Raw genomic sequence first — 57338 nt, 5'->3', positions numbered from 1 at the left:
ATAAAAAAATTTAACAAATTGTAAAAAATGAATAAAAATCTGAAAAAAAATTTGAAATTTTTTTAAAAAAATTGTTTTTACTTTTTTATAAATATCTTCTCATTATAATCTACCTTACACCACAATTTCATATTTTCTCAACTACTTTCAACCACATTCCTATATTTCTCTCAAAGTTTCAATCCAATTTTTTTTCAACAAAATGACTACTGATGCATGTACAAATTGGACACTTCTTGAAGATATTGCGTTGTGTACTAGCTAGGTTGAAGTTACTCATAGTTTGCTTACGGGTAATGAGATGCAGTTGCGAGAAATATGGAGTCTTATTCATACCAATTATCTTGAGAAAATGGGTGGGAAAAGAACCAAAGAATCGATGTCCAGTCATTGGAAATTACTTAGCCAATCGTTTAGTACATGGAGAGACACCTTGGCACAAGTCAGTAATAATATTTGAAGTGGGGAAAATTACGCAGATCAGGTAACAATATATTATTTATTTGTTTGTACTATACCCAAATTTACATTATAATTATTTGTTTGTATTATTTATTTGTTACCTACTTTCATTATAATTATTTCTTATCCCGCATTGTGTAGCAACTTCAAGCACAAGCTTGGTATGGTTCGAAAACCAAAACCAAAAATAAATCATTCAACCGGTGGGAATGTTGGAATATTGTCAAAGATTTTCCTAAATTCAAAGTTGTGCATGTTGGTCCAGAAGTTTTCATGAACAACACCTCTCTACACTCTACACCTGATCATGACACGCATGTTCATAAAGATGAAGCAAAAGAAGTGCTCGAAACGCCCCCCCTGAATAAGCGTCGGGATCGACTCGTTATCCAATTAGGCCTTAAGGTAAGAAGGCTTCAAAGAGAAAAGGGAGTGCTTCGAAGAATGATTATGCAAAGTATATGGAACAACTTGCTCGCCAAGGTGAATTGACTTTGGCGTGGGAAATGGTGAAATTTGAGGCTGATAAGGATAGACATGAGGCAAATGTTGCAGCTGTTGAGAGAGCATTTCAAGCTAAGGAGAGAGAAATAGAGCTATTTAGGCAAGAAAGGGAACAAGTTAGAGAAAAAAAAGAATGGTTCAACGAGATCGTGACATTATGAACACGCCTTTCGAAGGGAAGTCTCCAAATTCTAAATATTTTTGAAAGTCGGAGAAAGCGGAACTGGTGCGAATGAGGCATGCAAGAGAAGCGAGAGCAAGAGGAGATGGTCCTAGCACGACAAGAGAAGGATCATCCTAGCACCACAAATTGGGTTGTAATTTCTTATTTATTGAATAGAGTACTTTATATTGTTTCCAATTTATTGATTTTAGTACTTTATTTAATTTGGTAATTTATTTATACTAAGAGAATCTTTATTCAAAAGACATTTAAACACACCAAATAAAATTATATAAACATACCAAATAACAAAAAACTCACTAAATGAACTAAAAGAAACACACCAAAAAAATTAAATAAACACACCAAAAAAAAAAAAAAAAAAAAACACACTAAATGAACTTAAGTATCTTAAGCTTGTTTCAATTCCCACTGGTGCTTTATCAAATCAATTTGCTGGGCATTGTGCATATATGGCCTTTGAAGTGCAGTATATCGTTGAATGATCAATTCATTGTAACTCCATCCCTTTCTAATGGCTCATGTTGCACGGGTTCTTCGGTGGCGTCATGAGCACAATATATATGTGTTCTTAAATTGTTCATCGTGTCTGGCTCATATTCATCAACGACATCATAATTGTACTCATCTTCCACAATCATGTTGTGAAGAATGATGCATGTCATCATGATGGATTGAAGTGACTCTACATCAAACAATCTGGCAGCACCCTTGACGATCGCCCAACGAGCTTAGAGGATACCAAAACAACACTCCACATCCTTCATGCACCCCTCTTGACAGCTTGCAAAGTATTTTTCCTTTGCACTACGCGGGCGTGGCACTATTTTGACAAATGTTGACCACCTTGGGTAAATGCTGTCTACTAGGTAGTATGGCCCGTTGTACATACGTCTGTTGATGCAGTACGTGACTTTTGGTGCCTTTCCTTGTAGGACATCGTTGAACACTGGGGATTGGACAAGGACGTTGAGGTCATTTTGAGCTCTCGGAACCCCGAAAAAGGCATGCCAAATCCAAGTATCAAAAGATGCCACCTCCTCCAAAATGATACTTTTTGCTCATTTTTTGTCCCCATAAGCACCTTGCCATGCACTTGGACAATTTTTCCACGTCCAGTGCATACAATTGATGCTTCCAATCATCCTAGGAAAACCTCGCATCTCGCCCTTCTTCAAAAGCCTTTGCAAGTCCATGTCAGTAGGTTTTCGGAGGTACTTTATGGTGTACATAGATTTGATTGCTTCGCAAAACCTCATCAGGGACTCAAGAATGGTTGATTTCCCCATCCTCGCTATTTCATCCACTTGGTCTGTAGATGCTTTATATGCAAGCATCCGCAAGGCAGCAATATTTTTTGCTGTGGAATGAGACCCATATCACCAAAAGCATCATTCTTTTGCACAAAGTAAGAATCATGGATGCAAACAGCAATCATGATTTTGTTGAACAATGTCGTTCCATTCCAAAATGACATCTAAAGTACGTATCAAGGAATGCATTATTACGGACAAAATAATCATCCAAGAGTTCCGTACCTTGTCGTTGCCTACTTTTATCAAGGTTTCTAGAATGGCTGGGCCTGCAGATCTAACCCATAGCTTGGATGACTCGATGGGAATATGAGGCTCTTGCCATTCTTGCTTCGTCATCTCTCATTCTACGCTCCTCATCCTCTTCTCTCTCATTTTGGGCCACCTGGAGATTAAACATTCCTTCTGATTGGTTAAACAATTCTTCCTCTTGCTGATCGATTTCCACATCATTCTTGAGGAAGAAGAAGACATTGTAAGAAAAAAGCAGAAACTATGAATAATGATAGAGATTTTGGTGAAGAAGGAAGCATAAACTATGAATAATGATAAAGATCTTGAGAAAATTGGTGAGATTTGTAAGGATAGATAGTGGATTATATGGAGGATTAAGAAAGGATTAAGTTGTAGATAATGCCACGTGGCATGCCGTCATTCGTTAAAAATCTGATGGAAATTTATCCTTAAATATTGTAAACAGATTATGACACATGGCACGACGTGATTGGTTAATAATCTTATCGGAAATCCATCACCAATAATTGTATTTTAGGATAATGACAAGTGGCGCAATGAGTACGATTAAAAATCTTATCAGAAATCCATCACCAATAATTGTCTTTTCGGATTTTATGACAAGTGGCGTAACGAGAACGATTAAAAATCTTATCCAAAATTACAAATAAAATTATTTTGTATTATTTTATAACTTTTCGGATAATGGCACGTGGCGCAATGAGAACGATTAAAAATCTTACCCGAAATTACAAATAAAATTATTTTGTATTATTTTATAAATAAAAAAAATACTAATATTTTATTGCCTATTGCTAGGGCTATTGAAGTGCAACGGTGGAGATGCAAAAAGCGATTACTGTTCATCAAGGGCATTTACTATTCACTAGGTGGATATCATAGTGTATTGCCTGAGAGGGGTTCCTAAGCTGGAACTGCTCTTATGAAAATGAAAACAGAACGAAATCGCACTAAAGCTAAGGCGTCACCCGTAAGTGGCGCACTGTGTGGTCCGAGCACAGTGAAAAGTGAGTAAGGGTCGCTATATCTCCATCGGTGCCTGGATGCAGTGTTAAATGAGTAAAGGGGCCATAGAAACTTATTTTTGAACGACTCCACTCAAAGTTGTTTGGAAGCATATGCTCTTATCAACTTTACATAGGACACACAAAAGAAGTACTTTGATCTTATTAGATGGGGGAGGGTGAAGAAGCTAGGACAAGAGGGTAAGTACAAGAGAGTAGAATGCGTTTAGGAACGTGGAATATAGGAACCTTAACGGGAAAATTTATGGAAGTAGTGGAAGTTATGGTGAGGAGAAAGATAAGTATTATGTGCCTACAAGAAACTAAGTGGGTTGGTCTTAAGGCAAAGGATTCGGGCACAAATAGAATGAGAAATGGTGTTGGCATCATCGTGGACAAGACCTTGACATAAGATGTTGTAGATGTCAAGAAGGTAGGAGATATAATTATGGCAATCAAGATTGTAATAGGACAAGAACTCATCAATGTGATTAGTGCGTACGCACCTCAAGTAAGGTTGGATATGAGTTTGAAGGAGAAATTTTGGGAAGATCTTGGAGACTTGGTGCAAGGAATTGCTCAGACGGACAAGGTATTTATAGGAGGAGATTTAAATGGACATGTGGGCAAGGAGACAGGCAACTATGAAGGTTTTCATGGTGGCCATGGTTTTGGGGAGAGAAACAAGGATGGGGAAGCCATCTTGGATTTTGCAATGGCATATGATCTCTTCTTAGCCAACACTTTCTTTAAGAAGAGAGAAGAACATGTGATCACTTACAAGAGTGGGTCGTCAAAAACAGAAATAGATTTTCTTCTAATAGGAAGGGGAATCGTATAACTTATAAGGATTGCAAAGTTATACCAGGAGAGAGCTTGGCTAATCAACATCATTTGTTGGTGATGGATGTACATGAGAGAAAAAAGAACAAGACCTTGAAGTGCCCAAGGACTAGATGGTGGAATTTAACAAGAGAAAAACAAGCCATTTTCAAAGAGAAAGTAATCACCTAATGCATGTGGGATAGAGAGGGGGAAGCTAGACAAATGTGGGATTCCATGGCTAGTTGTATTCGAAAAGTAGCAAAAAAGGTATTAGGAGAGTCCAAGGGCTTTGCTCCACACCAAAAAGAATTTGTATGGTGGAATGAGGAGGTACAAACAAAGGTTAAGGCTAATAAGGATTGTTGTAAAGCCTTATACAAGGATAGGACCGATGAAAATGGTAAAATGTATAGAATAGCGAAGCAGGAGGCTAAGAAAGCTATGAGAGAAGCTAAGCTAGCGGCTTGTGATGATATGTATAAGCGACTAAATACCAAAGAATGAGAGTTGGATATCTACAAACTTGCTAGAGTAAGGGAAAAGAAGACAAGGGAACTAAACCAAGTGAGGTGCATCAAGGATGAGAATGGAAACGTTCTTGCTACAGAGAACTCGGTCAAAGACAGATGGAGAGGTTATTTTCATAAACTTTTCAATGAAGGACATGAAATTAGTACTTCTTTGGGAGAGTTGAGTAACTCAGAAGAGTGTAGAAACTACTCTTTTTACCAGTGCATTAGGAAGGAAGAAGTGGTTGTAGCTTTGAAAAAGATAAAGCATAGAAAAACAGTGGGCCCAAATGCTATACCGATCAAAGTGTGGAAAGTCTTGGGAGAGACGAGTATAACATGCCTCACAGACCTTTTCAATAGGATTTTGAAAATGAAAAAGATGCCAAATGAGTGGTGAAAGAGCACTTTGGTGCCTATCTACAAGAATAAGGGCGACGTACAAAATTGCATGAGCTATAAAGGTATTAAGCTAATGAGTCATACAATGAAGTTCTGGGAGAGAGTTGTTAAGCATAAATTAAGGCAAGAGACACGGGTCTCAGACAACCAATTCGGGTTCATGCCAGGGCGCTCAACCATGGAGGCAATTTATCTCTTACGAAGATTGATGGAAAGATATAGAAATATGAAAAAGGATTTACACATGGTCTTTATAGATTTGGAAAAACGATATGATAGGGTCCCAAGAGACATTCTTTAGAGGATTTTAGAGAAGAAAAGAGTATGAGTAGCATATATCCAAGCTATAAAGGATATGTACGATGGAGCAAAGACTGCCATAAGAACTCATGAAGGACAAACTGAAAGCTTCTCCATAACTGTACGATTACATCAAGGCTCATCTTTAAGTCTTTACCTTTTTGCATTGGTAATGGATGAGTTAATGGGACATATTCAAGATGATATTCCTTGGTGTATACTTTTCACAGACGATATAGTGTTGATAGATGAAACTCAGGAAGAGGGTAAATGCGAAGCTTAACCTTTGGAGAAAAGTGTTGGAATCTAAAGGTCTTTGCCTAAGTCGATCAAAGACATAATATATTGAGTGCAAGTTCAGTGCAAATGGAGGCCCAAATGAGTTAAGGATGATGATCGAAGACCAGAAAGTACTAAAGAGCGACCGTTTTCGTTACCTAGGATCTATTTTGCAAAAGAACGGAGAATTAGATGGAGACCTCAACCATAGAATACAAGTTGGATGGATGAAGTGGAAGAGTGCATATGGCGTGTTGTGTGACCGTCATATGCCACTAAAGCTCAAGGAAAAATTTTATAGGATGACAATAAGGTTGGCGATGCTGTATGGCACGAATGTTGGGCGGTGAAGCATTGACTCGTACATAAAATGGGTGCAGCGGAGATGAGGATGCTTCGTTGGATGCGTGTGCTCGTTGGATGTGTGGGCACACGAGAAATGATAAGATTAGGAATGAGGATATCCGAGGTAAAGTAGGAGTAGCCGAAATTAAAGGAAAGATGAAAGAAAATCGGTTATCGTGGTTTGGACATGTGCAACGAAGGTCTTCTGACGCTCTGATTAGAAGATGCGACTACGGGACAGAGTTCCAGGGCCAAAGGGGGTAGAGGAAGACCTAGGAAGACTTTGGAAGAGACTCTAAGAAAAGACTTAGAGTACTTGGATCTAACGGAGGACATGACACAGAACCGAGCATAATATCGTTCTAGGATTCATATAGCCGACCCCACTTAGTGGGAAAAGGCTTTGTTGTTGTTGTTGCTTGATCGCCATCTAGGTTTAGATTAAGTTGATTTGATGCAAGTTAGAGTAGATGCCATACTTAATTTGGGTTTAGCTTCTTGCAATTGATACCATAAACACCTATTTGTGGATGTCATGCAATTAGGGTTTGTGTGATTTTCTAACGATTTCATAGCTTAATGGGTTCTTACTTGTTTTAATCCATCTATATGTCATAAAAGGTTAACATGTAAGGATACTTTTGATGCAACCAGATGTCATGGCTATTGAATAATTTAGGGAAAATCGATCATCAATATTGGAGAATTACTTAAGTATAACATATTAAGGGAATTAAGTAGAATTGGTTACAGTGAATTCGGATGCCTTAGGTCTTGCTTTCTTATGCTTTCAATTTATTATATTCATGCATTTTATTTTCAAGCTTTATTTAGTTTTTAGTTAAATTCAAATCATTTCTCTTTTTTGTTAAAGCATTTCAATTTTATTTTGTTTCAATTTAATTGACGAATCGCGATGAAAAGTGGCTACATATGAAATTGGAAATGGCCCAGAAAAAGGGATGCCAAAGAATTGTGGAGAACTGACTAGAAAGGGATTGGTAGGAAAGGGAAAACGCAGCAGAAAATCACAAAGGAAAAACAGAACGAACAGAGAACAAACTGCCACCGACCCCAGCCGGAGCTAGGATCGGCAACAATGAAAAATGACGAAATTGCAAACACTCACACGAGACGGTAAGAAGGCTCTCAGTAGAGAGAAAGGAAAGGAAAGTTTCCCTTTGCTGTTGGGTCGAGAGAAAGTGACCCTCTCCTTACTTTGTTACATTGTAGCTATGTAGTTACGTACATTAATTTTTCAGTGTCTTCTGAATTGTTTGAATACCATTCGATATTGTCTTCTTAAATTTTTGAAAAGTAAAATTTGAGCCAAGACATAGTGAAATTATTGACACTCTTCACGCAGCCAAACTCGGAGATGATAAGAGCCGAGACTCGGAGAGGATAAGAGCCGAGACCCGGAGAGAGCACTGATTATACTAGAGTTGTTATTGGACCATGCCAGTACTGATGCCACTCTGATCTTTCACTATATGCCAAGTACGAGTCTTTGTAACGCAAACAAGTGTTACGTCTCTGTGCATTGCATGCATGAACGTGTTTCTTCTTGATTGGCCTGATTTCATCACTCACTCTCTCACTCTCTCTCTCTCTCTCTCTCTCCCCCTAGAAAACCAATCCAAATCGTCTAAATACAATCCAGACATCCCTTCTTTATGAGAAGTCCAAGCCATAGCCATATTATTTCAGAGTTTGTGTGCCCACATTCTTCAAATCTTTTACTTTTGAGCCTTTTTCTTAAGATCTATCCTTGAATTATTCTTTCTTGGGGTTTCAAGAACAATCTTGATCTTTCGACATCCAGTTCTATTGATGCAATAACAATGCCGGCTGATGAGAATAAGGAGCCCAAACCCATCCCTCTTTGGTATGTTATTATTATTATTTTTTGTTCTGTAATATATTTTGATGGGAATTCTCATCTATCTCAATTCAACTGCTATATCTTGTGTCACTTTTTCGAAGTTGCAACTTTGTAAAATTGGAAGCCATAAATAAATTTTCAAGTTGGGTGTTATTACCCAATCTGTAAGGATTGCCTTAGCTACTATATTAACTTCTGGCCTTCTGGACATACTGAATTCGAAGAAATATAAGGTGCTGAGGTGTTTTCAGTCTGACTGATTGTTATGGGTTTAGGCAAAAACTTTCAAGAATTTAGAGATTGGTATATATAAGCTTGAATCAGGTTATAGCACTAATTTGGTAAAACAAGAACTTTTAGATGGTTCATGATTTCATCAGAGATTGGATTATTTCCTCTTTAGGATCCCAATTGTAATTTTCAATTAATCTGTTTTGCTAATGCAGTTTGTCTATTGATCAAGCCCTTTCAACCACTTGTATTGCTTTGTTTCTATCTTTTTAGTTAATTTGTTCGATAATGTTTGTATCCCAAGCATCCTTACTTTGAGAATGCATGCATCAACTTGGGACACATTGTTTTTTTCCCGATGAAAAAGCTTCATATTCGGGTTTCTTTGCTTCTACTATATGTTGATTAATACTACAAAGCTGTGCAACAGTCTAACAGTAACGTATATGCTTCTTGTCCTTGTAATGGATACTCCCAATCCCCCCTGTGTATGGTTTACTATTACCAGGCTTGATAAAGTGAAGGGTACTCTACCTCGTGGAGAAGATGAATTAACCAAGGCTATACAAAAGAACATTGGAAGGAAGAATACGACCGAAAGCAAACCAACTAAAAATGCCAGTAGTTCCAAGAATACTTGCATATGCGCTCCAACAAATCACGAGGGCTCGTTTAGGTGCCACCTCCATCGAACAAGCTTGGTAGCACAAAATACAAACAAGTCAAACTTGAATGCTAAGAATGGTCATCATGATGTGGTTGAAAAACACGCAAGGCTATCAAGATTCGGCAGGGCTGCCTCTGCAAGAACTTGCCATGGAAACCTTTCTTTTGTTGGAGCATAAGCATGGCAGCTGGATCAAGCATTCAAGGTTGCTGCAATATGAAAGAAGAAAAAGCTCGAAAATATCTAAGTGTTGTTCTTAGCTAAGTTTATATATGTGTAATGAATAGTCAAGATTATATCATCTCAATGGTGTATAACTTGACACCTGTCCAGTTTGTTATATGTTAAGTGAATCCATGTGAGTTGCACGTAATCATAGTCACGATGCTTTGGTGGGTTGGCAACGGCTATTTAGTTGGTTTGTAGCCGAGTCTCATGGATCGAATCCAACGTAGGTTCAAGGAGCAACATACTCCTTCTTCCCCAAAAGTTCATCTCTGATATTCAGTCTTTGAATACATTTCAATTACTTGTTGAATTGATTACAAATACATAGAGAAATTTAGCTCAAAAGTAGCTCAAACACTAACATGGCCTCAGAGCCGGGTTGGATTTGAATATGGGAGTGAATTGTAAGTGTTCATCTGGGTTTTCAACGAAGAACTTAGAAGCATAAAAATGGTTGGATCTAGCATCGATCTTCGTACACCAGTATTCACGGGAGTCAATTATGAATTTTGGCGTATCAGAATGAAAACAATATTCAAGTCTCACAATATGTGGAGCTTTGTTGAAGATGGCTTCACATTATCGAAGAAATGGAAGGAGCCGAGAAGCAAATTCTTATTGATCAGGATCTCATCTCTAGAGATGCAAAGGCGTTTGGATTGATACAAAGAGCTATGAGTGATGAGATATTTCCCAAAATCGCAAATCAAGAGACTGCAAAGGATGCTTGGGATGTTCTTAAGCAAGAATTCAAGGGTGATGCTCAGGTTATGGCTGTGAAATTACAAGATATTCGCTGTAATTTTGAATATGCTAGGATAAGAAATAATGAATATCTCTATGATTATCTAGCTAGATTATATAGTCTTGTGAATAAGATGAAGATGTTTGGTGAAACCTTGCCAAACAAGAGACTAGTTGAGAAAATGTTAATTAGTCTAACTCCTGCAGATGATAATATTGTTTCTGTCATTGAGTGAACTAAGAAATTGGATGAGATTGATCTAAATGAGGTTGTTGCAACTCTGAAAGGATTTAAGCAGAGGTTGAAAAGGCATACTGAAGATGAGGAAGTGAGTGATAAGGCATTTAGCAGTCTTAGTATTCAAAACAAAAGTTGATCATAGATTTGAGCAGAGGTTGAAAAGGCATATTGAAGATGAGGAAGTGAGTGATAAAGAAAGGTGATTTTAAGGCTAATGATAGGCCTCAATATGCTGCCGAACCCTAGTTTAATAAGGAGAACACAAAAGAGGCATGTAAAATCTGTGGGAATATACACTATGGTAAATGCAAATTCAAGGGGAAGGTTCTGCACTAAAAGTAAGTAATGAGGGAAAGGTTCTAAAAAGCGCTAGGCGCTAGTTGGGTGGCAGGCAAAGGCGTAGCGCCTAGGTAGGGGTCTAGGCGGATTTAGGTAAATTTATTGTATATCGTGTAATTAAGTAGAGATTACATAAAGTACATGTATCCAACAAGTTTACAATTTGAAAACACATTAACCATGTAATCAATATGAGTGTTTTTGGAAAACACATCTATCTAACAAGGCAACAAGTATCCATCAAGCTTACAATCAAAATGAATGTTCTTGGATAATACCTGTATGCAATAAGCATCCAACAAGCTTCCAATTTAAAAGCACATTGTCATTGAGCATATAATCATTGTCATTAAGCATATAATCAAAATAAGAGTTCTTGGATAATACATGTATCCAACAAGTATCCAACAAACTTACAAATTAAAAGCACAAGCATATAATCAAAATGAGTGTTCTTGGATAATACATGTATCCAACAAGTTCACAATTTAAAGTTTAAACACACATAAAATGCAAAATGGAAGGGATAAGGATATAAGATACTTGCAAAGTTTTAAAGCTAGGCCTCAATCTTTTCTTCTCCATATCCTTCCAAGACCCTCTTCGTGTCGGACTCAAACTCAATTTCTTCTTCATCATCTCTTCTTCCATGTCCTCATCCGATACAAAATCTTCTTCATGAAGCTCTCTTACTTCAACATTTCTAGAACTCCTCCTAGGCTCTAGGGAACTATCCACCTCTAATTGCTTTCCATCCATTCCCGAACCAAGCTCAATTTCTGCATCAACACCCTCCACAATCCATCCTTGCATCATACTAACTTCACTAGCAAGTAGTATATCCACTTTCTTCTTTTTCTCTCTTTTCTTCTTGTTAATGATCCTCGCATTGAATTGGACATAGACCAAATTATTCAACCTTGTAGTATCTATTCTATTCCTTTTCTTTGTATGTATCCCCTCAAAAGTGCTCCAATTTCTCTCACACCCGGATGAACTTGTAGTCAATGAGAGAATTTTGATAGCAATTCTTTGAAAATTAGGCACACCATTACCATAAGTAGACCACCATGAAGCTAAAAAAGTACAAAGTACACAATTTGAATTAGACCAGTAAAGAAAAAGCAATTAGAATTAGACTAGTAAAGAAAAACAATTAGAATTACTCAATTAGAATCATACCCGGATCATAGTTGTCATCATCCTCAACGCATCCAATCTTTGCTGAATGTCTTCCAAATCCACCCTTTTTTTTCTTGTACTTCGGCATCTCTATATTAATAACTCAGTTTTGGACTTTAAAGTCATCGAGGAAGAACTTCTCAGCACAAGTAAACTGGCGTCAATGACAAATAAATCATGTTGAATGCTTTGATCTTTCAAGAAGTAATAAGGATTCAAGAAGTAGGCCATCAAATGTGATGGACCATCAAGCCGATCATGAGTTTTTCCATTAATAATTTGTATGATTGGTCTATAATGGGTTTCATTATTTTTCAATGCCTCTTTGATCTCATTCCTCGCTTTTTGTAGCTCCCCGTACAAAAACCCCATTGATGGCTTTTTATGCCCATCCATAAGTCAAACAACCTTAAACAACGGTTCAAACATTCTCAAGCAAAGTGAGACCCCATTCCAAAAATGTGTACTCACCATTGTAGCATATGCCGTTTTCCCCTTTGTACTCTTGAAATGTTTGCATTGTTCTCATTCATCACTAGCAACCATAATCCTCAAGTCTTTTTTCTTATCAACCAAGCTTTGCAAAGTTTGGAAAGAAGTTGCAAATCTTGTGACTCCGGGCCTCACTATGTCTCTTTTCTTTGTATACTTTCTCATCAATGCTAATGTTTTATGATAAGCATAAATGAAGATAGTAAAATCCTTTGACTTTTCAATCACTCCTTTGAACCTAGGTAGGTTACCAATTCCTAAAGCGTAAGGTTCAATGTGTGAGTGGCACAAGATGTCCATAACATGTGTGGCCTCTTTTCCATCATCTTGGTTGTTACCTCCATATTGTTAGCATTGTCGGTTACCACTTGAACAATATTTTGTGGACCAACTTCTTTGATACACTTGTCAACATATTCAAAGATTTATTCCCTAGTGTGCTTCACTAGAGCATTCCTTGGAAGAAAGAAATATTATGCCTTCTTTGCAATTCACACACAAATTCATTATACTTCTTTTTTTTTTGGTTGCTCGAAGCATCGGTCATAATTGAGCAACCATTCAAAGCCCATTCTTCTTCATGCTTCTTAAGAGACTGTTTTACCCTCTTCAACTCTTCTTTAAATAAAGGCTATCTCAAATCATATTAACTTGGAGGTTGGTATCCCAGGCCAAATTGACCAACCCCTTCCACAAAGCGTTTAAAGCTGTCATTATCAATGGCATGAGAAGGAATACCAGCTTCATAGACCCATTGAGCCAACTATTGATCAACCTGATGTGTTCTATCCTTCCAAATTGTATCATGGAGATTTTGTTGTCACTTACTCTTGCTTCCATCATTTGATTTTGAAGAACCAGGATTGATGGAGGATGCAAACCTATCAATAGGCCCAAGAGTTTGCGACATTTCCCTTGACCCAACAACTTCAATATCTTCATCTTCTTCAATATATGGAAGTTGAACCTCTTCCCTCACTTCCTCATAGTGCTTGTTTCTTTCTTTCTTCTTCTTTTTTGCTTTTTCTAATGTGGCTTTACATTTTGCTTTATCTTCATTTGAAGACTTTGTGTATCCAGCTACATTGCCCTTGACATGGACTATATGTTGTTTCATTCTATAAATGCCACCACTGAGTATTCTTTTACACAACTTACATTACACCTTATCCGAGTTTGAAGGATTCGCCAACACCCCATATTCCCATCCCACATCATCTGAAGCATGCTTTAATGGATTATTTGATTGGGTGGACGACATTGGATTAGATGCTCTAGATAATACAGTGTCCACCATATAAAAATAAAATTCTATTATCAAATTCACTACAAAGTTACAAACAACTGAACAAGATTATCAAACGACAAATGTACAGATACTTCATTAGTTCATCAACTACACAAATACTTCAAATTCAATAGTTCAAACATTCCATTTTCAAATTTTCAAATGCATAGATATGATTTATGAGATACTTCTATTCAGTACCTACTTGAGCACTACCTATAAAAATCATACCATTTGCATTATTGCATATCAATTCATGAGCTTGTATGTTATGCAAGTCAAAAGAAACTGCAAGTCTGCACCTAAGACTAGTAAATCTAATCCAATAGATACCATTATTTCCTCTTCTGTTGTATATAGGTCATTCATAGTTAAGCACAAAGGTCCTAAACTGGTAAATTAAGCCCCTTTCTTGTAAAACTCAAAACCCCACAAACCTTTACTTTGGATTAAGTAAATTTAGTTCCATACACTTATACATAACCATTCAGACATAGAGAATATATTAGCATTGAAATCAATATGGTCATTATTTCTAAATCCCAACTGAATGCTTCAACGGTTCAACCCCATCATGTGAAATACATTGGTAATAAGATTTGTTTCGTTTCTACACATTCGTATCTCAGTTTTTGTAAATTCTTTTTCATAACAATTAGCCTTATTGCTGATGGTATACTAACATATATGCTTCATTCAACCCCATAATTCAATCACATGGACTCATAGTGTAATGAAAAAATTATAGAAGACTTGTTGCACTACCAAAACAAATATGAAAAGCCAATCTCCCAGATTACATAATCTTGCATAAAAAATACGAAAAACCAATCTCCCAAATTCATTTCGGCATCTCGATTCCTTGTAGAGACTCAATATTATATATCAAATTATCAATGCAGAGCAGCAAATCATTGCAATTGGCATCAATTAGAGTTTCGAATAAAATATTGGAAATGCTAAACTGCAACTGCAAGAGGTGGACCGTGGAAATCTGGAGAGGCGAGATGATTTGCCCAGTAAATAAGTCAAGAGATGATGCCTAGCAAAGGATTTGAGATGGCTGACAACACGAGATAGATGCAGAACTGAAGAAACTTCAAATGTTTTAATTAGGTTAACAGGGGATTGGACATAAGAACCTTTAAGTTAGTTTATTTAAACTTTAAATTAGAATTTAAAAATAAAAAAAATAAAAAAAACTGTTTAGCCGCCTAGCTTCTAGCCGATTTTTCTGAATGCCTTGCCCAAAATCAGGGCAGGGCTCCACCTCCCAGCACCTAAGCAAATTTTTTGAACAATGAAGTCTGAGGGTGATGCTTGGGAATGGCACAAAAGAAAATGGTGTTGGGTCTACCAAAACTCAAAAAGTCATCTAGTGTCTGTGAATGGTGCATTGCAGGAAAGCAACATATAGATGTTTTCAGTAAAGATCTGAATTGGAAAGCAAGCAAGCCTCTGGAATTAATTCATTCATATGTTTGTGGACCAATGCAAGTCACAATATTTGGAGGAAACATACACTTCTTTACTTTCATTGATGATGCAACCATAATGTGTTAGGTATATCTTCTGAATCACAAATCAGAAGTGTTCAAAGTGTTCAAGAAATTCAAAGCCATGGTTAAATTGCAGAATAGCTACAAAATTCTAAAGTTAAGAAGTGACAGAGGTAGAGAGTACAACACTCATGAGTTTACTCAATCATGTGAAGATTTAGGGCTTAAGAAATAGTTGACAGTGGCTTATTCCCTATAACAAAATGATGTTGTTGAGAGGAAGAACAGAACCATTGTTGAAATGGCTAAAAGTATGCTTCATGACAAGCATTTACCTTATGAGTTCTGGAGAGAAGCTGTTAACACAGCTGTGTATTTACTTAATAGGTGTCCAACCAAGGCTATGAAACACAAAACTCCATTTGAAGCTTTTAGTGGCAGGAAGCTAGGTATTCAACATTTAAAGGGGTTTGGGTGTATCTGTTATGGTCACATACTTAGACAATTAAGGCAGAAACTTGATGAATCCTCTATGAAATGTATACAGAACCATTGTTGAAATGGCTAAAAGTATGCTTTATGACAAGCATTTACCCTATGAGTTTTGGAGAGAAGCTATTAACACAGCTGTGTATTTACTTAATAGGTGTCCAACCAAGGCTGTGGAACACAAAACTCCATTTGAAGCTTTCAGTGGCATGAAGCTAGGTATTCAACATTTAAAGGGGTTTGGGTGTATCTATTATGGTCACATACTTAGACAATTAAGACAGAAACTTGATGAATCCTCTATGAAATGTATCTTTGTTGGATATGGGAATATGGAGAAAGGATACATGATCTACAACTTGAGTACCAAGAAGATTTTTCTGTCAATGAGTGTTGTATTTAATGAGAAGGGTACTTGGTGTTGGAATGCAGAAAATTGTGATCAGTTATCATCTCAATCTACCTAAGATTGATCAGAACATTCAGCTAGAATGGAGCAAGTATGTATCACATGAATTCACTAATTCTCAAATTGAGAGTGGTGTGTCTAGTACTGCTAAAGCTACACCAGTTAAATAGAGATCACTAAGTGAAATTTATGCTAGATGCAAAGTAAGCATAATTGAACCAGAGAATTTCACTGATGCTGCCATTAATGTAGCTTGGAAGAAAGCAATGGATTCTGAAATTGAGATAATAGAGAAAAACAAGACCTGGGAATTGGTTGATAAACCATCAGGCAAACCTATTGTTGTAGTGAAGTGGATATACAAGACCAATTTGAATCTGGATGGGACAATTCAGAAGCACAAGGCAAGACTTGTTGCCAAGGGTTATACACAGAAGCCTGGTATTAATTTTCAATGAAACATTTGCTCATGTTGCAAGATTGGATACCATTATGACTCTTATTGCCTTAGCAGCTCAAAAGAAGTGGAAGCTATTTCAATTTGATGTGAAATCAGTTTTTCTTAATAGAGTGTTGCAAGAGGAAGTTTACATTGATCGACTTAAGGGATTTATAGTGCAGGGTGCAGAAGACAAAGTCTATAAACTGAAGAATGCCTTGTATGGGTTAAAGCAAGCCTCAAGTGCATGGTATGAAGGAATTGATACTCATTTGCACAATTGTGGATTCACCAGAAGTCCAAGTGAGGCAACCTTATGTATAAAGTCAATGGGAGAAAGTGAAAGCATCATTGTCTCTATCTATGTAGATGACATTATCTACGTATGTAGTAGCACTAAGTTGTTAGAAGAGTTTAAGTTTGACATGATGAACATATATGAAATGATAAATTTGGGTCTATTATATCATTTTCTTAGCATGAGAATATTACAATCTGAATCTGGGATCTTCATTAATTAAAGAAAATATGCAGTTAGTTTGCTGTAGAAATTTGGATTAAAGGACTGTAAACTTGTTAGCACTCTATTGGTGGTGAGTGACAAGCTTAAGAAAGAGGATGAATGTGAGAAAACAGATGAGAGTGTATATAGGCAATTGGTTAGGAGTCTATTGTACTTAACTGCAACAAGACCAGACATTATGTTTGCAGCTAGCCTATTTGCTAGATTCATGCATGTACCATCAAAGAAGCATTTGGGAGCAATAAAGAGGGTTTTCATATATATATATACAAGGCATATTAGACTATGGGATTGAGTATGAGAAATGCAAAGAATCAATTCACAAGCGATTGTGACAGTGATTGGAGTAAGGATGAAACTGATATGAAAAACACATCTGGATATGCTTTCTCTTCTAGAAATGGGGTTTTCTCGTGGGCCTCAGTTAAACAACATAGTGTTGCTCTATCAACAACTGAAGCTGAGTACATAAGTGCAACTGAAGCAACCACTCAAGCTGTGTGGTTGAGGTTTGTGCTTTAAGATTTTGGTGAAAAATAAACTGAAGCTACTTCTATCTACTATGACAATACATCTGCCATTGCTATGACAAGAAATCATGTGTTCCATCAAAGAAAAAGAAACATTGGAAGAAGATATCATTACATTCAATAAGCATTGCAGTCAAATATCATCAAGCTAATCTATTGCAAGTCTGAAGATTAGCTTGCAAACATTTTCACCAAGGCTCTACCAAAAGATCGATTCTACATACTCAGAGAGAAGCTTAGAGTTAAACCAGCTACCAGCTTAAAATGGAGTGTTGGAGCATAAGCATGGCAGCTAGATCAATCATTCAAGGTTGCTGCAATATGAAAGAAGAAGAAGCTCGAAAATGACTAAGTGTTGTTCTTAGCTAAGTTTATATATGTGTAATAAACGGTTAAAATTATATCATCTCAACGGTGTATAACTTGACACATGTCCAGTTTGTTATATGTTAAGTAAATCCATGTGAGTTGCACATGAACATAGTTACGAAGCTTTGGTGGGTTGGCAACGACTATTTAGCTGGTTTGTAGCCGAGTTTCATGGATCGAATCCAACGTAGATTTGAGAAGCAACATACTCTTCTTCCCTAAAAGTTCATCTCTGATATTCAATCTTTGAATACATTTTAATTACTTGTTGAATTGATTACAAATACATGGAGAAATTTAGCTCAAAAGTAGCTCAAACATTAACATCTTTCACAATGGATGAGCAAGACAATTAATTAGTGATGTAGTTTTTTTATCCTTTAGTGGTACTTTGTAGATGACAAAAGTTTTGGAAATGTTTTGCAAATAGTCTTTCATGCTTGTTATTTTCTTCTTCTTATGATTAGTTAATAGAGTTTGAACTGAAAGGAATAATCTTAAAGGCGTCCATCGGAAAAAGTAGTAATTTTGGTTTAACTGAATGGACTAATCTCAAAGAATTCCATCAGAAAAAGTTGTAACTTTGGTCGACAATCTCTGAATGGAAGAACAATTATAGTTTTCATTATTCTGTTCTCCTCTTAATTTTAGTAAAATTGTTAATATTATTTTCAAATTTGTTATGATAATTGTTCATCATCCAGAAGATGAATTAGGAGGTGTAGAAGAGAAATCATGGAGATCGACAAACAGGAAAGAAGTTCAAAAATTTCATCAAACAAGTTGTCTCTATATTAGGGGTGGGCAAACGGGTAAAAGAACCACGGGCCGGGGCGGGTAATGTAGGTTTGGGGCGGGTACGGGCCGGGTCCTATTTTTTTTGGGAACAAACGGGGCGGGCCGAGCCAAGCCATGGTTATTTACGGGACGGGCCTGTTTCTAAGCCTAAGAAAAAGGGGGCCCCGTACCGATCAGTTTCTAATTATAATCAACAGTCGAGATTGAATGATAATCTATCATCCAATCTGAACTGTTAATTTGTAACCTAGGTTTCCAAATCAGTTTTAGTTTTAGTCTCACTCTCACGCCCACCTCTTCACCGTCACTCCCTTGACTCCGATGACATCCCAGAGAATGGTCATCACCGCCGCCACGACCAACACAATGGCACCACCACCACCCATCCAGTCATCCTTTGACCTCGATGACATCCGTTACTTCGCCGACTATTGTAAGTCTACTGTCTACTTCTCCGAATTTTATTTTTGTTGATACGGCGGATCAGTAGTATGAATAATAGGATTGATTAGAGAACTGCGTGCGTTTTTCAGATTTGGGTAGAACAAACACACTCAATCAGATTTTTCATTTGGTCCAAGCAACTTCTCCTTACTGTTCTTTTCTTGGGTGTCAAAGAATATAAGCATTTGATTATAGTGTAGGCGGATTTCTGAACGGTTGTTTGAGCTTCTGATTTAGTTTTTTGATCAAATGAAGTTGTGCATTCATGTTTATGATTTTCTAGTTTGTGCGAAAATGAAGCTTTCTTAACTAGAGCAAATATTTGTTCCTTAATTTGTTGGAGGATGACTTACCTTTACAAGTTTCAAGAACTCATGAACCAAAAAGTGAATGAATATATTTTTTTGTTTGTTTTTATTTTATAGAAGTGAACCTCTAATTTGGAAGTGAAGAAGCTTAGAGATACAGAAAACCAAAACGTTACGAACTAGATTTGAGTACCGTCGGACAAAAGTAAATCTCGTTCTGTATGAATTTTGTAATTTTTTTCATACATATAATGGATCATTACAGTTTTATTTTTTAAGGGATTTTGAAAATTGTGTTGGATTGGACCTATAGTAGTTTGCATTCAGAGCTACTTTTTTGTTGTTTGACTGTTGATTGATTTATATGATTTCAATGTCTTGCTAGTTTAGTCACGTGTATTTGCTCATATACGTGAGTAGTAACTTATATTATGGAGCTTTTGCTGCAATATGTTTAGATTAGCAAATACCTAACTAATTAGTATCTGTCAATAAATTGGAGACTCAAGTTCTTACTTGACACGGTCGGTAATGCTTTAATTGGTATAGGAATGTTTGATATTACAAATAATGTACTTGGTAGATAGCCAATGCTAAATTGGATATATGTCTTAATAATTTCTATTTATCTTTGCAGGTGTTGGTAAGAGTTGCCTTCTTTTGCGTTTCTTAGATAGTTCCTTCACAACTAGTTTCATAACAACCATTGGGTATGTATTCCCTAGCCTTAGAGTTAATTGTATCTGTCATTTGTATTCATATGATATGCTTTGAGTGCGGGAGTTCATGTTTGAATCTCGATATTTCATACTAGAATGCTACCAAAATGCGGGTTGAGGAATTGCCAAATTGGCTTCTCTTGTCAAAGACAATCTTACTTGCAAGCATCTTATTCTCTCAATGGAAGAGTCCTTGGTGGACTTCCTTCAGAGTGATACCATTACCAAGCATGTAACACAAACTTCTAAGTGGTATTAGCATTGCCATTTCTTATGAGATTAATTTTAGAGTAAAATATTAAAATTATATGGAGCAAGATTGATGCAAATCTTTGTTTGTGGTATCTCTAATCAAATCCATTGCTTCCCACAACTAGTATTCTATACCTACTTGCTCATCATTCTGCCTCTGCATTAATTTTTTTTGTATTTTAGTTTCTGCATTAAGTAACATCATGCAAATAATATAAAATGTTGGTTGCAGCTGACTTGTTTGTTTTCAAAACTACAAGTCTTTAATTATGCTTAATTCCTTTGTCATTAGCGTATGAAGTGCTTTCGTCATAGGTTAGCTTTAAAATATGTACAAATATTATATCCTAAATAAGTTGTGGACTAAAATGATGCAGTTTTGAATCTGTGCTCTCCCTATTTTTTGAAATATCTACAAGTAAAGTGTGGCACTGAATTATAAATAGAACTATATATGGATGTATCATTATGGTGGTAAAAAGAAGTGTTAAATAACATGATATATGTCATCTATTTTTCTTTCTTTATTTGATTAATGAATATACTTCCATTATTTAATTTTTACAGATTTCTTTCTACATTATGTCTCAAAGTCAAAGTGCCCCTAGTACTAATGTAGCATCATCTATGGCCACATCACCATGTCCTCCTCAACCACCAACACAAGCACAACCCACACAGTCAAAATAATCAATGCCTCCCCCAAAACCCTCCTCCTCCAGAAAAAGAAAAACACCACCTATTCCAAAGACAAAACAACCAACTATATTAGCTTCACTAGAGAGAACTTTTTCTGAGAGATCTTGGGTTTGGGATCATGTCACTAAGTGTACCATCTCGGAAATACAAGAAGTAGAAAGGGATGGAAAGAAAGAGATTGAAGATGTACAAGTATTGAAGGCTAAGTGTAACCATTGTAACGCCCTTTTTGCATGTGATACTAGTGGGGGTGGAACTAGTACTTACATTAAACATATCAATAAACATTGCAAGTCATATAAACCAATTGATGAATTGCAAAAGGTTCTAGGCAGTTCTGGACCTTCTGGGGACGTTAAAAACATGTTTGTTGCTAAAGGGTGGAGCCAAGAAGAGGCAGTGGAAGGTATTGTTGAGTATATTGTGATCGACGAGGTAGCTTTTAGTTGTGTAGAGAGTGAGGGGTTTAGGCGGATGATGTGCAAAGTTTAGCCTAAACATGCATGTTCTATCTTAGAGAAATATTGTGAGGAATTTATTCACTATGTATGATACCATGAAAGATTAGTTAAAAAATGAGATATACAAGCATAGAGTGAGCTTGACAACTGATACATGGACAAGTGTGCAAAATTTGAACTACATGGTGCTAACTGTTCATTTTGTGGATGATGAATGGAATATGCACAAAAGGTTTCTAAACTTTTGTGTGATTTCAAGTCATGAAGGCAAAGAAATAGGGAAGCTGATTGAGCAATGTTTGGTTGAGTGGGAGATTGAAAAGGTGATGTGTATCTCAGTTGACAATGCATCGGCTAATAAGGTGGCAATTGAGTATGTTGTTCATAAAATGCAAAAATGGCCTAATAGTCAAATGATTATGAATGACAACTTTATGCATGTGAGGTGCTTACCTCATATTATCAACTTGGTAGTGAAAGATGGGTTGAAAGGATTGGATACAAGTGTGGATGCTCTTTGAAATGCCGTGCAGTTTGTGAGATCAAGTCCTCGAATGTTTAGTTATTTCAAGAAATGTGTGGAGAATGAGAAGTTGGATAGTAGGGGTCTAGTTGTTATGGATGTGCCTACTAGGTGGAATAGCACATACATGATGCTAGAATCTTGCTTGAAGTTTAAAAAAGCATTTGAAAGGATGTCCGAAGATGATGAAGCCAATATATACTCCACCTATTTCAGTGAAAATGTGCTTAATGATGAAGGAGAAGAAGTGGCAAGTAAAGGGAGGGTTGGACCACCTAAGGAGGAAGATTGGGATGGTGCAGAAGTGTTTGTGGAAATTTTGAAGGTCTTCTATCTTATAACCTTGAAAGTTAGTTCAAGTATGTATCCCGCATCTAATACAGCTATTCATGATGTCATTGCTGTGGAAAACGAGATTGAAAAGCTTTTTTTGCCTGAATATATGCAAACTGGAAGAATTGTAGAGTTGGTGCTACGTGATATGGCATTCAACATGAAAGTCAAATATCGAAAATATTTTGATTCAATTGAGTCCCTTAATCAAATATTTGTAGTTGCCTTTGTCTTAGACCCAAGGTTCAAATTGAGGCACTACATGCACTTGTGTAGAAAGCAATTACAACTTCCTGAAGAAGAGATTAAACAGAAAAGTAACGAAGTGAAGACATTGTTGAAGGTGATGTGTGATGAATATGCTTACCAAGCTTTCGGTTCACAAACACAACAAAAGGGTAGAGAAGATTTAGTTCTTGACACTTCTTGTTCAAGGGTAAAATAATCATCTTCTAGTGTGCCAACAAAAAATCCAACGATATTTAGTCAAATCATGGATGATTGGGAGAAGGAACTAGAAGACACCAATGATATTGCACTTGCACATGAGGTGGATAGGTATCTCCTTGACACTGTAGAGAAAGCACAACATGGTTCATAATTTAACGTTTTGAAATGGTGGAAGTTGAAAGGGAGGAGCACATATCCCACACTTGCTTTGATAGCAAAAGATGTCTTGCCAATTCAAGTGTTAACAGTTGCTAGTGAGAGTGAATTTAGTGGAGGAAATAGAGTAATTGACCCTTTTAGATCATCTCTCCTTCCTCAAACAGTGGAGTCATTGATATGCCTTCAAAACTGGTTAAGAAGTGAACCAATTAGCAACATTGAGTATGAAGCAAGTCCGGCGGAGCTTGAATTTTATCAAGAGTGTGAAGAAGGTATCTCACCAAGTGTTCCTGAAATTGAAGCTCCTCAAACAACTTGAACGAATAAAGGAAAAGGAATTGCGGTAATATTTTAAACTCAAATGAACAAACTTTAAATTTCAATGATTCAATTTCAATGAGGATAATATGATGTTGGACGTTAAAAATGTCATGTTTATATTCTATTTTTGCTTACAGATTCAATGAGGATTGTTGTTGGAACTTGGGCGTTGGATATGGTTTTGGATGTTAATTTGGAATTTATTACGGATGTCATGTTTATGTTGTTTTGGATTATTTGATTTTTGGACTTTGGAATTTGGATGTCTTGGACTTTCGACTATTTTGTATGTTGATTTGATTTTTAGATGTTGGACAATGTAATATTGTTATTTTGGATGTATTATTAATCTATTAACTTGGATGTTGGACTTTGTGTTTACATTGGATGTGAATAATGGTGAATTTGTGCAAAATCTGCATAAATGCAGCCTGTGACTCTGTGCAGTTGCATTTTGTAATCAGTTTGCAATCTGTGAAAATTTTATTATTATTTTTTTTTCAAACAAACAAACAAAAAAAAGGACCCGTGGACCCGGCCCGAACCGGCCTGTTTCAACCGGGCCTGGTAAGGTCCGGTTCCTATATTAGAAAATGTAATCCCCGGCCTGGCCCGGCCCGTGCCCACCCCTACTCTATATAAATTTACAAAGCTTATATTGCTAATAAAGAGCATTCATATCTTGCAAAACGTCATTTGATAGAGACAGTTGTCTTACCGTCACGTCCTTGCACACCAAGTGATGACGAATATTGGACAAGGATGGTTTTAGAGAAAGATCTAGAGGATATAGCTTATTGCAATTAATGGGCGATATTGTGTTGTGAACTATGGTGGAATCAATGAGGGACTTGTTAGGGGTTTTTAGTTTTTACTTGCCAAGAAAGATACCAACCACTCTCTTGGTTTAAGGATTTCAAGGCGTCATTAAGTGAGGGTAATTGGTTGTTAGACTCTGATGTTAAAACAACTACGTTTAGGGTTTTCAAGGCGTCAATGAGTGAGGGCAATTGACAGTTAAACTCGGAGATAAAGAACTTGGGGAATAGGACACTATTTTTGCGTGATTATATATAGTCCATTCTCTATTAAGGGATCCCTCTGCTCTGGATGCAAGGCTAATTGCATAACTCTTTTCCATACCTATCTCATGATCGGAATAATGGACTCAAGATAAAGATGACTATTTTTAATATGAAAGATGGAAAAATCAGTAACTCTCTAGTGGGATACTGGATTCGTGAACTCGACCGAGTTTCTATTGGGGATATCTTAATTCTATGACAGCTACTAGAAAAGTTAAGAGATTAATTTTATCATGTAGCAAGTGATGAACTAGTTCACTTTCTAAAAACGTGACAAACGTTTATTGAATAAGTGATGCCATTAGGATGGTGCATTGATTGCTAGACGTTTATCCTTGATTATGGGATAGGATCTACCAAGACACTGCACCTATTAGAGTGAGTTCACTCACTTTATGAGGGCAATGGCAAGACAAGGGCAAGGGTAATGAAATTGCCCTTACTATTCACTCCAAATAATAATTGTCTTTGTGCGAGTGTACCCGTTTGAGAAGAGAAAGGGTAAGGGTAATATTATTCACAAATATATATATATATATATATATATATTTTTTTTTTTTAAATTTGTATGCCTCATAAAGTGTGTACTTAATAAGTTTGTTCTTTGAAAATCCAACGGCTGAGGGCGAGGCTTTTGGCCCGGTGGATCGCAAGTGGATGGACCCGCTCTGTCTGCTGCCTAACGTCAGCTGTGATGTAGATCACTGCTTCCAGGCGCAAGGCCAGGCTTGAATTGGCACGGCAGCCCAATGGGCTGCTGCTCTTGCTCTAATTTCCTCAATGATATTGGACCGGTGGAAATGATTTCTTTGAGTTGAGGGCAATTCAAACCACATCTACTGATCTTCTATATTTCTCATTTCTCCAATGTATTTTTTAATTATGCCTAACAGATAAAAGTAAAAACTGAAAACGAAAGTATTCGATAAAACAAAAGCCATATTGAAAAAATCAGCCTTACTTTTTCACTTGGAAATAAGATAAACTAATGAAAATGGTAAAAATGGGAAAAGCCAAACTGATGCACACAAAAATTGAAAATAGAAAGACCAACCACGTTTTACTTTGCCACTTAATCTTTTCTAGGTTTAATTTATGGTATGTTGATGTGGTGTATGAGCTCTCGTGTTTACAATTTTACAAGGTTTTACTTATATATATATATATATATATCACACTCGATTTCTATATCTCTCTCGTCGCATTGTTCCCTATCTCGAAGAGTGTAGATAAACCACATCAATAATCTTTATCTAGTCCTTTCATGATATATAATACGCCTTAATCATTTTATAGTCGATGAACGTGTTAATCATTTTATTATAATCGATTCCTTTGTATTTATCTCATCCTCACTTGTATCAATCTCTTAATTGTAACATAAGTATTTTATATCATAGCATAGAAAGAAATGCCCACGAAATGAGCAATGTTGTTTTCTATATTAAAATATCAGTTTATTTTTAGGAGTCTCCGCAGTGGATGGAGTGTGTGTGTGTGTGTAGTGACCAAGAAACCAGTTAACAATATGACTAGAACTTGGAACACGCACACAGATGATTTATTCTCATGGCAGAAGAAGATGGGTGGTGGCTATGGTTTGTACTGTCATAGTTCTCATATCTCCAACCGTTGAGAGGATCCTTCTCTACACTGATAAGGTACGCATATCCACGTATATGTGAATTCTCATCTACCATATCACATACACTGATACCGTATCGATAACATGTCAATAAGTTATCAATACTTTATTGACGCCAAGTTAATATCACTAGTTCGTTATCAATGATGAAAAATCTCAAAACGAATTATAATTAGATCAAGAACTAGTTGGTAGTGATTGATCTACAAATTTGTGTTATCATCGTGATTCATATGATGCCATTCTTATGATATTTCAATTTTATTGTTGCAGTATCTTGAGAAAAAGACCAAGAGACCTGTGCTTAAGGCCTTGCAGAAGACCAAAGAAGGTCCTCCCTCCACTACTGATGCAGTAGATTGAATATTTGAAGCTTTCTTAATTAGTGTAGAGATAAATGAGTAGGTTGAGTTTGAATTACTAATAATAAAATATTCAAAGTTCATTAAAATGAAGAGTATTGTTAGAGATGAGAAGTTAAATTGAGTAACCAAAATAGTTTTTCGACACTCTTCACTTTCTAGTTTAATAAAAATTTAGAACTTCTCTTGAAAATGCTCAACAACTAGTCTAATGCATCAGAAAGACAGATTGTCAACATCATAATAATTATCGATTTAACGTCGATAACAAGAAATATACACGGACGTCCAGAAATTTCTATATCTGTATGTGGATGCGCGCGTATGAATATTTATAATTACATGAAATTGCAGAGCTGGTTTTGGGGCTAATGTCACTTCTTCTGACGACATTCCAAGAGCAGATCTACAGAATATGCATAATGTAGAAACAGGCAAGTTCTTTGCTGCCTTGTAAGAAACAGTTCATGAGCACAAATGGACACTGCGCGGAGGTACTTCTTTCTCCTTTAGTTGTCTGTTTATTTGTTTTCTTCTTCTTTTAACTAAGTATTTATTGTTATTATAATTTGATAATCAGTCACAAACAACTAAGTTATTAGTTGTCTAGCAGCATACAACTCTTTAGTGTTACTTCGGCTTTCGTCTTATAATTATTCATTTGTATTATTTTTTTCCTTCTAACGGGAAGAGGGTATCTTGATACTTAAAAAAGATTTGTTTTTGTTGTAAAATCGACGATGTGTGCAGTGGAATAAGTAAAACAAGACATAAAATTTACGAGGCTCCTCTACAGTCAGTGTGACTGGAGTACGTCATCGGAACAGTAGTGGTGCATTCATTATAATTTAGAATAATAGAAGTACAAAAATAACTCTTTCTATTATCTCCTCTAATAACTCTCTATTATCTCATCTCCTCTTCCTCTCTTCTCTCTTCCTCTTCCATGAACTTATCACTTTGATATTGTGTGGAGTTTGTATTTATATAGAAAATAGGAGTCGTATGAGGCAAGCTTCGGCAAACAATGGAATGGCCTATTATTTAATTCTTTGAGTGGACATCCACTGTTCTACAACAGTTTTTTTATTTTTAAAGCATAATTGAGACTATTTCGCTTTTTGCACTTAATAATTTAGAAGGCATAAGAAATTGTTGACTTTGTATTTTAGGTAGGATCTTTAATTGATATCAATTCCATGGAATCACACGTAATCCCGTGTAATTAGTTTTTTCTCTCTATTTACGTTAGGGTTGTATACATATAAATGTTTCTCATTGAGAAGAATATATATATCTTTCAAGCATTCTCTTCTTGGCACCAGAGCTAGGTTTAGAAAAAAAAAATTAGAAAAACCGCTATGCTGTGTGCATAACCCAGCGCTAGAACTACCGGCCGCGCTGCCAGTTATGCAGGGCGTTGTCCGACCACTAGTTGCGCCACAAGTTGTGTTGTGTGACATCCGACCAATGAGCGATGTCATCGTTGCTGGACTGAACCCACTATGTTCCATTCCTTCTCGTTTTGTTCGCTCCATTCTATTTCTCGCAAACCCCAATCTCCATTCCCTCTGGCTGCCTGACTCGCATACTGAATACGTGTATAAAAAGTGGTGTCACATATCTGTTTACACACACACACACATATATATACATACATATACATATATATATGCTTAAAACTTAAACTTCATAGCTAGGTTAATGTAAATAAAAAGTAGTTAACAAGATTGATATTGTCACATCCTAGCCCGTGCCCCTACCTCATTTCGGGCTCGACTCCACTATAGCACAATATTGTCCGTTTTGCGCCCTGACCACGCCCTTACGATTTTATTTTTGGGAACTCACACGAGAACTTCCCAATGGGTCACCCATCTTGAGATTGCTCTTGCGCGAACTCGCTTAACTTCAGAGTTCCTACGGAACCCGAAGCCAGTGAGCTCCCAAAAGGCCTCATGCTAGCTAGAGATTGGAATATACATATAAGGCTTCCAGGATCCTCACCCCTGGGCAATGTGGGATCTCACAATCCACCCCCCTTAGGGGCCCGACGTCCTCGTCGGCACACTTCCGCCCAGGGATTGGCTCTGATACCAAATTCAAATTGTCACATTCCGACCCGGGCCCCCACCACATCCCAGGCTCAACTTCACCGTAGCACGATATTGTCCACTTTGAGCCCCCGACCACGCCCTCACAGTTGTTTCTGGGAACTCGCATGAGAACTTCCCAATGGGTCACCCATACTGGGATTGCTCTCATGTGAACACGCTTAACTTCAGAGTTCCTACGGAACCCGAAGCCAGTGAGCTTCCAAAAGACCCCATGCTACGTAGAGATGAAAATATACATATAAGGCTTACAGGATCCTCACCCCTGGACGATGTAGGATCTCACAGATATCACACGTTTGATAGAAAGAATTGATTTGGATAAGACTATTCATCATATTGAAGATATGTTAACGAAAAAAATGGATGATAAATTCTTTATTTTGCTCAAGTTGAAGGTTGCTTATGAAGAAAAGATATACCTACTAATCCTCATAAAAATAGTAGGATTAAAGGAGACAACCATACTTTTAAAGGAAAACTAATAAAAATGGTTTTAAAACTTTGAGTTTTAACGATAAAGATAAAATAAAGAATAAAGTGAATAGTACCAAAATTGACTTTTTAATGTAAAAATGTGATTTTTCGTTAAAATGAACAATATTAGAAGTTTTTCGTTAAAGTTCTCTACTTTTAATCTAAGTCAATCCTCTCTATAAAACTAATAGATCGCTAGCTCCTAGATGCATGGAACGTGAAATATTAGTCTTGAGATGAACCTTTAAGCATTTCTTTATGAACTTTTACAATTTTTGAGTTTTTCCACGTCATGAAATGTATAAATGCAGCCTCCAAACAACCGCTCCATGACTAAACAGTTTTTAATTTAGTTTAATTTTTTTTTTAATGATTAAGAGTAACCTAAAAGTAGATATTTGGGATATCAAGTAACGGTACAAGATTAAAAAAGAGTAAAAAAATTAGAAGGAGAAAGTCTAAATAAAGAGGTTGCTAAAGAATGATTAGTTTTTCCACAAATGGAGTGCTAAATTTATACCAAGTGGTTAGTTTACTACAGGTTTGAGCAAATAAGACTATTTTCTAAAAAGTTAAAGGGTGTTCAAACGTAACCGAACAAAAATTTAGAGGTAGATTGTCTGCCTTTCCATTTTCATACTCTCCTCATACCTTCCTGTTTATGTGGTCACGGTTAAGCCACGTCAACATTTTATATTCTTATTACTTTTTGTTTTATTATTTCTATAAAAAAATAATATAAAGTGTTGACGTGGCTTAACAATGACCACACATCACAGAAGGGCATAGAGAGAGTATGGAAATGGAAGGATAGACAATCCACCTCCCAAAAATTTTGCTTTTTGATGACAGGGAAATGAAACCTGTATTATGTTGAGTGACTGGTGAATATATTGGAACTTGTTTAGAAGTGCTTGTAAAATGATCGAAAATGTTTTTAAAAAAAATATTTTTGGATTTCAAAAATTCTTGAAGTACTTCATGCAAGAAATATCAGTTATGTGCTTCTTCCAGAATGAAGCATTTTAAGTATTTTTTCAAGATTTACTTGTATTTTTACTACAGATTGGTTACAAAAATATTTTTACAAAAAATATTTCTAACTATTTTAAAAACACTTCCAAACAAGCCTTTACATATGTTACCTAATTTTTTTTCTTTATTTTGAAGTCATATATTTGAGTACAAGGAATGGATGCTTTTAGAATTTGAACACCTCAATCCCCTTTAGTTCCCTAACCCCACATGCATCCTACTTCAGAAAGAAAGAGAGAAAGTGGAGAATTATAAAGCAACCATAATGAGAAAGATATCATGATGCCTATCTAATCTGTCGATTTCCATTGACCATACAAAACAACACATCTATAATCTCTTCATCATATAATTTTGATATTCACCTTCGCGTTTGTGGTTTATTGCATTTTTTTTCTTTGAAATTTGTTTTGTTAGCGCCATCTATCCGGTAAATACACCAAAATTTCTTTCAAGTTAAAATTTTCAAATGATAAAACTTTAAAAAAAAAAAAAAAAACAAATAGATGAAAAATTCAATTCAAACGAAACAACGATGAAAATACAAGAGAAAATGTTTATTACAAAGAATATGAAAAACTGAATAAATATATAATTTGCTTAAAAGTGTTATTAAAATGACTGATAACATTTTTAGTGAACTTGTTTTTTGTACCAGTCTTTAAGAGAAATGCAAGTGAATATTGAAAAACACTTAAAATGTTTATTGCAAACACCTAACTGATGCTCCCTGGAAAAAACATTAGTCCAAATTAAATTATAATTTTAATATTTGTTCAATTTCCCAAAACTTGAAGTTATAATTTATTCTCTCATATCCTCTTTCCATCTCCTCCTCTCACATGCTCTATTTTGTCTTTCTTTCTATAAAAAAAAATATATATTAACATAAGATGTTGATATGGCTTAACTGTGACTGTTCAAATAGGAGATGAGAGAATGAGAGAAAAATTAAGAGAGGAGAGAATCCTACTCCATAATTTACGTGTGTTGAGTGCCTTTTGTATCAATCACTGTTCTGAGTGGGTGTTATATACAGTGTGTGTCCCTATCCCTTTTCTTTTCCTTTTATCATGAAAAGGAAACATCACAGTACCCCCACATGTGATGCCATAAAATCAATCATACCATGTTTTGTATCATATTTTCATATTATCTTAAGTAGTATTTGATGTGAACGATTGCATCATTTGAATTAATTAAAATTTTAAATTTAATTCTTTATTTAATAAATTAATAATTAAGAAAAACTAATTAATTAAATGATGATTGTGGTATACAATGAGTCTTTTTTCTTCCTTTCCTTGGGTTATGTAAATTTTTCAAATAATATGGCTGTTCACATCAAACGTCACTTAATATGATATAAAAATATGGTATAAATAACATTACTCATTTTTCCTTGGTAAAATCTTTTCATCCAAACAACCCTATTCCCCTGTTTTCACGAGGTATTGGAATATTCAAATATTAAACCCCACATATCTTAATCTGACAAAAAATAAACCCCACAAAAAGAAAGCCCTTCTTTTCCTTTTACAATATCTTATAAAATTAAAATTCCAAGTTCCAACAATATTATCCAACAATGAAATAAATATATATAAAGTTTCAGTAAAAACAAAGTTACAAACTCCCCAAATCCTCTCTGCCTAGAAAGACAAAATAATCCTTCAGTCGCTGAATATGTTCATAATATTAAAGTGGAACACTAAATAAAAACACTAAACCACTTTGCTCTTTAATTTTCCCATATATTTACTAACTAACTCTTATATGGGCTCGATTGAAAATATTTTTATAATGACTGAAAGTGATTTTGATAAAAATATTTTTAAAATCAATACTCAGTAAAATAAAAATAAAACTTGAGAAAACACTTGAAGTATTTCCTACAAGAAGCCTAAAAATATTTCTTGCAGGCTTCTGTTAAATTACTTTTGAATTCAAAAATATTTTCTCACAAAACACTTTCAGTCTTAAAAAGAGTTTTTCAACGAGCCCAAATTCTCCTCTTTACTGCATCAAGCAATACAAGTTGGCAGCAAGCAGCTTGAAAAGAACCCAAATCCTCTCTTCTGCAACCAAAAAGTTCACAAAAATTGAAAACCAAAATTATTATAAGGACTTTATGCATTAACGTCAACAAAGAGGTTAAAAGGAAGAGGTATTTGCAGGTGCAAATTTATTTAGACAAGCAATAATGATAATAATAATTTATCAAACGGAGAAGGAGAGACTTTGGAGAACTGCCTTTTACCTTTTTGGATTTTGCAAAGAGGTATGGTGAGATTTTGTACAAGTCTTCATCCACTGGCTTTGGTGTAGGCCTGCGGCTTGGTGGAGGGCTTGGTGGCTCCTTCACATCACTCACCACCCAACTTTGCTCCTTTGCTTCTTTCACATGCGACTGCCGCATTTTGTTCTGCAGAATTTGCCACCAATAGAAAAACAATCAATCATTCATCATCCATCCATGAAACAATGTAATTATTTTGGTTTTGGAAATTATACACACAGCAAACATGTTAAGAGAAAAGTTAATAAAAAATAAAACACGAGTCAGTAAGACGTCAATACAGTGCGCTAAATTGTGGTTTGTAAACGGCTTATAATCTGTTTAGTGTCCCTACAATTCTATGTTTGTTTATATTTTTACGACGTTTATGACCGGTTCTATTTGTGTCTGTATTTCCCTAACTTTTTTTCGATAAAATACGATTTTATAGTTAGTATTAAATCGTAAGGGTCATGAATGATCAATGTGGAATTTGAAGCAAAATTGGGACTTAGAAATTAAACAAGCTGTACATAAAAAGAATGGATGGAGTTTATAAGTTACCCTTCTGCGAGGAACAACAATCATGGTAGGTGTGACAACATGATTCTCGTACAAATCATCAGCAACATACAGATCACGATCCTCATCGTGTTCATCAGAGTAAGTAGTGTAGCGCAGAAGCCCTGCCTGCCTTGCCGACTCAAAACACTGAGTAAATGGAAGGTCTTGGTTCCAATCCCAGCTCCCAAACGCTGGAACTTGACTCCTCATCATCCTAAAATCCTGTTTTTACACAAAACCCACACAACCAAATCAGAAAAAAGAAATTTATCATCTTCAAGATCAAACTCCAAAAGGGTATTAAAGACCAGGTTTACTTGATCCATTGAGTGTGAAAGTTCTGAGCTTTGAAGAAGCAGAAGAGGAGAGATTTTGACCTCAAAAACTCAAAGGGTTGCTAAATGTGATTTCTTTCTTTCTCCTCTTCTTTTGCCGTTGGGTGAATGTGAGCGTGGGTTTATGATAACCTATTTAAAGGGAAAGCTGGAGAGAGAGAGAGAGAGAGAGAGAGAGGGAGGGTAATAAAGTAGGGGTATATAGGAATTCAAAGGTTATTAAGCCAAGTCAATGCTCTCTTGTTCATTTTTTTTCATCCTCTCTTAGTCTTCTCTTTTTCTTCCATATTATTTGGACGAGTATGGTTAAATCTCATTAGACCAACTTCAATGGTGAGCTAAAAACCAAATTACCCTCCAAAATTACCCCCCAAACCCACTCCAACCCAAGAGGAAATTTTGTGTTAAATGCTAAATGCTAAACCAATGCCAAATTCCCCCCAAAATTTGGCCCAGAAATCGAAGTGGACTCTACCAAATATTTATCGGAATTTAAATTTTTTAGATTAAAATGTTCATACAATTAATTTACGATAGTCTGCATATTTATTTTTTTAAAAAAAAATTAATTTAACAAAAAAAATAACCTAATTTCATTCTTTAATAATCTCGGGCTAAAATTTTAGGCTAGAATGGTTGGAGTAGAAAAGCTGTTTCTGTGCTAAAAACTAAATTTTTCGGGCTAAAAAATTTGGCTTTTAGCCTAACCATTGGAGATGGTCTTAACATTTTAAGTTATTTTTTTAATAGTCAGAAAAAAAAAACGAAAATGTAATTTGTGAGAAGAGAAAGAAGAAAATGAAAATAGAAGGAGAGAATCACATTCCAACTGTAATGGTAAAAATGAAACCCAATAGAGTATAGAAATCGAAGTTTCACGTGAACAGACAGAGAGACAAAGGAGAAAGGGATGATCGAATGCTCTGCCGAGTGAGCTTTTTACCCTTTTGGTTTCTATTTTTCGAACTCTGCCACTCTCTCTTTTACTTTTCTCAGGTCTTTTGCTTTGCCTGGTTTGTCTCCGCGCTCACCGGATGATGCATATTCCAAAGCCTGAAAAAGAACCCTACTTTCTTTTCAATTTATTTGTTGATTTATAATTATATTTACTCTCTAAAACTAAATTGGTCTTAAAAAAATTTCATTCGTCAATCAAAATGGCTCATCTCAATCAGTAAAGTATGTTATGTCCGCATTGTCCATCTGTTTAATTAATATGAGATAGAATTGACAGCAGTTGAGTGAAATAGCTTGATTTTAGCAATTTCGACAAACTGAGACAAATCGAATTTTAACAGTAAAGTAGGATTAAAAGATTTCAAGGAGCTAATCAATAAATATGCCTTTTTTATGAAATTTCTTCAATATTCAGTATACCGTATTACAAAAAAAATTTCGTTGTTAAATCTTACTCATTGTATCCTCAACTAACAATTTATTGGTTAAACATCTCTTGTGCACAGGATATCATGAAGCATGTTAAAAAAAATATCTTCTTTTAATGAGAATTCTCAACTGGGTCTTGTTTGTTTTCTTTAATGAATTTTCAATTGGGTTTTGCTTTTTACGAGAATTTATGATGGAAATACAGGTGGTACATTACGTGTTTTTATGTAAGTGATAGAAAATTTTATTTTTTAAGTTATTAATTTTTTAACACACATATCTTATAATTGGTATAGTAATATGTGATGTATTATTTCGTGTGCCGATCACATTGAAAAATCTATGATTTCTACGAGAATTTTCAATTGGATTCTTCAGCCTCATTCCAATAGGGTTTGGGCACTTTGGCTTTACCCTGTTTTTTAACCCCACACGCGCACCAGCGTGAACATGGTGCTCTGTGCGTTAATTAACTTTTGGTGCTTCCTCCAAGGCTCCAACCAAAGTTTTGAAACCAAAGTTTTAAAGTAAAACTTAATTTTTAGATTATAAACTTATCTTAACATGTTTTAATCCTTGAGTCAAATATGAGTTTTAATATTTTTGAGGCAAATTTAATCTAAAATTCTTCTTGAATTAGTAGAGCTGACTCACTGTATACATGTACTTTTTAATTTTATATTTATAAATTAATTGAATATAATGATTAAGATATAATATATTCAAAAGTTTAGAATGTAAATAATAATTTTTAAATATTTTAGTTTTTGATTTAAGACAAGTCAGTAGTACATTTGTCAGATTTCTGAGGACATTAAGCAGTTGCCATCAGCATGTTGGACTTGCAGACTTAAAGTTTCAAAGCTGGAGAGTGTAGATTGCAGAAGGACATTAACATGCACATGCAGTAGTAGACAAGCTGATCAGTTCTCAGCATATTCAGGACAATTAATTTTATATTTTATTTTAATTAAATTTATAACATCAGATAAGAAATGTAAAGGTCAAAAAACACTAGCAGCCTAGCCTAGCGTGGCCTAGGGAACATACAACATGAACTAGTGGGAGGGTATGGCCTATAATAGGCTTTTCAACTCTAGTCCCCAAAATTTTTGGACTTTCATGGTTTTGGCGGTATTTGCTTTGTCAATTCAGATTTTTATTTGAGAAATACTTGGGAAACTATCTCCAAGTGTATTAATAAATTAAATGATTTTTTATTAATAAAAAATAAGCACGTTAATCAACATTTAAACAATAATCCAATTACCAACATCGACAACATTTTGTTTAGAAATTTGACTTCTTTAGCATTGCCCTATTATGAAAAATTTTGCCAAAATTGTAAGGTGACAAAAATTTAATGGAAAGTCTCACTTTTGAGAGTTTTCTTAGCTTTGGGATTATTCGACAATCTTCTTGAAAATCATTTTTTATTTCTTTTCTCTTCCTCTCTGTTTACTTTGTTTGGTGTAGAATTGTTGCCGAAACACTATAGTCACCATGATATTGCCGTTTTTTGACCCACACACACAACAAACACAAGGTTTGGATCCAATTATCATCATCGATATAGGGTTGAAGTTAGAAGCCATGGAAAATGGCGGATTACGTCGGTGTTGGGTTTAGCCAGAACTACATTATAGGTTTAGCCGGTGTAGTGACACGGCTCTTGAATGTCTATAGGGTATCGAACGGTGACATAATTTTATCTTTTTATTTTGCTTCTGACTAATAATTTCCAAGGATTGTCTTGGAGTTTGGTTTTGATTTATCTCTTAGGAGAGTTTGCTAATTTGGTTGCTCTTTATAAGAGAGGTACTTGATTTTCATTTTCATTTTGGTGAGCTACCTCTTTTGAATTTATGTGTGAAGGGTGGAGCTGTTTGATTTGTTGGATTTACTTGATGTCCTAAGATCGTGGTGGTGATTAGTTGATGCAGTCGATCCATGGGCATCGATCTTCCTGTCCCAATACGTAATTTGAGATTTTGTTCTCACGTGATCTTTATGTAATACGAGGTTTAACGGTTTTGTTAAATTGCGTAATCTTGCGATTCTCAATGAGCTCGGACAAATGCTTGAAGTCTTCTCATTACTTTGTGATTAGTGATGCTTTATTGTAATGTTTTTAGATCTAGTTTGCAAGGACTATTTTAGGGCCAAGTTATTAATGATATGAATTTGAAATGTCATTTTTTCAATACATAAAATATTGTACTATTCTTAAACAAATAGAGGTGTAATTAAAAAAATTATTTATTGAATTATTTATCCTTAAAGAATGTTGTATTTTTTTATTTAGGATTCTATTTGACAAAGTTATTACTTTATATTTATGTTTATAACAGAGAATTGTTTTAGTGCTCTAAAAATCTCATTCTACATCCCTCACAAGTGTATTTTTGTTTCTAATTGTAGAAAGTTTGAGTGCAAAATGAAATTTTTGGAATACCAGTAACAATTCCCTTATAATATATGTGCATGTTTATAATATACATGTGTTGAAAAATTTAAATTACTATTGTTATAATATTAAATTTATTAATTGAATGGAAATTAGAAGTTGAGTCTTTTGGTAGAAAGATGTGTCCATTCAAATGAAAAGTTGTAACTTTTAACTCTTTATGAATAATCACATGCTTTTTAAATAGATGTCTCAACTTCTATAAATAGGAAAGCCTCCCATAATCATAAATAACTTTTAATCAATACATATATTCATACATATAGTGCACTAAATATTAGAAAGTCGCATTGAGTCTATATGAGATAGTTTTCAACACAATTGTGGTTCATGGAGCTTAGTGATTTGGAGTGCTACTATTATAAGGACGTGGTCGTTGTATCTTGGGAGACAAACACCGATCAACCATGAGCACCATAGTGAGGCGTAAACTTGTCTTAAGGACAAAGTGTCCAACACTTGCCTTGATCGTATTTTTAGGTTTTTCTAAGGGAACTGTTATTAACACTCCCAAAATTGCATTCTACACTTATCACAAGTGTATTTTTCTTTCTAATTATAGAAAGTTTGGAGTGTAAAATGAGATTTTTTGAGTGCCAACACTAATTTCCTTTTCTAATTCATTATGTCATGCTCATTTAACATTGGTTACTTATGTGCATGTATTACTTTGATATATAATTGTATGAATTATTTCTTGATTTTCTATGTCATTTAATATAGCAATTAGACCTTATTTTTTCCAACAATCTTAAGGACAAGTTCTGGTTTAGTTGCTATCAAAAGTTGATCAAATAAAGTGTGCTTGTGAGAAAATCACGGACAGAAAATATGGTGTTTGATTACATGTTTCTGTCTTTTTGGTAAGTATATTCGTGTGTCATTGAAAATATGAATAATATGGTCATATGAGAGCAAACTCATGATTAGTATATGGTTGGGGTTTGCATGTTTATTACAAAGCATGACTCAATGTATATATCAAATCCTGGTTTACGGTTGGATGCTTTGGATCAGATTTGACACTTTGCCACTTCGACTGCTTGAACCCTTTTGAAGATATGCTTTGCATTGAAGTTTTATCTACAATCTATGTATATATATACTTGAATATTTCTCTTACACTTGTTGACTTATAAGTTTGCAGTTTTCTTTAATTTCCTTTAGAAGTATGGAGAATTAGATTGGTTGGTTATGATCGACCAACTGATGTCTGAAAGTGTTTTTTGAAACTAATGCAATCCTAGTAAAGGTTACATCGTTTGACCAAATGACACAATTGGGGTCTTGAGTATTGTAAGGAACTGGTATATGAAAGATCTGAGAATGAGATAATTTATTTACTGCATATACACATGCATGAGTCTGTTATATGTTTGGTGTGTTTTTACGTCTACTATGTCTCTTGAAGTGGCACAAAAATGAAGGGAAAAACCGCCCTCTTTGCTAAGCGTTGGAAGGGAAATCTATTGCATGATCTTTGTTCCAACCAATTGATTGTGACTGACGATAGTCCAAACTATGATTTATCCCATATGTATTCATGGAGAAATACAGGATATTTGGTTGTGCTCGATATTTCCTAAACAACTATTAGTGAATTATTTGAATGCAGCCATGATGGATATGTATGCGAGGTATTATGAAGGAACATGAGTTCGTTGTATTTGATATATTAAATGGATATCTCTTGCCTCTTGGCATTATAGAGGTGATAAGAAAATCTGAGAAAAGGTAAAATATCTTTTCATGAAAGGATGTTTCTTTTCACCTGATAAGTTTGCGCATGGCGTGCGTTGATACAGAAGGACTAAAGGTTTGCAGTGAGGATCAAGGGAATCCTTAAATTACATTTGTTCATTGTACATTGTGTGATAAAAAATTATTGTAAATTTTTTATTTAAAATTGAATATAAACAATACCTGATGAAAACTAACCCTATGATGTATAATAAACAGATGTGATTGAAGGGTTCCCAGAATCCTCACAAAAAGGATCCAGCAAAGATCCTCTTTCGAAGGTTTGAGATATCGTGTATATGGTATATACGAATATTACACAACTTGTGAATCTCAAACATGGCGTCCTACTGAACACATATAATGCATAATGTGAATATATTTGTGATGAGACATTATTATTATACCATGTTGTCATTGTTATTGCACTACTAAATAATCATATTAATAGTGCACATATGTTACAAAGAAAGTTGGGATTGTGTTTAGTCAAAGAGTGAAGTCCTAACTATTAAATCTCAGTCTAGAGGCCAAAGGCAATAATTGCCAGAAGTGCTGCTCGTAGGAAGGATTAGTTATTAGGCGTCAAAGCAACCACATTGGAGGAAATTGTTGGGATGGCTTAGCTATATTTGAGAAATGATCTATAATTAAGAAGAAAGAAAAAGTAATGTGCTTGTAGAAAGAGAGAAAGATTATCTTTTACAATAGAATTTTTAAGGTATTGAAAGGTTAGAGATCTTCTGGCAAATACCTTAAATGTGGGGGAATTTACCCAAGCATAGGCAAATTACTTAGTAAATCTGAATATATATTTGGAGGACTTGACACCGGAAAACAACTACTCTCAAACAAAATTTATTTCCATGCATGAATGAGTTTTGTGATGGGCATATAGCATGAGTAGTCAACCTAGTGGTACTAGTTTTTAAAGGTTTGACTAGAAAATAAGTTGTATCATCGAGGGCAATGAGTTTAAAAGCCCAACCTAGTCGACTGGAGATCACAAGATCTAGGTTCAAAAGGACAACTAAATAAGATCTAGGTTCAAAATGGACAACTAAATTATGACAACTCGGAGTAGCACTGTAGAGATGTATTCTCCTTCTACCAATGTCCCATGATGACAATAGTGCTACTTGCCATTGACATTAGGTTAAACTTTGTGCTTTTAATGATTCTTATAGCTTGAAAGACTTAGAAGTCCAAGCGGGGTATTGCAGGATACTCTCAATGGGAAGTCACCTATCTTGAGTGAGGAATGAGGCTGTTCATGTGAGAATTTTCTGAAGGGCTTAATTCTTTAAAAGCACTAATGAGAAATCGAGAATTGTTCAAGGTCAAAATGAACACAACTGAGCAACCACGAGGTGTCTGGAAAGGTATTGTGTGATTACTATTATCTTGGTTTACACAAACGGCTGAGCAATTCAAGACATCCCGTTCACTAATTAGCCAAGTAAATCTGATAGTAATACACTACGGAAGGTTCAAAACCAAAAACTACCTGTCTTGATGCGGTACTTTCCCTACTTAAGAACAAAGTGTCCAACACTTGCCTCGATTGTATCTTCAGGTTTTTCTAATCATTTAAGTCATGTTCATTTGACATTGATTACTCATGTACATGTATTACTTTAATATATAATTGTATGAATTATTTCTTGATTTTTTATGTAATTTAATATAACAATTAAACCTTATTTTTCCAACAACATGTACAAGCACTCACTTTCTATATATAAGTGTGCGATTAAATATAAAAGGCTAAAAATAAAACATATCCAGAACTATTGACGCGATAATGTAAGAGTTTAATTACAAGATGCATACAGTTACTAAAAAAAAATCAGAATCTATATTTACATTTCAATATTCATTCAATTTTTTTTCTAGAAATACTCGAATTTGGAATTTCTCATGTCAAAATTGAAAATTTCAATCTAACTTTTAACCCTACGCGAGTGCGAAGAGAAGTGATACAACATTACAATGTTCACAGTAACTTCTTTATTATTAAACCTATTTACATTCTATAAGAGAGAAATGTTAAGCAGATTCTTCATAGACTCTTGGTCATCTTTTTTTTTTTTTTTTTTTTTTTTTTTTTGACCAAACAATATATCTACACTAAGGGAAAATGGGTGAGCTTAGCCTTGTAATGTGCTAACAATAATTTGATTCAAATTCTTCTTTGGCGCGAATCGAACCTAAGATCTCTCACTTATAAATGAAGAGGAATATCACTAGACCGTAGTACTAAAGGACATCATCTCATGTGTTTTGCACAATGATTTGTAATGTTGGCACGAAAATTGTGCCAGAAACATGAGATGATGAAAAGTTCATGAATAGTCTCACTTTTGAGAGTCTTTTTGACATTTCCTAAAAGGGTAATGCAAGGAGATTAAATTTATAAACTAAATTTTGTAAATTAAATGACATGGAAATTAATGATTGGATTATTACTTAAGTGTTGATAAATGTGCTCATTTGTATTGATGACACATTATTTGATTTATAAATTTTATCTACAAATTTATTTTTCGTAACATAACCTTTCCCAAGATAACTTAATTAGCTGCTGGATACATTTTAGAAGGTTGTTATTTTTATTTATTACGTTTTTTTTCTTTAAAGTTATTTGAAGGTAGACCCAATCTTAGCAATTTCAGAGAGCTCCATGGAGAAATTTTAACTATAATAATTTGGAAAAAGATCCTCTTCAGATCCTTTCTACCTGAGCCAACTGAGCACAAAATCTAGCCCCTTGAAATTTGATTTAACGGCTAAAAACAGGGGGCGCATTAAAAGTTATAATAACTTTAGTCGTTGGATTAAATTTCAAGGGTCTGAATTTTGTGCTCAGTTGGCTCAGGTGGAAGGGATCTGGAGAGGATCCCTTTCCTAATAATTTGCTACGAGTTTTTTTACAATACATTAGTGTGTGGGGTTTTGTGTTTATGCAGTTAGACTGAGACTATTAAAATTTAGCCATACAAATTCAGTTATCCAATGCATCTGCTAAACACTCTAAATTAAAGTGATTTTTAATCCACCAATAATTATTCTCAAACAGACCATTACTCCTAAGTGCACTACATCCCACATCCCGCAAATAAGGTACAAATATATACACAACAAAATAACTTGGAGTACAAACCCTAAACCCTAAACCAGGTACTATCTTTGGCTCAAAGAAAATGCTAAATTTTCAGTTGTCTGTAATACTGATGGTGCTTCCAAGAGCACTGGTCTCAACCCTAATGCAATCAATTTCAAGAAATGATTTCACTGTCAATCCACTGAACACTTAAAGAAAAATTGTCCTGACTTTAAAGCTTGACTCATTAGGAAAGGTATAAAAACCATTGATATTTATATCACTGTTGTACCAAATATGGCTTTTATTCCTTAAAAATTTTGGTGGTTTGACATTGGTTGTTCTACACACATAACAAACTCTTGGCAAAGATTTCAAAGATTGAAGCAGACAAATAAAAAATCTACAATGTTTATGTTGGAAATGAAAATAAAGAGATTGTCGAATTAGTTGGTTGGGTAGTGTTGAGATTGTCTTCTGAATATGTTTTAGTTTTGAACAATGTTCTTTATGTATCTTCCATGAGAATGAAATTATTTTCTGTAACTCAATTTATGAAAAATGATTTTTCCTATATTGGTAATGAAATTTAGTTTTTCTTTCGCAATCAGTTTTGACAATCTCCTTAGATATGCAATTTTCAACGGTAATATTTGACAAATTCAGTGTGCTTACTATCATGAGTGTCTCAATGTTGATCATTTTGCATAAAAAAAGGTCGCTCACTAATCAAATATCTTCAATGCTTCATCTAGTATCTATTAAATCAACCATAAAGGTTTGTTAAAATCCACTTAAAAATACTAAACCTCTAACATAGGATGATTAACATGCATGTTACCTACAAGTCAGGTTTATTATTTTTGATAAACCAACAACACCACCACCACGTATAAAATGAAATCATAAGTTGCACCATATCAAGATGCTTACATAAACCACAATTTTGCTTATCGACAGCTAATACAATTTTTATCTTTTGGTCAAAACCAAGGGCTTCCATCGACGTCTTTAATCTTTTGTGAATATTGATACTAAATTGGATAAATTTACAGCAACTGAATTGTAAACGATGCCTTCGGAAGTAGAAATGCAATTGTAAGTATATGAAGGAATTGTGACAATTACAAGGTTCAAAAATATGTGTCACTCAGAACTACGGTCTGGTGGAATTCCTCTTCACTTGAAAGTAATAGGTTTTATGTTCGAAGTTCGTAGATAACGAATTCGATTACAAATTAGATTGCAATCATCCTTTTATTTTGGGCTACTTAGTCCTCTTTTGCGGCCCCGTCGTCGGTTCATTTTCTTTGGGTCATTTGACAAATAATATTTGATTGTTTTAGGCCCAATTGGTGAAGTCTTTTTGGTCATCGCATTGTTTGTTATTTATGAAGTATTTTGTAGACCAAGTTAGATGAATAAATTGACTAACGATGTAGCTTATATTAGATAATCTTTAAAGAGCGACTTGAAAAATAAATAGTCCTAGCCACTCAGTATTATGATATAGTGGTATTTCTCTTCACATTTAAGTGAGAGGTCATAGGTTTGATTCTCGTAGATAGTGAACTCCCATTCTCCTTAGTATAAAATATATTGTTGTACTCAAAATTAAAAAAAAATTATAAAAAATCCCAACAAGTAATGATGTATACCTTAAAAATAAAAAGAAGGGAGACTTTGGATGCGATCTTTAGCTATGAATATTCTTTGATTGAAACCTTATTGGTTTTTAATTTTTGATTGAAGTCCCCGAAATTAATGTAATAATTTATTTCTATGTATATTACTATATTTTTTAAATTAAAAATTAGAAATTTTAGTTGTTTATATAAATGAGATTTTAAATAATAAAAAAAACCATAATTTGAAGGATTAAAAATATTAAAATATAAATATACTATTGTGTGTGTGTGTGTGTGTGTCTGTGTGTATAAACATGGGTACATTCATCAAAATTAACCAAAAAAATTGTATCAAAACATTGGCACATTCTTCAAAATCACCAAAAAAAAAAAGATATTAGGCTTAATAACATTAGTAAATTTCTTCGATTAAACTTGACATGGATACATTTTAAAATCAAAGAAAAAAGAATTAATGTACCCATATAAGTTTAAAAATGGATTAGAAAAAAATTGAATAGATTTTATATATATATAAAAGGTAAATTTTACATATAACAAATTGGTATATTTAAGAATGAGTAAACTTTAAGATTAAAAAGTTTTACATGAATGGGTACATATAATTAGCATGGGTACATTTTGTAAAATAAAAAGTACAAATAAAAAAAATATATGGGTACAAATACAAATAAACTTTAAAAAATATGGACACAAAAAGAAATTAATATATGGGTACAAATTAGAAAAGAATTACAAATTAAAAATGGGTACAAACTAAAACTAAGAATATGTGATAAAAAAAATTTAGTCATAAATATAAATATACTAATTGTAACATTTTTAACATTAAATGAATATATTTAGAAATGAAAAAATATTTTATTATTGAAATAATTAATGATGTTATTAATACCCAAGGACCTTGATCAAAAATTGAAAATGAATAGGATTTTAATCAATAGAGTAGCAAAGGGAAGGATGAGAACCGGATTTCTCCTAAAAAGAAAGAACAAACCCCAAAGAAAGAGGTATAACTTCTATGTTTTGAGTATTTAACTGCTAAATTTAATTTTCACAAACTCTTTAAAGGCCAGTTTGGGATTGCAACATTTTTTTAGTGATTACTTATGTTGTTCTTTAAGAATAATCCATTGTAAAATAAAATATTTGAGCGTTTGTGTTGACCCTAAAAATTACAAAGCCTACGTAACGCGCAGGCCGAGTAACTAATGAGCTAACTACGTCTTTCGGTTGATGCGGGGCGTGCTAACTCGTTGGCTGAGCTTGGCCGAGGAGTACAATTTGTTGATGTTGCGTTGAGTGCGTTGCTGACTTCTTGATCTTGCGATTGCGCCGAGGAAGGAACAAGTCTTGACCTTTGGGTTCTCGAGCTTGAAGACAAGGCTCCTAGTTCTGTGAAGTTCACAAATCGTCGGTTCCGGATTCGATCACAGTGATTATATTCGTAAGAGTATAAGCACGTCGAATCGACACCAAACTATATAGGCACAAGTACTCAAAGGAGATGTATATCTTGATGGTAAATGTGGTTCGGCCATTAGAATGCCGAACTCTAAAACTCACTTGCAAGTATCGAATCATAAAACCACTCGGCGTTCAATGCGCCGAATGTAGTAACTTGTAACACCTTACTTCGCCGAGAAAGCTAATAAGATGACCTCTTCCAATAAGGATTCGGAAACCCTTCTCGACCAAGACTTGGATAAGTAACCAGTCGGCCTCGACGCAGTGCTGTTTATCCAAACTGAAGGTGCTCATCGGTTGGCTGATTCTACGACAACAGTGCTGTTTATCCAAACTGAAGATGTTCGCTTGTTGTCTTCACAGTGCTGTTTATCCAAACTGAAGATGTGTTGGCGGAATAAGAAAATAAAAAATCTCAAGATGTTTGAGAGGTTTGCACAAGGCAATTTGTGTGTTCAATTGGAGGGGCCTCGAATGATGCACTCTGCTCTCTATTTATAGCAACAAATCCTCCTTAAGATCAAGTTGAAACCACATTCGAATTAGGACTTCTTATTATGATCCAACTTTATCTCGACCAATCCTACTCTTATTAGGATGTTGAACTCACCCTCTTTTCAGGTCCTATTCATTGTCGGCCGAGAATCATATTGCATTAGAACCCCTTATCGTACTGGGACTTCGACCCATCACTCCTTCTTGCAATAGGACTCGACCACCTTCAGTGAACGACCCAGGATCACTAGGCAGCCCATAGTATATTTGGAAAAGCTTTGGGCCGACCATAAATCTACGCTCGGCCCAATAATATTATTTTGGGCCCAAACATTGCCCCTTCGCTTCTGAGGTCCTCAGCCTAGAATCCCTTAGCCGATTTTCGACCTTGAAGAAGTGAATTTAAACCCAGAAAAGCCTCAGACATCCCATCCATCGAGCGCATTTATGAAGCATGATCGCACGATCCGAATTCCCCTGCACGTCTTGCTGCGTGTTAATCCTTCGGTTAACCTAGCAGCCTTTAATCATGATCCTCGAAAACATGGGCCAGCCGAAACGTCTCTTCCGTATTAATGCATTAAATCCGCCGCAACATGCAATCATGCACCTTCAAAGCATAAAAAACTTGATCCTATCCCTTGGATTCCCAAGATATCCATAATGATTAGTGATTTTGCCTGTCAATTTCGCCCTAAAATTTGAAAATCAAACGCTTTTGAAGATCAAACGTTTAACCTTCCTCTCGAAATTCCTATAAATACCTGAGTCCATTCCGTTTGCATTTTACGCCTTCAGAAACCTTGAAAATCCTCTAGCCATTTTTGCCTTCAAAATCCCAGAAAATCTCAGGCTCTTAAACCAGCAATCCCTCCTTCAAACCCTAACAATTCCAATCTTCATCAATGGCTTCCTTCATCTTATAGCTTTCTGACAAGTGCAACAAATGCAAAGGCTTCATTTATCGAAGTGCTATCAAAACTATACGCTTCGAGAGTGATCTGAGCACCACTCATTTAAGGCTCACTGCCTGACACCCTTGCTGCAAGGATTTGATTGGTCAAAATGGGACCTAACAAAGCCCCAAGGAGCTTGGCCTACGACCAATGCCAATTGGGCAGCCTGGGTCATCTAAATGGAAAACTTCTTCGGTCAAGAAAGGAAGGCTCTTGGTATCTATGATGCCATTAGACTCTCGATCATGGAGTTAACCATAGACAAGGAACTTCTTATGGCAACACTAAGTCTCTGGTGCTCGGCCATCAATACCATGATCCTTCCATTTGGCCCTCTCGACCCTACCATCCTTGACGTCTCAACTATTCTTGGGACTTCTCCTTTTGGCATCCCGATAGATGCAACCCTCTTTGGATGCCGGTAAACCTCGACCTTAAGGCATTTTTCGACGAACGAGCCGTTAAGATGCTAAGTAGAGATGGTCAAAAGCCTTCAAAGGAAGAGGTTCAGAAGTTACACAAGAACATCTTTAACTACAACACCTTCATCCTCTATTTCATTGGCCGATGGGAGGCGAGTCTACGAAAGGGGGAATACGAAGCCTTCCTATTTTACAAGTACAACAAATTTATTTGTTGTACCAAGTCAAACAAATGACTGGTCGAAAATATGCCTGTGGTTGAAACCCTGACTAGTGGTCACACCCTTGCGCTCAGCTCGACTGTTCTCACCAATCTTCTCCGCTGCTTGGCCGAGGCGACCATTAACAAAATTGACCCAAACCAAACGGTCATCTTTAGGTCTTCCAACTCTGGCTACAAGTCTATTTCACCACACTTCGGCCAAAGATCCCCAACTTCCAATCCACTACATCACTCAGCCTTCAGTTGGCATCTTGGCCGGTGCCTCATCATCAAGCTGAAGTAGTCTTCAAATATTTCTTCAGCCTAGATGTCTTCTCCGACGACGAGTTTTTAGTGTGTCGTCGCCAAGGGTACTCATCTTCCATCAGGCTTTCAACATCAGCATGGAGTGAAAGTGAAGATGCTGATCTTCATCAAAATTGGGGGTTGATCGTGTTAACACGAGACCTTCCCCTCAGTTGCGACTCTCGCCGAGCGAGTTGGGAGGTCTACCACCCTCACTTCACTGCCCGACAACTCGGCTACCTCAAAGGTTGTCCCGTGCCTCTACTTACTTTCCACTCCCTCTTAAGCTGAAAACGTCTTTCTGGCTCTTCAGAGATGGAGTGTAGAGATACCGAAAAAGAGTGTCAGGAACGGTGCAAAACATTCCGCCTCCGACCAACTTTTCCAGAATCTCTCGGCACTGACACCTTCGGCGATTGGTGGAAAAAGTATACTCAGGCCTTTTTTGGGGTTCCGGTCGAAGACATTGTCAACAAAATTTTAGGCGATCGGCCCAAAAAACCTTCTGCCCCCCAATCCAAAAAGACGACCCGAGGTATACAACTGCCTTTACCTTTATTTCTCCTTTTTATTATCACTAAACTTCACTAATTTGAGCTCGCTTTCTTAGACAATCAAGCGTTGAAGAAAGCGAATGTGATTGCTGCAGCAACGGCCACGAAACAATCTGTCATTTCCAAGAAAACCAAAGTCGTTGTGCAATCCCCGCAAAGCAAATGGCCTCGCCCGGAAGCTGAGATAGCAGGTGAAGTTCCTTAACCCTAAAACGCATCAAGAAATTAATAAAGAAGGGGGAACGGGAGATTCACGTGATCTCCAGCCGGACTACGGGAACGACTGCTCCTAGTGTCTCTCCTCCCGCTTCGGTAGTCCAAGCCTCGACGAAAAAAAGGCCAACACCATCCTACCAAGTTGCCCGACGAGTCCTTGGGGTTGTGGCTGAACTAGTGGCTACTCCGCTGGTCGAAGAACCTGCAATTCTGGGACCGACAGTTCCACCCGTCCTGTAAGAAATGACCCTATCCGTCAGGACAAACCTCTCGAAAAAACAATCGACGATCATCTTCGAAAAGGTATGATTATGTCGCTAGTAACTCTATTCGTTTCATTAGATTCAAAAGTACTAAACAGCTCTTTATTTCAGGATGATGAAAGTGACGAGATTTTGTTGGTGAGTCGTCCTCAACCAACTAAACTTCCTTCCACTAATCCTCCCCCTGTGGTCGAGGTGACTGACCAGGTTGATTCCCTTGCAACCGATCATGGAAAAAGGCCTCATGTTGAGCCCAAAGCGACGGCGAAAATGTCCATTCACCCGCAAGATCAGGACCTTAGTATCCCCCCCAAGAAGCCACTTCAGCCTTCGTAAGTGCCCGTGTTCTTTACCTTTGGTCATTCTTCTGTCTTAGAATTCTAAACCAGGAAAATATTAAATGTCAGGTGCCTACTTTCTCATTTCACCGAATTCTATGCGCTAAATGGTGCTATCTACATTTCCTGGCCACTTCAGTGGCCGTCGAATGTAGATAACCTTCATCGGCCACGTGAATTGAGAAACAGTCTAAAGCACTGGGCTCGGCCATTAAGCTCTCCAGGTTTGAGCAATGAACCAGGGGATATGGCCGAAGTCTCCTCCCGGCAGGTCTTAAACAACTTCTTTCGGTCAGTTTTTTTTCCTTGTTTTAAGATTTTCCTTGCCTGAAATCTTTTCATATGTACCCTTCATGGGAACTCGAGTTTGATGCTCTTATTGTAACTACCTCGGAAGTGGCTGGCTTTTTGACAACTACAACCAAACCTTTCGTGTCAACGAACGAATCAGATGCACTTGTCAAGCTGCAGGAGCTCCTGTCTCTCTTAGCTTTACAAATTCCCGAACGCCAGGGCCTCGATTCCGTGGGGGCATGTTTGAATGATCTTGCAGCTAATGGTCAATTGAGCAATAAGGCCATCACTCGAGCATGTTCTACCCTGGAACGAACTTGAGAATATTTTGGTATTTTCGAGATAGCTCTTCAGGCCGAAAGCGACTTGTAAACTGCAACGGTCAATCAAGAAGCTCTGCGTCAAAAGGTCAAAATATTGAAGACGAAGAAAGAAACATTGGCCGACCTTGACCGTCAAATTGTCGAACTTCAAAACCGAAGGTCGGTAGTTGCTTCCGAGCTTGCAAAAGATTTTGAGTCGGGCGGCAAATCTTGCCTAACCGAGTACGCGACTAGTGTGCGGCGGGTTAAGCAGCTGAAGATAGATAAGAGAAATCGGAAAGCTGAGGTCACCATGGGTGAGGTGAGGTGGTTGGAGTTGAAGGTCGTCCTTGAATCTCTCATTCCTTCCTCACCTTAAGAACATTTAGCTGTAAACGAATCGACCATCTGTATTTGTATACTCATTTCACAAACTTATTAATGAAATAAACTTCTATTCCCGCATCTCTCATATGACTGGATAATATTTCTTTAAAAATTTCCCATTGATTGTTAGTTTGTAAATTAAACCGGTTCGATCTTGGAGATGGTATGCCCCCTTGCCAAGGACTTTAAGTATGACGAACAACCCTTCCCAATTTGGCGATCATTTTCCAAACCTAAGGTCTTTAATTCCAACCGGTAGCACGGTTAGCCATACTAACTCTTCTTCGCCGAACGTTTTTTGTCTGACATGCTGAATATAAGCTCGCTTGGCAATCTTTTTCTATGCCATTAATAAGTTATAAGTGTCAAGCCAAACTTCTTGTAAGTCTTCCAACTCTTGTCTCATGGCTTGACTGTATTGGGCACTGAACAAACTACTTTGTTCAATCACTCACAATGAATTTATACTTAGTTTGATCGGTAACATAGCGTCGTGTCTATAAGTTAAAGCGTATGGAGTTGTTCGAGTGGCTGATCGGGGTGAAGTTCGATAAGCCCATAATGCTTCATTTAGCTTCAAATGCCACATACTAGGTCTCTTTCTTACCATTTTTTCAAGAATGCCAATCAAAACCTTATTACTTGCTTCGGCCTGCCCATTTGCCTGTGGATAATACGGCATAGATTGCTCGAGTCGGATATTTAGATTTGCCATATACTTTTTAAACATGTCCGCTGTAAAAATTGTACCACTGTCAGTTATGATCGTTTCTGGCACGCCGAATCTAGTTACAATATTTCCCTCTACAAAATTGCAAACTTCTTTGGTCGTCAACTCGGCATATGATTTTGCTTCAACCCACTTAATGAAGTAGTCGGTTGCCACTAGTATCCATGCGTGTTTTGCCGCTCCGAAAGACGGTATGATTTTGTCGATTACGTTCATTGCCTATCCTCTAGACAACCATGGGTTGGTAACAAAGTGGATTAATTCGGCCAGGACTCTCTGTATAGGTCCGTGAATTTGACATTGTATGTATCCTCGTGCGTATTCAATGCAATCCTTCAATATACTCGGCCAAAAGTAGCCATGTCCGGATCGGTGAACCCCACAAATCCCTTTGTGTACCACGACAATTGCTTAGGTTGCCTCTTGTGGGCCGAGGCATAATAACAATAAACCATCCTTACCCTTTCGATATAACTCATTCTAGTATGACATGTAGTTTGTGGTATGGACTCTTGTCCTGCGGTTGTGTTTGTCGCTGGGGTTGTCGAGATATCTTATAATGGCCATTCTCCAATCGTCTGGCAATGTCTCGACAGCACATACTTCTACGGGGTCTCCTCATTCTAGCAATGATGGTAAAGACATCACTCGTGTACGTATTATGTGGTTGCGCTGGAAAACTTGCTAATTAACCAAGGCTGGGTAAGATCGTCGTCCTATCGGTGTTGCCCGGCCTAACTCGCCTCCTGGGAGTTACGCTCTGGAGGCTATTTGGGCGAGTTCGTCTGCATTAGTGTTTCGAACACGCGAAATGTGCTCAAATGTAATGCCCTCAAATGACTCGGCCAAATAGGTGGTAACCATGTGATAGGGCGCCAAAGTATAACTCATGCAACGAAAAATACCGTTTAGTTTGTTAATCACTAGTTTGGAATCACTAAGGACGAGGATACGAGCTGTTCTTAAGTCATGGAGGACGTGAAGGCCGATGATGAGAGTTTCATATTTGGCTTGATTATTCGTACAGCTGAAATCTAACTTGAGAGAGAAGTACCAACGATAGTGGTCGGGAGATTGAATGACGATGCCGATCCCAGCCGAGGTTGAAGTGCTAGAACCATCGAAGTACATCTTCTAGTAGTTGTCTCGTGTTTCGACTAAACCAATGTCGACTTCGCTGACCCCAAAACCACAAGGAGAGGGATGTTGGGCAAAAAAATCGGCTAGGGCTTGACCTTTCACGGCTTTTGGGGGGGCGTATTGCAAACTGAACTCTGATAATGCCATTGTCCATTTCCCAATTCGGCCTTTGACGATAAGCCAATTAAGCATGTAACGAATAACATTTGTCTGGGCGATGACCTGTGTAACTGATAGGAGCATGTAATGTTGAAGTTTTGACGTGGCGAAAAACAAAGCCAAGCAAAGTTTCTCGATGGGTGAATAATTGATCTCAAGCGAATTCAGATTCTGGCTGAGATAAAATATAACTTGTTCACGCCCCACATCGTTATCTTATGCGAGGAGGCAACCGATGGACTCGTCGACTGTCGAAATGTACAGTTTGAGAGGCCTACCGCGTTGTAAAGTAGACCTTGATTTATTTTCATCCTTGAGAGGCGGTACGAGTACTGGTGGAGTTGTAAAGTAGACCTTGATTTGCATGAAAGCCGCCTGATGTTCTTCTAGCCACTCAAATCTATTTGAGTCCTTAAGTTTCAAGAGCGTAGAGAATGCTTTCTTTTTACCTACCGAATTAGCTATGAAACAACGGAGAAAATTTATCTTTTGGAGTAACGACTAGAGTTATTTTTTGGTCATTGGGGGTGAAACGCTAATGATTGCGCGAGCTTTATTTTCGTCTACTTCGATGCCACGATGGTGTACAAGAAAACCCAAGAAGTTACCAGCCGACACACCGAAGGCACACTTGGCCAGGTTCATTTTGAGATTATGCTGAAGCATATGAAGGAATGCTTGCCGAAGATCATCCAAATGCATTCGGCGACTCTTCTATTTTACTACCACATCGTCGATATATACTTCTATGATCGTACCAATCAAATCATGGAATATCGTATTCATAGCTTGTTGGTATGTGGCACCGGCATTCTTGAGGCCAAATGGCATGATGACTCATTCGTATGTACTGAGTGCCCCCGGGTAACGGAAAGTGGTTTTGTGAACGTCAGCTTCAGCAATAAAGATCTCATTGTAGCTGGCATAGCCGTCCATGAAGGACAATATTTCATGATTAGCTACAACATCAATTAACAAATATGAGATCAGTCTCTGGTATTCATCCTTAAGAGTGGCTAAATTCAAATTACGAAAATCGATACAGATGCGTAAGGCGCCGTTCTTCTTGAGCACTAGGACGATATTGGCTAGCCACTCGACGTATCGAGCGGTCTGAATAAACCCAGCTTTTAAAAGTCAAACTAGTTCTTCTTTTATGCCGAGCGGTACTTCAGTCGAGAATCGACGAGGGGGCTGCCGAAAAGGTTTACAACCAGCTTTGATGCGTAATTCATGTTCAATGAGGTTCCAATCGAGGCCCGGCATCTCATGGTAACTCCAAGCAAAACAATCTTTAAACTCGTGTAACAATTGACAAAGTTCAGTCTTCATGAAGTGAGGTAACAATGCACTAATGAATAACGGCCGAGGGTCCTTAGCCGTTCCAACATTTATTTCTTTTAAGGGATCCTTGACTTGGGGTTTACTGTCTTCGAGTTCGGCCGGTGCAGCCTGAACTTTATCTAACGATAATACTAGGCCGTTGTCTCCCTCAGCCAAAAATTTGATCAAGTTTATGCCCGAGTGTGGATGCTTGGAAATAACATACCAATGAGCCAACAGAAGTTCCATGGTGTATGAAACCGCGACCCGACGCCTTTCTTGTTAAGCATCAGTCATCGTTACTGGTAATTAAGTCTACCAAGCCAAGTCTTGCCGAATCCTGGTATACAGTCTCAGCGCCTACCTTGATGGCTTTCTAAACTAAGATTCGAGTCGACCGTCCGTACTTGTTGAAACCCTGTAGGGTAATGTAGCCGACGTGATCGTCATAATAGCGGGCCTGAATCATGTTGGTCTCGAACAGCTGATTATCAGCTGGGTGGACCACAATCGATTTGCCATCCCAAAAGATGAGGACCTGGTACAACGACGAAGAAATGCAGCTCGTTTGATGGATTCAGTCGCGGCCAAGCAATACGTTATATTCAGTCTTTGAGTCAATTATAAAGAATGCGGTCATGTGGTTGCGACCTGCAACACTTACTTCTAACGGGAGCACCCCTTTGGTTTGAGACTTGTCGCTGACGAAACTGCTCATTGTTATCCCTGACGGTATAAGTTTGTCATCAAAGTGACGTAATGCCTTCATGATAGATAGAGGTATGATGTTAACTGTGGCTCCACAATCGACAAGCCCCTTAGAAATGGGGTATCCTTCAATATAAGCCATAACGTACAACGGCTTTTGATGTTGGAGATTAACAGAAGAGGAACAGGGAAATAATTCGGCTAGGGCTGCTTTAAGTTTGTCGTCTTTACTCACTTGCCCATCCTCTTCAGTGGTGATGAAATCGACTTATGTTGCTTCCTCGGCAACCACGTCCCCGTCCAAGAAATCTGGTGTGTGGTTGGTCGAAATTCAACGAGTAAAACATGGACCATGTTGATTTCCATGTTTTCAAGGACTAAGGGACCCATCGGGTCCTGATTGTCTTCCTCTGGGTGATCAAGGGCAGTATCATGCTTTTGAGCATTCTTGTCATGGTCATTTTTTGCCTCCTCGGATGCTTGTTCTTGGGGAATGGCACCTGGACCTGGTTCATTATAGTTATCGTCTTCGAGGATGTTCGATGTTGAGGTTTGATTTTGTTCCTGCAACGTTTTACAGGCTCGTTCTTCATAGGTTATTCGAGCGTTCCTTGTGTCTAGATATGCATCTAAATGTGCCACACGATCTTTCTCATCGACCATAAGGCCGAAGAGTGATACGGCCGAGAACACTTCGAAATGATATCGCAAATGCTGAAGATCTTCAAGGGAGAAAGGAAGCTGGGCGATATCTATGTCTGTGTATGGGTCAACCTCAAAATCGAGGACGCGAACCTCACGTATATTCTGGAATTTAGCTTTTATTGTTGGATCAGTGGTTTTCTGGATAATCTATTCAGCATCGGGACAAGTTAGTGCCAGGTCGAGAGCTTCTTGGCATGCCTTGGGTAGGCTATACAAGTCATTGGCGGAATGCTTCTTGTGAAATTCTCGCATGTACTCAAGGATTCGTTGAGGAATAGAAGGTGTAGATTCCGCTGGACTTTTATTAATGGCTCCTGCAGAGGTAAGAGGGGGTGCTTGTTTTTGGCTTCTTGTCTGAAATACTGGAGACGAGCTTTCATCTCCCTAGGCCGAAGCAGAAGTTTGATGTGTTTTTCAGATTCTGCAATGGTGGTTTCAAAACCGCAATCAACTGCCTTTTTCTCTTGAAGTAGTTTGGCCATAATGGTCGGGGTTGGTCGGTCATCGCCGCTTCCTACTGTATCTTTTGGTTGCCACCAGGTAGTCGAATTGGCTTGTGCTTCCTGTCGTCGGGCCATGCAGTCTATCTGCTGGTGACGACATTTCTGAGATTTAGATAACGCCGTATACATGCCAGTGGGAGAATTGTAACTATACCAACGTTGGTCGCATGGCTTAAACGACTTGAAGGTTTTTTTACTCACCGATGAACTCGAACCGCTAGAGTTACGTGAGTAGTAGTCCTCATTATAAAACGGTACGTCAAAGTCAATACGCTGTTTGACTGAGGTTGGACTATTTGGTCGTACTTAAGGGCCGAGTCTTTTAAACACCTTCGGACGTTAGTCGGCACCGAGTTCCTTTAGAGGTGTCGCTGCAACCGTGGTCGATCGCCATGAAGTTGGAGCCTGAGGTGTTTTCTCTTTAGGTTAGGTTTGGACAACGCGTGTCTTACAACGGCCGCACAAAACCATTGGTCCATCAGCTTCTTCGGAACTGGAACATGATATTGATTCGACTATAGCCGGCCTCGAAAACTCCGTGGGTGGTTCATTGGAGAATAAATCAATCTTGAGTCGCAACTGGGAGTTCTGCTTAAGGACATGTTGTACTGGGACGAACCGGCCTTCCCTTTCCTTTTGTTTTTAGGTAGATGAGCGTCTACCATGCCAATTGTTGTCGAGAGAAAGGGATTAACATCAACAGCCATCTGTTTCTCAGGAAATTTTAACTTACCTTTATCAATCCAACTTTGAATCGCATCACGGAACACGACACAATTGTTGGTGGTATGCTTGTTTGAATTATGGTACTTGCAATACGTTTTGCCTTTCAACTCTTCGGCTTTAGGAATGTTATGTCCTGGCCGAAGTTTTATGATCTTTGCTAACAATAACTGGTCGAAAATTGCATCGGCCTTGGTGATATCGAAAGTGGAGACTTTTGATGTTTTAATCGTCTCTTCAGAGGCCGAGTGGGTTTTAGCATCCTTGGAATTGATTTGAGCTAATGCCTTGCAAGCGTATGGTTTGTTTATTACTATCTTAGCCGCGTCCACACTGGCGTATTGGGAATCCACTTTTGGCTAATGCGTAGCTAACCGTGGGATTCTTGTATATCGTTCCTCGGGACGAGGACTTTGAGATCTTTTCCTCTCGGAGCAAATAATCATATTGCTCAACGTGCTGAGCCAGTTCGTACATATCTCGAATACTTGCCCCCAGGAATTTCTTCTTGTATTCCACGTTCAGGTCGTTTAGAGCGATTCTGATGAATTCAAATTTAGGGAAAGGTACTCAGCACCAATTTCTGGCTGACTTGAGCCTCGTTAAGTATTCCATTGGCGACTCATCTGAGGCTTGAGCCATCCTAGCTAATGATGAAACTGACATTTCCATCCCCGGTCGATAGAATTGTTCATGGAATTTTTCGACCAGTTCCTCCCAACTCTGGACGGAGTTAGGTGGGAGGTTGATGTATCAAGCAAATGCTAAACCTGTTAGTGAGAAGTTGAATAGTCGCAGTTTATGGAAATCACTATTAACGTCTCTACATTGTGCAGTGAACCGGGCCACATGTTCTAACGAAGATAAAGGTGATTCTCCAGCAAAAAGGCTGAAATCTGGGATCTTGAAGCCTTTAGGATAGTCGAACTTCTCCACATAAGCCGGGTACAGATGGATGAACTTTGGGAACTTCGGCCCCCTTTTTAAGGCCAAATTGATCATCCTTTGGACCTCAATCATATTGACAGATGCTGTTTCCCATCCCTGGTTGGGTCCGTCTGATCTACTGCTTGATCTTTCTTTTTTTTCCAAGTCAATTGGTTGGAGCCGAGCGAATCCTGTCTCGGCTTGCAATGGAATATTCTTAAATGGAAGTTGTCGAGGTTGGCTGACGTGACCATCTTCGAAGGCTTACTGACCAATAGTTCAAGCAATCTAGTCTGCGTATCACTATTGCTTTGTATTGCTTCGAGCAAATTGTTCATTTTTTGGCCAATCGACTGTTCAACCTGCTGAGATTGCTCATAAAGTCGACTTTGAAGAAACGACCTAGTCGGGGGATCAGAACCTTGCCCACCATCTTCGTCGCAATCATCCATTATTCCTTCGATGAAAATGCCTGCAACTTTGTTGGGAATTTCTGCGTTGCGAGGCTGGCCGCCGAGACAAACTTCCTTTTCTCGGTGTGTCGCACTTGCAGCCTCAGGTGGCATAGTAATGA

At 36.8% G+C, this 57338-nt stretch overlaps 1 protein-coding gene, 1 long non-coding RNA gene and 1 pseudogene across 3 annotated transcripts; 2 read left to right on the top strand and 1 right to left on the bottom strand.

Annotated features, from left to right (window-relative positions):
• Positions 1-923: 923 nt before the first annotated feature.
• On the top strand, positions 924-5051 carry LOC137728334 (uncharacterized; annotated as a pseudogene).
• Positions 5052-19034: 13983 nt separating this feature from the next.
• LOC137730002 (uncharacterized) lies at positions 19035-23761 on the top strand. Of its 2 annotated transcripts, none has more exons than XR_011068074.1 (5): positions 19035-19168; positions 20125-20197; positions 20302-20438; positions 21026-23426; positions 23542-23761. It is a non-coding gene; the product is annotated as an uncharacterized lncRNA (long non-coding RNA). The 2 variants fall into 2 exon arrangements; XR_011068073.1 differs by having other exon boundaries at positions 20302-20458.
• A 7932-nt stretch (positions 23762-31693) lies between these two features.
• Positions 31694-33419, bottom strand: LOC137730187 (uncharacterized). Its single transcript, XM_068469246.1, has 4 exons — positions 33282-33419; positions 32965-33186; positions 32383-32547; positions 31694-32200 (listed from the first exon to the last, which is right to left on the bottom strand). The coding sequence occupies exons 1-4, from the start codon at positions 33288-33290 to the stop codon at positions 32147-32149; spliced, it is 450 nt and encodes a 149-aa protein (XP_068325347.1). The 5' UTR covers positions 33291-33419; the 3' UTR covers positions 31694-32146.
• Positions 33420-57338: the final 23919 nt, after the last annotated feature.

Source organism: Pyrus communis, chromosome 3 (assembly GCF_963583255.1).
Source record: "Pyrus communis chromosome 3, drPyrComm1.1, whole genome shotgun sequence".
NCBI classification, from domain to species: Eukaryota; Viridiplantae; Streptophyta; class Magnoliopsida; order Rosales; family Rosaceae; genus Pyrus; species Pyrus communis.
This window is presented reverse-complemented; position numbering and strand designations above follow the sequence as displayed.

Coding starts and splice junctions, on each gene's coding strand:
- LOC137730187 (XM_068469246.1), bottom strand. Junction 32,548..32,964: donor TTGTTGTTCCTCGCAGAAGG/GTAACTTATAAA, acceptor CAAATTCTGCAG/AACAAAATGCGGCAGTCGCA. Junction 32,201..32,382: donor TCTTTGCAAAATCCAAAAAG/GTAAAAGGCAGT, acceptor TTTTGGTTGCAG/AAGAGAGGATTTGGGTTCTT.